Raw genomic sequence first — 72089 nt, forward strand, 5'->3', positions numbered from 1 at the left:
GTATGTTAGGACCATATTCTACTTGTGTGTCAAATTTTACTTAGCATAGACAGCGTGAAGCAGAAAAATAAAGTGTGTTATTCTATAGTTTCAAACCCTATTTTAGGCACTATCAATAGATCGTATTCTGAACGAATATTATTTGTCTGTGGAGAGCAATATACACGTGTAAGAAAAAAATCATTGTTCTAGGCTATCGGGAAATCATAAAACAGAATATATATATATATGTATATATATATATATATATATATATATATATATATATATATATACGTGTGTTTAGTAAAAGTTTTCCAATACTTTTTAATTTTGTTTAACACATATAAATGAGCAAAAAAGTTCATATAAAGTTATGTTTTAAAAACTTTTATTTTCTGTCTATTTGCCTGTATGTGTTTTTTTTTCAAAAATAATATGTATTTAGTACCAGTGAAGTTAAGGTTATGAAAGTTTTGAATTAACTGTGGTTAGTCCATTTTGAAAATAAAATATTAAGGAAATCCTTTTACCCTTTTCAAAATGGCGGACGTCAACCGGTTTTAACTTATTTTTATATAACCATTTTAACGTCCACCCTTTAAATAAATATCGTCTGAAATCAAGTACCACGTGTAGTCTTTATTGGTTTTGTCATTGAATTAAGCCTCTATAGTAATCAGCACTCAGTTCTAACTCAGTGAGTCGTTTCAGTTCTTCGGTTCAGATGGTTTCAACAATTTACGCCTCGGAACTGAGATTGGAGCACGTACACTGTTAACACCTAAGTCTCGACAGGAGAGTACTTTAGTTCCAGTTCAGATGGTTGGCGACTGTGTTAATAATGAGGTTCCAATCTATCGATGTTCCAGTACCAGAGAGATCATTCTTTGTCTACTAAAGTTGTGTGGTTGACCCTGTAAAGTTGTAGGGGGCCTCCCTCTTAATATTTCAACCCTATTTTTAAATGACAATTCAAAGATACATTTCTTTAATCTTTTTATACTTGACAAATTATTTTTAAGCATTAATACTAATATTCTCAAATATTAGTTAAAACTCTATAATAATCTTAAATTGCACTTATAAATAAAATTAGTTTTCCCTTACATCATAAAGACAAAAAAAACCATGCCACTCCCCATTGCTCATAAACTTATCCTCAGTTGTTTATACTTGTGCTAATAGCAAAATTGTCCAAAAGTGGTACTTTATAGACATGCTGATAGGCATCCTTATAGGCATCCGTGTAAATGTTTGCTGAACTATAAGGCACAAGAAATGTTTACTGGCTGTATTGGAAATCCACTACTATAAATTTGTATGACAGGTAAAAAATATAAATATTTATATTCTCAATTATTCATGTATAAGAGTATACATAATGATATTTTGTATATCAAACAAACCCATACTTATACATTTAAACATACTATTTAATAATCTTTTGTTTCTATCAAATATGTGTTTAAATAAAAAAAGTAATATATATATATATATAGAAAACTAAAGACTTGTCAAACTAATTTTTCCATTAATTGGAATTTTTTGAAACAAAAGCACAGAATCGTAATAATTAGGTGATTTGCAGTGTGGTGGTAGTATGGTCCCTCGGCAAATACAGTAGATATGGGAAAGAGTTACAGCGCGACGGTGCAAATATTCTTATCGATAAGATTTTTATTGAAATAAAATCAGGCTATTGTTGTTTATAGTAAAACTATGAATAAAATTTTTTAGATATTTACTAGAACTATAAATATTCATACTAATATTTTTTGTTCATGTATTTATAATACTAGTTTATTACCCATTTTATTTTGTATTTAGGAAATACATTTTGTAATCTATACATTGAGAGGAGATTAATTCGTGTATTATTATATTTTAACTCTAACAGAAGACAATCGGCTGTTGTCATATCGAATTTTAATTGTAAACAATCGATATCATCTCTAATGAAGCAAGCAACACCACCTGCTCGGTATGTGTCATTACAATTACCAAACGTTTTGTATCCTGGTATCTTATAAAAGGACAATTCATTGCTATTTTACCAGATTTCACTTAGAACTAAAATATTTGGCTTACTCCTAATTAAATTAAGTTCCATTAACAAATAATCAAAGTTTTTTTTCATACTTCTAATATTTAAGTGTAAAAAGGAAAATTGTGCGTTTTTTTTGGGGGGATGAATAAAATTGATCCAGGATTTTATAAACAAAATGTTGAGCTTTTTCTAAATTCATATAGAAATGAATTATTAAAATATTGATTGTTTACATAATATTAAAACGAAAATTTAAACAAGCAATTGCTGTACTAGCTTACACTTTTCAACTTACTTTACAGTTTATCTAGATCCTGTAGGTTGCTTATTTTGTAGCACTTATCCCCGTCATTTTTTCTTACGAAGAATCTTCCTTCGCGGAACCAGACGTATTTAAAGCCTGCATCTCTGCACTTTTCCTTCAACTGAGCTAGGAAGATCTTGTTGTCCGGCGACATATGTTCACCGATGAAGACTCGGTTCTTGGAGAATGATGGGTGCACCTCGCTTGCCATTAGAGTTCTTTTCTGTCTAAAGCATCCAAGCATCCCTCTGTATTTTAGTAAGGAATTGTACAACTATTGATGGACGACGCTCTTTTTTAAAAGTCGGTATGCGATGGACCGCCGACACTTGAGATTCATGTAACTCTATTCCAACTGCTGATCCAACATCCTTCAACAAGCTTAACACATTTTCCCCTTTAGTCTCCGGTATTCCGCTAATTTCTAAATTCGTCCGTCTTGAGTATTGTTCCATAGCTTTGACTTTATCTTCTAGTATGTATACCTTTTCATTAAGCTTTCAGTTCTCGGATTTAATAATTTCATTCTCCTTTTTTAATTCGGAGTATTCTTTCCTAATACTTGCAATTAACGTATTTGATTCATCGACTTTGTCAGACAAGAATTGTACAGCTTTCCTGAATTCCTCTATCTGCGACGTATAGTTCTTTATTTCAGTAAACACTTCCCTCTTGAACGAGTCAATTGTCGATATAAGAAACTCCTTAGTAATTGAAGTAGATGACGATTTACTGCTGCCGGTGGAGGAGGTCTCCTTCTTTTGTACACAAGTCTCACATTTCCATTCCTTGCCTCCGGTTCTCGTTTTCACTCCATCGTTTTTAACACACAGAGTGTGAAAATATTGCTCACATCCACCACTACACCTAACAGACGATTTATTTTCTCCGCATACTAAGCCACAAACACCACAATTTAACGACATATTATAAATTATTTGAATTACAGTATTGAACCGCACGATTACACAAGAAATCACACATATTATCCAAGTTGATCTGGAAAAACAAATTCAAGGTAATTTACTTTAAAATTTATAATTTTATTTCAAATTAGATGTCTCGCATGAAAGGGCTAACTTACGATACGAAAATATACATTTTACTTACGGACAAGCCGCGCGAGGTGTTCCTTCGGTAGCGAGGTTCGACAGCTACAAAGTTCCCGAGAGAAATAATTAATACACGTGCCAATTATGTTATCAATCTACCAAGAATTTAGTTCCAAGAACATCGGATGTAATTTATACTAACCAGTAAAAAGTAACTTGATTGCGAAAATATATACCATATGAAGTAAAACGAAAAAGCGGTACAAGGTTAGCATTACCAAGGAAGAGATTATCTATTGCCTTTGCCTATATTTTTATAGTACATAATTATTTACTTACCTGCTTGTCAATTTGTGACTGATGTCAACGCATGCATCCAGGACCAACTTTGCTGTTTTGAAAGCTTCTTCCATTAACTCATAGGCAGTATACGAACATTGCCGAACAAAAATTGACTATTTTTGAAGACTTTTACACGGTCAGTACCAATATTAAAGCTTTTTATGACTTTTGCTTTGGTAACTTACTGTTATTTTACGCTTTAAGTTTCAATTTTCTGGCAGAGGTTTAGTGAGCGCCATAGCTTACATTAATTGTATTAATAAATTCTATCTCATTTATAATTTACTTCACTTTACTTATAATTTAGCTATTTTAGTGTAAATGTATTTTATTAGATTTGTAGATTTCATTTATTATTGCTTATTGTATAGTATGATTTGCTCATAGTTTGAAAAGAAGTCTGTACACTTATAAAGTTGAATTCATTAAAGGGCTTATATAAATAACATCATATGCAATATGCTGCAGAGAAGTTTTAAGTTGACAAATTGTTTTATTGACTATGTAGCAATATTTATATTGTCAATAATAAATTCTTTTACAATGGAATTGCTTACTATCATAAAGCACTATTTGAAAAAGGCATGTCCCAATAAAACACAAACAAAATTTACAAATATTGCGTTTACTTTGCGGGGTTTTTAAGCTTTTTCGGTTTAATAGCTTACTTAGAATACGATATCCAATACTTAGGTAGTATCCTCAGTTTATCATTCTTTATTAAACAAATTTCAATATTAAAGGGGATAGTTACCTACTTTCAGCGCATCTGAGGTTCCGATTGTAACAATAGGGGATAAATTTTGAAACTGCGTTATAAAAAGGAAATCGTTGTAAATTTATAAATTACTGTGTTTTATAATGGTAATAATCTGTTAAATTACGATTATCTGGTAATAGTAAGAATAATGAATACTATGTATAATAAACTTTTTTATGAAAAAAACCCAATGAATATTGAGTATTGCTTGAATATTTTTTATTTATTCACTTAGTATAATACCTTCATTATGCCACAAAAATAAACATGTTTTCTTAAGAATTTAAATCTATCCTCGTCCTGAGGTGTCGAAAAACCTAAATACATAAACGTGCTAATAAGCTTAAAATTAAAAAAAGTGCCACACACCACACCATACACTAAAACGACATTATAAATTATGTTGTGTCCTAAAAATCATTGAAATCGATTGGGTTCTTTCTTGGTTTTAATTATTAATTAAGATTATGTTATGGAACATATTACGTTGTTAAATTTAATTTAGTTAAATTAAACACTTTAAATTTACGTAGTCACAATATAGCCAGGACTTACGTTACTGTCATCTCTACTATTGTCATTAACTGTATGTTAAATTATTGTTGCTGTATAGCACCGTGTCTGCTTCATTCGTCCTTGCACTTCTACTTAATATGCCTAGCCATCTTCAATAATAATTGCTGAAACATTAAAACATGTATAACTTTATGGAAATGAATAGATAACCTAGATATGCCTATTACCCTTTTCCGTTTAAAATGAGAAAAAAAGTTTTAGGCTGTTAATAACACGCATTTCAATTTTAATAATATAAAAAACACGCCACACAATATTTTAATATTGCGTGGAAATAAAAAGTACACGACTTAGGGGCTGAGCTGCCTTTTGCCGTTGGGACAGAGAGAATTTACAAAACAATGATTTATCAAAGAGAATACGAGATGAGGTCTTTTTGCTTATGTTAAAACCGTTTCCCACTGTTGTCACGGCTTTTATCTACATTGCACTTGTGTCTCTTGTGCATCAACAAAAATACTCATGTACAATACTTTGTAGTATTGGAACATTTGAAATAATAATTAATATTTTTACCGAATTTGTGGTAAAAATTATTATCATCCTAACATTTTTAAATACAAACAACTGAGTATAAATTTGTAACTCAAGTGACGCATTCATTTTATACGTTTTATTAATATTTCTATGAAAATTGCAATAAGAAACTTAAAAACTTCTCGTGGTAAGTTTTTTTTATGAAACTTAAAAAACTATTAAACAGTATCAACAAATTTCATTCCGGTTAACTAACCAACTGTGACTATGAATTCATATGTTTATTTAAATTCAGATGTTATAATAAAGTTTTACTTTATAAGTATATAAGTGTTTAGGAATAATAGCGTCATTTATGTATCTTATAGTGAGATTTAATTATTAAATATTGTTAAATAAAAACGTACTACCTTAAATGACCTGAAACAAATCAAGGGACTAAGTATATAATATTTTAATTTGAGAAATTAAAAGTTATAAAAATGTGATACATAAAAAATTTTGAAGTTCATAACAAAATTTTATAAACAGAAGTATTTTACCATTTATTACAAAATTACACATTATTAGACATTTTCCCTTTATTGGAGTTTCGCAACACAGCAATAATGAATTCGATACTTGAAAACAAGGATAAATAAATTAGGATAATATTCTTTTAACATTTTCTAAATAATCGAATTATCTTTAAAATGCAATAAATTGTTTTTAGTCTAATCAATAATTGTAGTTTTAAACTTTGGTGGTGACTTCACAAATTGTATTCTATCAGCTATGAGTAACTTTTATTTTTTTTATAACTTTTTACTTTTAGTTCATTCAAAATATCACAGTCATTTTATGTCGAATTATATTTACTTTTAAAATTGTATTATTTTTAGTACCTGATGGTGTATATCATCTCTAGTAATTAGGAATACAAATAAGATATTGAGGGACTACTATTTAACATATAGTGACTTAATTACTTATATATGTAGAAGAATATGCTAATTCCTAGTGGCGGAATCATTTACTCAAGGCAACGAACCTCGAACTATTCTGTATTGATTCTGGAAGTTATGTCAAATAAAGTAATAATGGGATTTTAGTTTAAAATTAAAACTAGGTAAAGTTTCCTATATTATTTCTGAGAATTATAGAAAACGCAACATTTCTCAATCGTATATTCCACAGCTTTTGTAAGATAAATTATGGCCGTTGAAAATAAAATGTATTTCAGCCATTTACTTCTTCTCGTTTCTGAAAATCGTGTTTCGAAGTTCTTCTACATGAAGTTATCTGAAACATTCTTATGGACTGTTTTTAGATATTTGTATTTATAAAATCCTCTGTTTAAAAGTCAGTTAGAAAACTAACTGGTTGAATTTTAATGGTTATAAGGTGTCTAGTAAATACTGTAGTTTTTATTCTAGTTCTTATCATTATAGATTTAAGTAAATTACAGATATTGCAGTGTTATATTCATTTATTGTACTTTCTACATGCCTAATTACAATGTTTAACCATTGATAGAGGCGTAGAAATAGGCAATGAGAGCAATAAAAATTAGAGGTAGTCCGAACCGGAAACCAGTAAACAAATCAATGAATCACAACACTTCAGCGAACAAAACACACAAATCAATGATTTGGGCATGCATCGTCACATTATGTTGAGTTTGGTTAATTTGTGGTTTTCAGTGACCAAATAAAAGCTTTCTTCTAATAACCAGTTTGAAAAACTCCTGTTGTTGTAAAATTTACTTTGGCTATTGTAGTTCTTAGGGTTTGTTGATTTGTTCTTGTATATTTACTTAATATTTAGAGAATTTACGTTTAAAGAAATTCCATAAAATTCTTATGGAAATTCACACTCCTGCTTAATGAAAAGATTTAAATTATCGAATAATTATTGTCATATTATTATACTAATAAAATCTAAAATAATGTGCGTAATTTGTATACAATATATAGTAAACTATTATACACGTTACATTACTTTATCTTATACTTCACACGTTAGTCAGACTAAATGTTAGTGCAATTTTAATAACATAAGATGATTATTATTTTTATAAAAAAGACGGATGAGATAATAATCCTTATTAAAAGTAAAATATTTTAAAGATACTTATTTAAAATAATGTAAACATAATTGTTCATTGGTGTAACAGTGAGTAATGATAGAAATGTATGTCGCATAACAACACAATTTGTCCATTCCAATCCATTAATCTTTAATGAATCATGAATGAGTTTAAGACTATGAAACTTAAACAAGTAATTATGACACGATAATTATAAGTATATTGGGCTAATAATGGAACTGCTAAAGCATTAGTTTGAAGGACTTAGAATTACGTCATACATTCTAAGAAGATACGACAAGTTAGTATAAATATAGTAACTAATAAGTTTTATAGTATTAGTTTTTATTTTTTACTTAAATAATGTTTATGGTCTGACCGCATAAAATACAAATTACAATCCATTGGTAAAACGTATCGAGTTGAAGGAAAGCTCTCAATATAAATGCTTGTTGTTTTACACGAAAAAAGACGTTAAAATATGTTACCAGCATTGCAGTCTTTGACAGTTCTATGTTTTGGTATCTCTGCTAAACCCCAAGTTGGTGGGCTCTGTAACATGTAGACCTCTAGTTTTTCACTGCCTCTAGAAGCTTATGCCATGTGGGTGTTCCCGCCATATGCCAAACAATGATTTCTGGCAACTCTCAACAAATAGCATGTTAGGTTACTCTCTCCGTCTATTAGGTTCTAGTTTTTTTTGTTTTTTCAGGTCTCAGTGTTTCCTCTCTATTTAGAAGGTTTTTGATAGCGTCAGGCCTCTAGCATGTCCCAGCCTCTGGTAGGCCCTTGCCTTGTGGTGACTTACATTGGTGTAAAATAAAGCAATATTAGTCCTGTCAGGACCTTCTGGATTTAAAGTATTTTCAAGATCGGTATCTTTAGGGGTAAGGGCAGCTACCTACCCAGAACCCAGTGTTATTAATGAACCGGTCGTTAACATCCATAAGTTGACCATGTGAATGTAACATGGTTCTCGTATTTGACAAAACTCTGCAACTATGAATGCGACATGTATGAGTGGGGTATCGTAATAAATATTGTTTTAATCAAAATTGAGCATTCGTTTTAAAGAAAAATTTATCCAAGCTTTTGGATGAAAATCACTCTAAAAGTACTTTGCCCTAGAATACAAAACCTTCGCTTAGGCACTGTTTCAAACAAAGATGAACTGAGCTAAAGTAATGGGACATTGATGATGATGAGCTGCTGAAACTTTGACTTTCTAATACTTTCTTATATGAATTTGAAAAAGTAAGAAATTTGTATTCCATATTTCATTTTTTCAAAATACACTTATTTTATTTTATTTCCTGCCTAAGTTTTGAAGGTTGAAATAAGGCATCTACATTTTCCATGCAATCATCAAGCACCATATAACTGAAAAATTTATGTACCAAAGATATTATAGTAGAGCACCCAGTTAAGTATAATTTATTGGGAGTCTGTATTGAATTTCATAAGTAAGAGTTATCTGATAGTTTTAAATTACTTTATAGTCATCAAGGATTCGACAATGAATTTCACAGTCTGATTATTTACCTGAACCCACACTAAAAACTTTACAAGCGTTAGTAACTTATTCCTTAACTTTCTCACCCAGACGTGATGTTTCCACTTAATGTCTAGTGACATGGACGCCTTGGGCTCATAATATTATCTGTTAGAGTCTCGATTTTCTAATTATTGTCATGCTTTCTACACATCACTCAAGTTACATCTATCGTACAAACTCATGTATATCCAACATACAAAGGTTTCATAATGGATATTTTGAAAGATTATCTTAGTTGCTTATTATGTTTAAGGGAGATACTTATCCGTATTTACTTTAAGTTTGTTTATTACAATTTTTTAAAGTTTATTTTCTCTATTTCAGTAGTCACCACAGAAGTGTTTTATAGTTATTACGGGACATAAAATAAAGTACTTTGTTGTTTAAATTGAAATTCTATAAATGTTCTCCATTTTCATAAATGTCAAAAGGATTTTTTAATTAATTTTCCACCACGTATGAAAAAAACTACTTTTTCTGTACAGATTTATTAATGTAATGGCAAGATTTGTTGGTAGGTTAATAATGTTCAAAGTATTGAATTAAATCAATGGCTCTATGAATTAAAATGGGTATTAGAAACCATCAATATGTTTCACAGGAATGTATAGAAGATACATTTTGGTGATAAAGTAATATTGCATCACGTACTTTAATTAAATAGAAATAAGTTTTAAACGCCATTTGTATGCATTTTAATTCAGTATGCATATGACTAATCCTATTTAACAAACTGAAATGATTTAAACGGGCTAGCTTACAATCACAAAGCCCAATTAACACCGTATTGTTTAGTAAGGATTAATTAATGGATCAATTAATTAATCGATCTATTGACCCTGTCAAGCAGATATAGCTCAGATATAGTGGTTACCACAGTATACAATTTATTTATTTATTTATTTATTCAATTACATTGTTTTACACAGTTTGGCCTCGCCAAGTTACATAAAAAACTTGTCGGCGAGGTCCAGCGATATTTCCTTACTTCTACTGCTCCACTTCTACTGGCAATAATGTCTTTAATAAGTTGTATCGCTTAAATCAATTTAATAAATTAAACTACTAATGACGATTTATTTGCGGTTTAGGGCAGGCATCATGTTTCTATTTATATTTGGCAATTGTATGAATATGGTTTGAACTTAATATAACAATAACAATAACAATAAAATAATATAACGATTACATAACGAAAAACAATATAAATTACAATAACATGGTTAGATATCTGAAAACGATTTTTCTAATAATAATAACAATATATTCTTCTAGGAGTTCAGTGGTGTGTAATACGTGCATACCTGTCTGAATTTGTTCCTCTTTGTCTGTATCCAGTTGTGTGCAGTAGTGTCGTGTGGTCGAAACAGTTTCTGCTAATCGTGGTTAGGTTATGTTTTGTTTTTGGGTTATGTTTATGTTATGTTTGCTCACTGAGTAAAGTGGGTTTAGTGGCTTTTTCGTAGTCGGTGAATAAAGTAGTGTGAATAAACAACAGTCTAGTACATTGAGAGTGAATCTGAGTAATGAAAATAGTTTTGAGTGTTGTGCAGTGTAGTGGAATGTCAGTGCAGGCTAGTGGGGATTGGGCCAGGCTAGGCCTATTTCTAAGACATCTACAAATGGCAAGTTTTGTCTTTATACTTGATATAGAGGTCTAGCTGTATTTAACCAAATGTAGGCTGCCGATTTAAACTTCTTTAGATTTGGTAAATTTTCTATTTCACTAGGCAGTTGATTAAATAGATTGGGTACTATATATTCTGGTAGCCTGCGCCCATAGTCTGTCCTTGGGGTGTGTATTTTGTACTTAGCCAAATGCCTAGTATTATAGCTTCTGTCCAGGGTTTCCTTAAATTGTTTGTTTTCATAATATATCTGTAAAATTTTAAATATATACAATCCTTTAGGTGTTAGTTGTCCCTTTAAACTATAGTGCTGGTCCAATTGATTGTCATTTATGTCCAATTCATATCCGTAGAGTGCCCTTAAACATCTTTTTTGTAAATTTAGTATTTGGTTTAAATGGCTATTCGCTGTTGTTCCCCAGGTAGTTATTCCATATGTGATTATTGATTGAAATAGTGCCTTATAAACTGCTATCTTTGCTGGTTCAGTAAGTTTTATTTTGCAGTTTATGCATTATGGCAATACAGGGGCCGAGTTTTCTCTGTAGTAAAGTTACATGAGGTTTCCATGTTAGCCTATTGTCAACAGTTATGCCCAGGTATCTCACAGTTTCAACCAATTTAATACTCTCACATTGACATTGTTTATGACCATGCAAACATTCACAATCATGGTATTTAATATTTACTACTCTATCAATTTTCATATTCTTTTGGCAAATATGCATTAAGCATGTCTTTTGGTTGTTTATTATCAAGCCATTGTCATGAGTCCATTTGTTTAACGTGTTAAAATTATTCTGTAGTATTTCTTCTGCAATTCTTATATCTTTATGCTGTGACAGGAGTAGTATGTCATCTGCAAAAGCAAAAATGTGACAATCCTCAATCTTTCTTAAAATCTCATCTAAATAAATTATAAAAAGAGCTGGACCGATTTGGCTTCCTTGCGGTACTCCGTACTTTATATTTCTCTCATCGCTTAGTGTGTTCAATACTTTTACCACAAATTTCCTGTCTTTTAAATAGCTCTTAAACCATTCTAAATAGGGACCCCTCACACCCATTTTGAATAGGGCTGCAACAATCTTATTATGCTCTACAGTATCAAAAGCTTTTGAAAAATCAATAAACAAAGCCAATCCATGCAGTTTAGTGTCCATAATTTTATTTCCTATATCTGCAAACCCTTTTAATGCCATTTCAGTGTTGTAATTCTTTCTAAATCCAAATTGTTTATGACTTAATATTTTATTCTCATCTAAGTATTTATTTAAGTTTTCTAATACATATTTTTCTAATATTTTCTCTACAGATGATAATATGGCTATCGGACGATAATTTTGAAAATCCTTTTTACTGTTATTTTTGTATACTGGTCTAACAATAGATGTTTTCAAGCAATCCGGAAATATTCCTTCTTTTAATGATTTATTTATTAATATAGTCAATGGTTTGGTGATACCATCCATTGCTTTTTGAATGTCTTTCATTCTTACTCCATCGATTCCTGGGGACTTGTCAGCATTAATGCCTTTTATTATTTTTACACTACTTTTCGGAGTAGCTATAGGTATGTAGAAATTCTGTAATACACTGTTATCCATATTGTCATTTATATCACATTCCTCTCTATTACCACAGCAGTGTTTTATTCTATCAATGCCTTCTAAAAAATAATTGGCAAAGCTATCCACAATTTCTTTGTTATTCATGGTTTTTCCCATAGCCACCTCAATTGTCTTATCAATATTATTTTTAGTTGTTCTTCCCAAAAGATAATTTATGTTTTCCCAAACCTTCCTGGAATTGTTTTTGTTGACTTCGAATAAATGCTGGTAATACCTATTTTTTCTATACTTTATTTTATTGTTCAATCTATTTCTTAAATTCTTGTACAAATTTCGGAATCTGATGTTAGAGGGGTCCCCTTTCCATAGTCTAAATATTCTGTCCCTTTCCTTTATTAAGTTTATTAGTTCCTGGTTCATCCATTCTTTCAGTGGAGTCCTTACGTGGTGTCCACCTTGCTTATCAATCCTCCCACCTGTCCTATTTATGGTAATAGTACTTCTATCATAGATGCTAATGAATTTATTTATTACTTTCTCGAATCCTGCATTTACACTAGTTGTATCTTCTATATCCCAAGTTTCTTTCTCTATGAGTTTCCTTAGCAGTGGTTCTTTTAGTATTTTAGTTTTTTCAACCTCAGTGTCTCTTTTTCTTCCTCCCAATAGCTCTATTCTGGCAACTATAGGGTAATGGTCAGAAATTTTGGTTTTAATTATACCAGTGAAAATGTTTTTAATAGACATATCCAGTTTATAATAAATGTGGTCTATGCATGATCTTACTACACTACCCAGGCGTATTTCCTCTCTCGTGTAGTCCCATATACCCCTTTCTAGGCCCCTTTCTGCTAATGCTGCCTCATAACTCAATACATTTATATCACTTTTGTTCTTCAGATTTATATTGGTATCCCCTATTAGTATCAAATTTTCGAGTGTGTGCAGTTTCGTGAGGGCATAAGTTAGCTCTTCGGTGGCCTGTGGGAGTGAAAAACCACTAGAGGAGGTGGGAGGTCTGTACACTGCATGAATAATAAATTTGTAAGGTTCTTTCGATCCCACTATACTCAATTCTCCAGTAATGTGTTCGTAAGTGCTTATGTTATCAACTGTGATTTGTGAAAACTGAAGCGTTAGGTCATTGACAAACATAACAATCCCCCCTCCCCCCTTGTTTTCTCTAAGTTTTGACACTTTAGTGTAGGATGGCAAACTAAATAAAGCTAACTCATGAGAGTCACATGACACTTCAGATAAAATAATCAGATCAAACTTAGGCCTACTATTTTTGGATAAAATTTGTAATTTTAGTGTGTCCCAGTGTTTATTCAGAGATCTGATGTTTAGATAAAGAAGGTCTATATCCATTCTACTTTCACCTAGGCTATTTGTCCATTCATCAAAACTGCCATAATTACAGTAATATAAACGACTATCGGTTAAATTTAATTCCTGCATGAATAATGAGTTAAGACTAAACTATTTAAAATGTAACAACAAAATCTAAACATTACTGGCAACAGGTAGAGAGGCAACAAGTAATAACAAGCTAAATAGACTATTAAAAAATTAACAAACCTCTTTGCCTCCAATAAAGGGAACAATAAACTAAAGAGGTGTAAAGAGCAATAACAACAATCAATAACAACACACAACAGAGATCTAGATACAATAAACAACAATAAATTAAACAAACTATGAAAAAATCAACAATTTCTAAAGGCCTACTATAGTATAAATATGGTAAGAAATGCTGTGGTGGTAATATATAGGCTAAATTCATGCTACAGCTTCCAACAAACAATATAAACAACCAAATATCCAGAATACTGGTGAAAAAGGGCTCCATTTCGAAGTTAAACAATTTAAGTTAGTTTTTTGTTTGAGTTTACTTTAGGCTAACCTAGTTTATCTTTTTTAGGTCGTCTCTAGACTTGATGACCAGAACATTTTGACTGGTTTCTCCCTTTTTCACCAATACTCTCCCGCCACTAAACCAAACAAAAGCGTAGCCATGTGTTCTGGCTCTTAGCTTAGCGTCTTTGAGTAACAGCCTATGATAACCCGAAAGACTCTCGTTGAAATAAACTCCGCTGATTTTTGCTTTTCTCCCACTGTGCAGCCACTTGTCTCTTATAGTCTTTGAATAGAATTGGACGATGATGGTGGGTGGGTTGCCGTCTTTACGAGGTTGTAGACGATGTGCCTGATGAACTTGGGAAGGCTGGTAGTCCACATGGATGTCTTTGGCCACCTTTTGTAGCACCTCTGCAAGATTTTCTTGTGCTGAGTTTCCTTCCACTTTCAGCCCATGTATTTCTAGGTTTAGCCTTCTACCGTATTGGTCCAGGTCGGCAATATCAGCTGAAAGTTCTGCCACCTTGGTGTTCAGCTTGTCAACTGCTTCTCTGGAAGCTTGACCATTTGACTTAAGGGTGTTAACTTCGGCTTTAAGCTCTTTATTTTCAGCTCGAAGTTCGACGACCTCATCCAGCAATGAGTCATACTTTTCAGCGAGAAACTTCATAGATGACTCAATACTGTCGAGTTTTCCCTTCATGTCCATGAGGGCCGTTACTTTGGCGAGGATAGACCTCTGAACACCTAGGCTACTAACCTCTAAATCGTCATCCGGGTTTGCTTGGGGAAGTGCGTCTTCATCTTAATTTTGGGATGTAGAACCTTTTTTATTCTTTCTACAAATAGTACATACCCAAGTAGACTGCTTAGCGCCCATGGATGTCCAAGTTTGCTTCTTCACACTGCATCTTTCAAAATGGAAGCCTCTGCTACAGGATGAGCACGATGCATAGTCTCCGGTTTTAGAAAGTTTATCGTTACAATTGCCACAGTTTTCTGATGCCATACTGAGAATGATATTTAAAAAACTCACAAAAATATAAATTGAGTGTAACAGCTATGTAATAACTTACAATTTAATGTTAAATGTGAGAGCGTAACGGAAGGCTGTCTGCCCAAAACAAACCGCCTTTATACAATAGGTCGTGGATTTCAATCAAAGAGTGACACAATTTTCTATTATGCTCATAAAAGAAAACTCACTATTGTCTAATCATTTAAATTTTGTGTGAAAACTGTTTTGGATAATTGGGACTGTTTTATTATAAAAACTATAAACCATAGTTTTTCCAATAAGAAGAGGTCTTCCTTTAATGAAGTGACACAATAAAATAGTATCTGAATTGTTTTTAAATACAGTAAATATATACGTATATATATATATATATATATATATATATATATATATATATATATATATATACTGTATTTATAAAATATACATGTATATATATGTTTGAGTATATTTGTAGCGGTTTGTTTATTTGTTCTCTGTATTTATTTCTCTTATTTGCAAGGAATTTGTATGTTTTCCCAATTAAGTTTTTCATATAAAACTATACCAAGGTATTTAAATTCCTTCACTTTATTAATTGTTTCACAATCACTCTTTATAAATGCTTGTAATTTTTCACCTTTAAAAATGACAAAAGTTAGGAATACCAAAGTTTAACATTATACGATATGTACTAATTTTGTTAAGATAAACTTGGTATAAAATTGTCGTTTTAATAGACTTATAATCCTCTCCTTCAACTTTAAGTAACAAGGATAATAAAATCATATGGCATTCTAACGTGAAACAACCCTTCCAACCATAGTGTAAGAAGGCCTGTGTTATGTGTTGGCAATCTAGTTAACATTCATGAAAACGATTGATTTGGTGAAAAAAATCCTAGTAATTTTAAAAGTTAAAATCATGTTAATAAAATTCATTTAAAAAACTTGCTAGTGCAACTTAATTAACAAGACTGTTTTATTTATTTACTAGCAGTGACCCGCGGTTTAGCTCGCAATTTCCTAGACACACGTGTGAGCACTTTTGGTTCGAGTGAATTATATTTTCGACGCCAATGTTAAGTTTGCCTTAATACTACGCAGTCAAATATGTAAAAATACGAATATTTATGGCCATTTTAATTTACTCCGGTCTTAGTATTTTGAATAGTTAATTTTGCCTTATATACGCGTATATACATACACAGGTTTGAAAAGCGTACTTCTGTTAAAAGAATTACTATGGGTTTTATAATAATCTTTAAATTTATAGTCAAAGATTGTAAACATTGTTTATTATATCTATTACTTAATATCTGCTAAAAATTTATAGTTAAAAGTATATTTTTACGATGACTTTTAATTTCTTTATCTGGATATTTTTTTAATCTGTGCTCAATAGCAAGTTAAGTTAGCAACTCTCAACAAATAGCATGTTAGGTTACTCTCTCCGTCTATTAGGTTCTAGTTTTTTTTGTTTTTTCAGGTCTCAGTGTTTCCTCTCTATTTAGAAGGTTTTTGATAGCGTCAGGCCTCTAGCATGTCCCAGCCTCTGGTAGGCCCTTGCCTTGTGGTGACTTACATTGGTGTAAAATAAAGCAATATTAGTCCTGTCAGGACCTTCTGGATTTAAAGTATTTTCAAGATCGGTACGTTCAGGGGTAAGGGTCGCTACCTATCCAGAACACTGTGTTATTAATGAACCGGTCGTTGACATCGTTGACCATGTGAAAATAACATGGTTCTCGTATTTGACAAAACTCTGCAACTATGAATGTGACATGTATGAGAGAGGTATAATACTAAATATTGTTTTAATCAAAATTGAGCATTCGTTTTCAAGACAAATTCATCCAAGCATTTGGATTAAATCACTCTTAAAGTGCTTTGCCCTAGAATAGAAAAATCTTCGCTTAGGCATTATTTGAAACAAAACTGAATGAGGTGAATTAATCAGAAATAAATTATGATGAGCCGCTGAAGATTGGGCTTTCTAATACTTTCTTATATGAATCTAAAAAGTTAAGAAATTTGTAGCCTATATTTCATGTTTTCAAAGTACACTTATTTTACTTCCTGCCTAAGGTTTGAAGGTTAAAATAAGACATCTACATTTTCCATGCAATCATCAAGCACCATATAACTGAAAATGTATGACCAACGATATTATAGTAGAGCACCCAGTTAAGTAAAATTTATTGGGAGTCTGTATTGAATTTCATAAGTAAGAGTTATCTCATAGTTTTAAACTACTTCATAGTCATCAAGGATTCGACAATGAATTTAGTGTGATTATTCACCTGAACCCACACTAAAAACTTTACAAGCGTTAGTAACTTATTCCTTAACTTTCTCACCCAGACGTGATATTTCCACTTAATGTCTAGTGACATGGACGCCTTGGGCTCATAATATTATCTGTTAGAGTCTCGATTTTCTAATTATTGTCATGCCTTCTACACATCACTCAAGTTACATCTATCGTTCAAACTCATGTATATCCAACATACAAAGGTTTCATAATGGATATTTGGAAAGATTATCTTAGTTGCTTATTATGTTTAAGGGAGATACGAGGGCTGTTTTTTAAGTAAGGGCCGTTCTCCCGTACACGGTAGTAGTTCGCGTTCTTGCCGTAACGAGCGTGCGCCCCGCCTCCCGGCATTCCTAGCGAACAACTTCATGTCAGTTGCAGCTCTGTAGCTAACCTGTATGCATTACTGTGGATCTTTAAAATGTTTAAGATTATCGAATCACCCGCCGCGTGTGAGATTCGGTCAGTGATACGATTTTTGACTGCAAGAAACATGTCGGCTGCTGAAATTCACCGTCAGCTTTGTGAGGTGTATGGTGCCAAGGCAATGAGTGAAGGTAAAGTGCGGAAATGGGTCCGAGAATTTAAAGATGGCCGCGAAAATGTCCACGATGAAGATCGCTGAGGCCGGCCATCTGTGATCACGGGAGATTTGGTTACTGCAGTTGACGCAAAAATTCATGAGGACCGACCGTTCACAATAACCACTCTCTCTATGGAATTTCCTCAAGTGTCCAGGTCAGTACTGTACAAAATTGTGTCAGAAAACCTAAACTTTAAAAAAATGTGCTCAAGATGGGTACCCAAACTCCTCACTGAGGATCACAAAAAAATAGATTAAGCAGTTCTTTGACTTTCTTGACCCGCTACGACGAGGAAGGAGACGACATGTTGAGTCGAATTGTCACAGGAGATGAAACATGGGTATCCCATATCACTCCTGAATCAAAGCAACAGTCCATGGAATGGCGGCACACAACATCTCCAGTCAAAGCCAAACAAACGCTGTAGCGGCGCAAAGTTATGGCAACTGTGTTCTGGGACAGGCGCGGGGTTTTGCTAGTGGACTTTATGCCGCAAGGAATGACGATTAACTCAGAAGCCTACTGCGCAACCCTGGCCAGTCTCCGACGCGCCATTCAGAAGAAAAGACGCGGCATGCTGACAAAGGGAATTCTGCTCCTCCATGACAATGCAAGGCCTCACACCGCTGCTCGGACACAGGAAATGATCGACTCTTTTGGCTGGGAAGTTTTGAATCATCCGCCGTACAGCCCCGACCTTGCTCCGAGCGATTTTCACCTTTTTCGGTACTTGAAAAATCATCTTGGCGGGAAGCGCTACAATGACGACGAAGAAGTCAAGACGGCCGTGAACTCCTGGTTGTCAGAGCAGGCGGCAAATTTATTTGAAGAGGGATTTCAAAACTTAGTTTTAAGATATGATAAGTGCCTTAACAAACAAGGCAACTATGTAGAAAAATAGAAAAAAGTATGTAGATTCTGAAAATAAATGTATTTTGAAAAAAATTATTGTTGTTTATTAAAAAAAAAACCGCCCTTACTTAAAAAACAGCCCTCGTACTTATCCGTATTTACTTTAAGTTTGTTTATTACAATTTTTTAAAGTTTATTTTCTCTATTTCAGTAGTCACCACAGAAGTGTTTTATAGTTATTACGAGACAAAAAATAAAGTACATTGTTGTTTAAATTGAAATTCTATAAATGTTCTCCATTTTAATAAATGTCAAAAGGATTTTTTTAATAATTTTCCACCACGCATGAAGAAACTACTTTTTCTGTACAGATTAATTATTAATGTAATGGCAAGATTTGTTGGTAGGTTAATGTTCAAAGCATTGAATTAAATCAATGGCTCTATGAATTAATATGGGTATTAGAAACCATCAATATGTTTCACAGGAATGTATAGAAGATAAGTTTTGGAGATAAAGTAATACTGCATTACGTACTTTAATTAAATAAAAATAAGTGTTTAACGCTATTTGTATGCATTTTAATTCAGTTTGCATATGACTAATCCTATTTAACAAACTGAAAAGATTTAAACGGGCTAGCTTACAATCGCAAAGCCCAATTAACACCTAGACCCGTATTGTTTGGTAAGGATTAATTAATGGATCAATTAATTAATCGATCTATTGACCCTGTCAAGCAGATATAGCTCAGATATAGTGGTTACCACAGTATACAATAGGTCGTGGATTTCAACCAAAGAGTGACACAATTTTCTATTATGCTGATAAAAGAAAACTCACTATTGTGTAATCATTTAAATTTTGTGTGAAAACTTTTTTGGATAATTGGGAGTGTTCTATTATAAAAACTATAAACCATAGTTTTCCCAATAATAAGAGGTCCTCCTTCAATGAAGTGACACAATAAAATAGTATCTGAATTGTTTTTAAATACAGTAAATATATATATATATATATTTACTGTATTTATAATATATATATATTTATTTATTTATTTATTGTATATATATATATAAATATATAAGGTATATAAGTAAGGAATTTGTATGTTTTCCCAATTAAGTTTTTCATATAAAACTATACCAAGGTATTTGAATCCCTTCACTTTATTAATTGTTTCACAATCACTCTTTATAAATGCTTGTAATTTTTCACTTTTAAAAATGACAAAAGTTAGGAATACCAAATTTTAACATTATACGATATGTACTAATTTAGTTAAGATAACCTTGGTACTTAACCTTGGTAAAAAATTGTCGTTTTAATAGACTTATAATCCTCTCCTTCAATTTTAAGTAACAAGGATAATAAAATCATATGGCATTCTAACGTAAAACAACCCTTCCAACCATAGTGTAAAAAGGCCTGTGTTATGTGTTGCCAACCTAGTTAACATTCATGAAAACGATTGATTTGGTGAAAAAAATCCTAGTTATTTTAAAATTTAAAATCATGTTAATAAAATTGATTTAACAAACTTGCTAGTGCAACTTAATTAACAAGACTGTTTTATTTATTTACTAGCAGTGACCCGCGGTTTAGCTCGCAATTTCCTAGGCACACGTGTGAGCACTTTTGGTTCGAGTGAATTATATTTTTAACGCCAATGTTAAGTTTGCCTTGGTTTTACGATCAGTACAATATGTAAAAATACGAATATTTATGGCCATTTTAATTTACTCCGGTCTTAGTATTTTTTAATAGTAAATTTTGCCTTATATACGCGTATATACATACACAGGTTTGAAAAGCGTACTTCTGTTAAAAGAACTAATATGGGTTTTATAATAATCTTTAAATTTATAGTCAAAGATTGTAAACATTGTTTTTTATATCTATTACTTAATATCTGCTAAAAATGTATAGTTAAAATTATATTTTTACGCTGACTTTTAATTTCCTTATCTGGATATTTTTTTAATCTGTGCTCAATAGCAAGTTATTATGAAGCGTACTCTATTCTTTCACACTATGAATGTAAACAAATTGAAAATAGTAGTTCAATTAAGAGTCCATTACATTTAACAGGCTCTTCCAATTAATATTTCGTAACTTTAGAGACCAGTGGGGCGTAGCCCGGAGAGAGATTCGTAAGAAGAATAGGCCCATCATATTCATCCCAGGGACCCTAAGAATGTCCGTGTAAAATTTAAGTACAATCGGTTGAATATTTTATGAGGGAAAGAAAAACAAATAAACAAAGGCACTTCCTCATTTATGGTTAGGATTTGAATTATTGCCGATTAATGTTTTATTAGAGATGACATAAGAATAACTATAAGGATTCGAGACATTAGTTTTGGTTATATGATAAAAATATAACAATGTGCTTCGAGAATCGGAGGCAATCCTTTTCTAAAAATATAAAAAACGTAATGTATTATGTCAAGGAAACAAAAATGAATATGTGGTGATTAATTTGCATATGGTGATTAATATTTTACAGAAGAACTAGCCTCTTTTCATATAAAAAGGAGACAGATTCAAATTCTTGATGGTGAAAGGTATTGTTCCTTCTAAACGATAGAAAATTTCCGAAATTTTTTTATTCCCTCAATATTTTTTTAGTTCTTATTCAGACAGTTTTAAATAATTAATTACATTAAATTAGTAAGCTTTCGTCTATTAAAACTTATCAAGTAATGTATATTGTATCTATTGAAGTAAGGATGAGTATTCTACAATTAATTTGATGTTCTATATTATATTTCTGCAATGCATGTGTTGTATTTTTTATATTGTGGTTTTAATCGTAATCGAATTATTGGTTGATCCAAATTTAGAAAATAATGTATACGGGTTTCCTGTAGTTGTTTTATATTGTGTAATTGCTCATTATTAGTTCAATCAGATTTCAAAATGCACAGAAAGCCATTTAGACGAAGTAGGAACTTTAATCGATGTACAAAAGACACGAAAATATAGAATGTTTGTGAATCACCTCCACCGAGCGAATACTTTCGTTTTCACACAGCTTCGGAAATTTTCCTACGCCTCCTAATTGCTCACCCGGGTCTGGGACAGTCTAGCTCTAGATTCTGTAAGGGGTAAGTCAGTATATGAATGTATTGTTAAAATGGAGGACAACGTTGTTGAGTATTTAGGCGTTAAAGGCGGGAAGTTGTTTTCAAATGGTGATTGATACTTTTATGCTGTATCTATGAAGAAAAGTGCTGGAACAAAAAACATTCGTCTTAAAACTCGACCTTGTCGTGGTGGTGCTTAATTGGTTCTAAATTGATACAGAAAAACTTTCAAAACAACAACCCAACATTCTGAATGATGTGATCTGGGTGTGCTTTTTTAGACGGTCTGCGTGTACTAAATATTATTATGGAACTATTAAAAAAATATTTATTGACTTTTTTGGGCGTAGCCGAAATTTAATTCTCCTCATTTATTCATTTTCTATAATTAAGAATTTTTAAATGGTGGTAGCAACTTAACCTATGCTTACAGTTAAGATTCTCTTTAGACTACTAGATACGGTTAGATCTTAATCTTAAAGTTAATCCTCTTAACGAAACTTTCCATTACTTCTTATCCACCTCAGACATTATTAATCAGCATAACCGTGTATTAAAATATATGTCAATATTCATTGTAGTTATTAAGAGTATTTATTAGAACTCGAAGTATCAACTTTAATTAATCCACAAAGTTAACTATTTATAAATTAAGAGATATAGATAGTGTTAACAACGTATTCAAATTACAAGACGAGGAGGTAACGGCAATAAAAGGAAAGTTTTGCCTTAAACAACATCGAAATTTTATACATTAATTTAAATATTACGAATAAAAAAATTTTTCAAGATGATATAATGATGGCATGAATTTCAAATTTATATTCATATATTTTATAACTAATTCGTAAAAATTAAATTTTAAGTTGGAAATATACGTTTAAATAATTCATTTATTTAAGGAAAATTGCTTATTACTTTCAAAATTACGTATCATTTTTAATTACTATTAATAATTAGATCTGTACTCCTAATATTTATAATTACTACTTATCTATACACTTTCCATTTAACAAATTTATTTGTATAACATTGTTATTATTCTTAGTTAGTACAGTTTAGCATTTAACTGCTTATAAAGTACATCTGCCTCCGTTAAAAGGGGTTTGCATTCATATAGTTTTAAAATAATACAAAACAAATTATTATTTTAGTAAATTTATTCTGGCAAGAGAATAGTGTACGCTACACCCACACGAGCGCTACACCGAGTGCCTTACGTCTAATGCGCGGCAAACATCGCCACATCGTCTGGCTGCACTCAGTTGACTTATAGACCCTAGTTGACTAATAGAACCTCTAAATAGCTAAAAGTAGGTCGTTGTCTCAACGACCCATTTTTCGAAATATTCAACTAAACAGGCAAAAAGTGGCGTTGTTGCCTCGAACCCAGTTGAGTAATTGACCCTTCTGATTAATTTTACTGGGCCATTGTCACAACGAACCTATGTAGAAAATCTTAAATATCAAAATAGGGTCGTTGTCTCAACGACCTGTAGACTAAATGACCCTGTCTTATTTGCTATTTTCTCAGAAAGGGTCGTTGAGTCAACGATTAGTAGTGTAAAAGATCTATCACCTTACAGCTAATCTCACAAGAACGACTGATATGATACTTTAAGCAATAAAACACATTTATACCTTTAAAATCAAAATTTACATATTTTGTTTTGCTAACATATATTTACATTGCATGTAATTCACACCAATTTCTTAATGTATGCAGATCGTCAGTTACAATTTCAGAAAGTGCTTCAATAGTTTTATGACAGTAAAAATCTGCAATGTCATCAGCAAAAGCATTTGGTTTTCCATTGAGGTTTAACTCCAAAAATCGTTAAAAAAACTAAAAAAGAGTCGCTGAGATGACAGAACCCTGAGGGACACCTAGCTTGACCGGTAACGCTGAGCTGAGACAGATTATCCAATTAACACGCTGTTGAGACCGTAAAGACTTTAAACTTTGAAAATACATCTCACTTAGTCCAAGATAGAACTATTGAGGTTGTGGCAAAGGGTAATCTGTCCGTCTATCTAGACAAAAAGGTAATTAATTTTACTTATTCCTTCTCTTTACGTAAAGCTATGACACTGTTGGTAGGAGATGATCAATTTTAACCCATCATTATTGTAGCTTTGTAATAGATTGCTTAATATTCAACGATTTTCACAGTCCTTATCCATTATCTGTGTTGTATAAAGAAGGTTTAACGAATACTTTTAATACGACAATGTATTAAAACTGATTTCATACAGTTTTGTATACAAAAATGCGTATAATCTTGTTATTTGTAAATTATATGTTAGAAGCCCTTGGTGGAACCACTTGAAACCACACGTGGACGTATTAATGCAGTTGACATTACGTTGTTTCCGCAACTGGCCTTCAACTGCGACCAGATAGAGGTACGCAACTTCAAATAACAGGCTTCGCTGTGGTTATATGAAATATTGCAAGTCTACATCTCAGAAATAATTACATAAATCATATAAAAAGAATTTTTTGAGAGCAAATGAGGTTAAGGCAAAACTCTAAAATTCCGTAATAAAACTTTTAAATTTAAACTCAAGTGGCTATATATTACGATAAATTGACATAACACAGTATTTTGAAACACAACTCTAAATTATTTAAACTATAATATCTAAACACAGATTTTAAATCATTCAGCAATATTACCAATCTTGCACTGTGTTCACGGAATTATGTATTTGTAAATTGTTTTCATATTTTGAAAATTTTCTACTGAAATATAAAGAAAGTACGTTTATGAATAGATTAAATAATAAACATCCTAAATCACTGTATATTTAGAATACATTCGTATAAAATTTACATGTCAATATATTGAATGTATGTATTATGAAATTGTCTTAATTTTTATACAGTTTAAAAAGTACACAAGCTTATGTGAAACTGTCTCACTAATACAGGATACAAATTATAACCTACTTCTAAAAGTGATAGAAACTTTAAATTTGCCAAGCATGTAGCTTTTAGACGAATAACAGACAAGGAAATTCTGAACAACGGATTAAAAAAAATTTTAAACCCTAAAATATTTGAAACTTGTTAACACTGGTTAAAAACATAGCTCTAAAACATGTATGTTTTGTTTCTAGCCATTAAGCGCCCAAATCTTTCATTGGTTGTTGTTAGAATCTTTACACTTCGAAAATTCTGAAAAAAAGATTGGATAGTTATGTTTTTTAAATGTATGCAATGTGGGAAGGATAATTGGTTCATCAAATCAGCAGTGTTTACAGAGAATAAAATGATACCTTTAATCTTTATATTTAGACGTGATTGGTTTTGTGATCAATTGTTACGCAAAAGTGGATTTGCACTCACAGTTTCGAAGGTGTAGAAGCTACGATTGTATCGGAATCAGCAATCCTTAATACGCTTATATCAGTCGCTGTCTCATTATTATCAATCACCGCACCAAAGCTTTAGCCGTTATGCTCGCTCTGAGGAACCAAATACGGCATTTGTGTCAAGAGTATTATCTTATTATTAATTAGTTCTGCTCTAATTATTAAGTAGGTTTCTGTATTATCTGCTAAATCAAGTGTTCTTTGTGATAGACGAATATATTTGTTCAGGTGTGATATGTGAAGTGTCAGTACAATTTTAAAATCACATTTTTATACTACTGGTATCATATTAGCTGTTGTGTGTTTTAGTATGAATTGATTTTACACTCACATACACACACACACATTTATATATGTAATTTCAATAAACATTGAATCACAAAAAGTACTAGCTCCGCGGGATTTGTACCCAGATCTCCCACTTGCCGGGTGAATGTGCTACCATTACGCTACAGAGTCCTTACTTTTTACGATTCAATTATTTTTTATTTGGCTGCATCTATCTCATATGCGTTTAAATAACCAAACTAACATATGATCGGAGGACCAAATACCTGTCAAACGACATTTATTTACGTTATAAAATTTTTATATATGGCAATAGCCGTACATACATAGCCTTAAAAAGCGTCATTCATTGTTTATACCATGTACGTCTTACAGTCCACTTACAATTTATATTTTATTTATAAGAAGTTTTATTTTTTTCATTTGTCTTTATAAGTATATCGTACATTCTTCTTCTCTCTATGGCTAGAAAAAATAAATATAAAAACTATATACTTTAAAATCATAAATATATTCACAAAGTAATAACTGAGCATTTAGTATATGTATTTATAGAAGGTTTTTTCTTCTTAAAAAATGTGTAAGAGCATTAGATCTTATATAATATGATATTTATCCATCTGGGACACGACGTGACTTCCTATCAAGAACATTTGTACTTTTATCTATACTGATAGTCTCCATCTGTCCTTAGAAGATGAAAGAAATGTAATGAAATCATAAAAAATCAAGTTATATTCGTATATCGTATATGTTATAGTATATCTATCAATACAATTTGCATAGTAAAATATCTCCTTAACAAACTATAATGTGTAGCATAGAATACTTATCTATAACTATCCTAAAACCATTAACTGACACACATAAAATACTCGTATAAGCATTTTCCGTGGTATTGTATTATAACCAAGAAAAAGTGGAGAGTTGTCTTTCAAAGTTATTCAGGCGCAAGGTCATAATGAGAGTAACAAAGTTTTATCTCAACTTTCTTATTAACATCATTACATCATACTTCTACAACGCTTGATTTTCAGAACTCGCCAAATATAGAAGAGCTATTTCGTTCACTTAAGTAAGAGTCTTTGAATAATTCGGTTTCTCGTCGTTTTACCCATTTTATTACGTGATATTAGAATAATACATTCGACATTTTAACAATTTTTATTAAAAGTATGTATTTCTTTATTCAATATCAAAACAAACTGAAGCAAAATGTACCGAATAACAATAAAAAGTTATTTCACAGTTCTTAATATGTACTAGAGACCCGTTGCGGTTTTGATTGTAGTACTAACAGGTATCGTAATATTAATGTAGATATAACAAAATACCTGTGATAGGCATTAACATAATCCACCATTTTTTAATCCGAACTCTCTTCTGTGCACTGCTCTCTTAAAGGAGCCTGGAAATTCGTGCGCTCGAATATGAATATTATTTTAAATAATTATTACATCCATTGTGTTAAGCAAAAGTATAAGGGTTTTATTTTATGTTTCAAGCCTCATTAGGAAAGAATTTATGCTGTAATAACAAACGTGATCATTACTAGGAATATACTAAGTTGTGTATTTTTATCAAGTTGAATTTTGGTTGGTTCGATGTAATTCTCTTTTATCATATCTACCATCTTAGCTCTTATTTTAGTTATATTATAAAATTAATTTGAATAAGTACGTCTTCATGGAATCAATATCTGAAATCTTTTAAATGCAAACAGCCATAAACAGGTACTAAATCTAAATATCACCGTATGAGCTGCAGTGACTACGTTGTATTATAAATTTAAGAATCAAAAGTAGGCTTTAGAATAATACCTCTTTCACTAATAATTAAGACTTTTTTTAAATTTTTATATTTCATGCTTTTATGTTTAAAAGTAATAATCATATCTTGGGTGTTTGGTAAATATAAAGCGAATCACAAGCGGGTAACGATATTTTAGAAATAAACGCAACTCATTGAAACCGTACATCGCCGCTCGCACATCCACAGCAAACCATCAGGGAAGCGCGCGCCCATGGTGGCGAACGGGATGCCGGATCAAAACTAAACTAGGTAAAAAAAGAACACCGTGGTCAGTATACTCAGGTTCATTTACTAAGACATAACATAGGCCTATCCAGTCAAAAAAAATATGTATATATATATATACTATAAATAAAAAAAAATAAAAAAATTAAAAGTGCCTGCAGTAGTATATACCTCAAACAATCCTTGTCAGGTGCACCTGCATACAAAAATTAGAAACGCCATAATTTGAAACAAGAAATGCCAATTCCACCCGGTATCCTTCGGCTAAGGGCGGGCTCCTAATGAAATCCAAGAAATAACTAAATAATATCTAAAACTAACTTAAAATTAAATAACAAAATATAAACTATATAAATGGCAACAATAACAATAACAAATACATAAAGAATATGAGCAGGGTATCACAGATGTTGACTAGAAGAAATGTCCATCATGGTGGCCGTCCTTCAGCAGAGCGCAAAAGCGAAGGTTCTCTGCGACCACGCATGATGGAGAGATGACAGGAGGAAATCAACTCATCTCTTGGACCTCATCAGTGAGGGGCCGTAAACTTAGCCGCACATGTCAGAAGGAAAACAGCTCAGCAAAACTAACAAAAAACTTAATTAAACAAAATTTTAAACTGGAGCTACTCCTAACTTGTACACCACGGCTCGGAGTCTTGACGCCACTCTACCAGAAAGGCCAAACGCCTTCAAATGGTCAGTGGCCTCTGCAGCCAATAAACCACACACACATACACTATATAAAACACACATGAGCCGGGGAGATATAGGTATTGAACCGGCTCATCATCCTCAGGATATGGGTGATATGGGAAGGAGTAATAATTATACACCGACACCTGTGAATAACACTCACATCCACTCACATGTTATTCTAGGGATTTAGATGAACATAAATGGAGTCCTAATTACATACCGTCACTTGTGAATTAGCCTCAGATCCTATTCTTGTGTTTGAGGTGAATAAAGATAGTCATCCTGTGAATAACACTCACATGTTATTCTAGGGAGTTAGATGAACATAAATGGAGTCCTAATTACATACCGTCACTTGTGAATTAGCCTCAGATCCTATTCTTGTGTTTGAGGTGAATAAAGATAGTCATCCTGTGAATAACACTCACATGTTATTCTAGGGATTTAGATGAACATAAATGGAGTCCTAATTACATACCGTCACTTGTGAATTAGCCTCAGATCCTATTCTTGTGTTTGAGGTGAATAAAGATAGTCATCCTGTGAATAACACTCACATGTTATTCTAGGGATTTAGATGAACATAAATGGAGTCCTAATTACATACCCTCACTTGTGAATTAGCCTCAGATCCTATTCTTGGGTTTGAGGTGAATAAAGATAGTCATCCTGTGAATAACACTCACATGTTATTCTAGGGATTTAGATGAACATAAATGGAGTCCTAATTACATACCGTCACTTGTGAATTAGCCTCAGATCCTATTCTTGGGTTTGAGGTGAATAAAGATAGTCATAATTATGTACTGACACTTTTGAATTACACTCACGTCTTATTTTTGGAATTTGGCGCATACAGATAGGGGCATAATTATGCAAGACACTCCATAAACGGATTCTCATTCTATTCTTGGGTTGAAGGTGAATAAATATGGAGTCATAATTATGTACCCACACTTTAATACTAAACCCACACCCTATGCTTGAGATTTAGAAAAAAAAGAAAGGGAATTATAGTTAGATATGAATACATTTAAATTACTCTTAACACAAGAGTTCGTTTATACTCATTTTAACTTATTTAATTGTAATACTTGTGTAATCCCGTTGGAGGAATAAATAAATAAACCAGAGTCGTGTTCCATTTTTGCAATTTGGGATAGTAGAGAAGAGGTATTTATTAGGCCTATAAAAAGAATTAAAAAAAATTATATATACAGGGTGAATATAAAGTCAGGACCCCCCCCCTCTACTTATTTGGAAAGTATGAGGTGGTATTTATTTTTGATTTATACCAATAATATTTCCAGAATTAATTTATTTGGGAAGCTTTATTTGTTTGCCGACGACAGTTTGATTTTCATTTCAGGAAAAAACTGGCGAGATGTTAAATTAAATGCAACGAATGACTTAAAGACGTTAAAAAAATGGTTTGACCAAAATATTCTTTCATTGAATATTTCCAAAACAAAATTTATGCCTATTTCTTTGCATTCTAGTACAGAATATAATTTTACAGATCTAATAATTCATCAGTGCGGTAGTTACTACTCCAATTCGACATGTGGGTGCAAAGAAATAGAGCTCGTAAAACGCTATAAATACCTAGGAGTTGTTTTTAACTCTCGCTTAAAATGGTCTGAGCACGTTGATTATGTCCCAAAATTAGAAAGTATATTTATACATTTAGGAAACTAAGTGAAATTTTAGACAGAAACGAGATAAAATTAGCGTATTATGCTTACGTTCAGTAACATTGCGTGGGGTAGTGCGTGTAAAACGCTTCTCGAACCTCTTTTCATTACGCAAAAGAGTATACTAAAGGCAGGATTGAGGAAAAATGTGCGTTATCCAACTGAGTCTCTCTTTCAGGAATCCTCCCTACTTTCAATACGACAGTTATATATAAAAAATTTACTAATTCACATCTACAAAAATGCTAATACAACATTAATGGAAATTGTGCACTCTTGCCAAACAAGTTATTCAGAACATGTTGGTATGTAATTAGATTAGATAAATCCTTTTCAAAAACCAATTCTTACTATATTTCACATATTCTATTTAGAAACATATGTAACAAATTTCAGCATTTAAATTTATTTGAATCAGGTAGTATTACAAAATTTAAATATAATGTCACAGAACTGTTGCTACAAATTGGAGTCCAAGCATCCGAGACTTTCATTCACTCAGACTGGGGACCAACCTGACCTTGACCCCTCCTCATCCCCCGGCGCTCGTCATATCGTATGTGGTCTTAATTCTACCGATGGTTTTGTCTAATACGACAATATTATCTCTTATCTCCTTCATCACACAACTACATTTCTACATTTTATGCCTTAAAACATACCGACACATAACAGTAACACTTTTTCTCGACATCTAGATAACATACACTTTTTAGTACGACTCTAGCCTACGCACAGGCTGCTTGCCCATGTAGGCTAATTTCCATTTTAGAATATATATTAATATATAATAAATAGTTTACTTAAATTATATAAATAATATTATCCAAATACTATACTTAAAATTAAATTGTTTTATTTTATCGCCACTTAGTAAGTATAGTAAAAGGGTAATTTACTATTTATCAATTGTAAATCTAATCTAATTTCGTTGCAAGAATAAATAATCCTGTTTCTTAAATCTTCAAGGTTTGCTACTAGTGTTTTGTAAATTATGGATTTTATATGACCCCATAGAAAAAGTCCATGGGTGCGGTCCGGAGATCGTGCAGGCCATTCTATTATACCACGCCTACCAATCCACTGACCACGTAGCTGAGTTCCCAGGAAATGTCGTACAGCATTATTATAATGTGGTGGGGCACCATCTTGCTGGAAATGAATGATTTATTCTTCAAATCCATGTTGATTCTCCCTAATAACAGTATGTATTGCAGGAAAAATGTATTCTTGTAACATATTCAAATACAGTTGACCATTGAGATTCCCATTAATAAAAAATGGTCCTATAATGTAATTCCCAAAAATCCTGGCCCACACATCAACTTTTTCTAGGTAATAGGTGCGAGATTCACGGAAAACATGGGGATTTTCTGTGCCCCAGTACCTGCAGTTGTGTTTGTTCACATCTCCATTGACGAAAAAACTGCATTCATCACTAAACACAACGTTTCGAACAAACAATGGATGAGCAGAAATTAGTGCTTCCATTTCATCACAAAATTGTAGACGACGGTCTGGATCGTCTTCGTTTAACTCATGGATAAGCTTAATTTTATAAGCTTGAAATTTTTTTTTCAGTAACTTTACCACATACATTTGGGAAACATCACAAAGATTTGCTACTAATCTGGTGGACTGCTGCGGATCTTCAACAAATGGTGCAAAAATTTCAAACTGTTTGTCACCGCCTAAAGGAGGCCGACCTAAACGTGGGGCATCTTTGATGGAACCAAATTCTTATTTACTACAGCTCTAAAGTATTTCCTCCTCACAGGTCTATCAGGATGTGCCAAATTAAACCGCCTTTCTGCCTCATGATAATTTTAATTCGAAGCCCCGAAAGTAAATATCATTCCTAGTTTATCTTCGTGACTACGTGCCATTTTTATTCGTAATCAGTATTAATTAGATAACATTATTTACAACTTACAATGCGAAAGTGCATCTAAATAAATTATCGTAATAACACTGAAACACATAAAAACTTTTAAAAATATTTCACGGAACAGTAACCTCATAATACCACTGGATACTAATGATTCACTAAGATATCATAACTACTGTCAAAATATGACCTGTTCTCACAAGATCGAAACAAAGAATGGGCTAGTTTATACTAACTGTACTGCGAACCGGGAAAGCCCAGCCACTCATTGACAATAAACTCCTATCCAGTTTACTTTCTAACATTGGATTCTTCGTCCATTGCATGCCTCACTCATTGAGGACATAAACAACAAATAAACCTATTTTCATGTAGACGAAAACTGTACCCAAACAAAATAAATTTAGGTGTAAAGACGTAATTTAAATTTTTATTGTCTATGTTGTAGGAAAAGAGATAGCGATCTCTGGTTTTCACGCCTATTTAAGTTTTTTCATGCTCTTTAAAATGAGGCGTCACTTGATAGGGGTTTACATTTGAAATCTTTTGGTTGCCCCCCAAATTTCACATTTCTGGGGGACATAAAAAATTTTCAATATAATGAAATGAAACTTGCTTTCTATATTGCACCACTAACCGAAGGATATCCCCTTATATTACCTATAGAAAGAAGTGGGGGGGGTCCTGACTTTATAGTCTCCCGGTATATATATATATATATATATATATATATATATATATATATATATATATATATATATATATATATATTTACTCTTTATACATATAATAATTACCTCTTCTCTACTATCCCAAATTGCAAAAATGGAACACGACTCTGGTTTATTTATTTATTACTCCAACGGGATTACACAATTAGTACATTTAAATAATTTAACAAGAGTATAAACGAACTCATGTGTTAGGATTAATTTAAATGCATTCATATCCAACTATAATTAACTTTATTTTTTTCTAAATCTCAAGCATAGGGTGTGAGTTTAATATTAAAATGAGGGGTCCCTTGACAGGACTTTAAATTTGAAATTTTTTGGTTACTCCTAAAATTTCACATTTTTGGGGGACACAAACAATTTTCAATATCATAAAATGAAACTTCCTTTCCATATTGCACTACTACCCAAAGAATATCCCCTTATATTACCTATAAAAAACGTAGAGCGGGGGTCCTGACTTTATATTCACCCTGTATTAATTCATTACCAGTAGTACATATGACTAAATAAAATATAATGAGACAACTATCTCGCATTATAAAAGTATAGAGTGGAGTCTGGAAAAGGCACAATGACACTGACATGTTGGCGACTTATAAACCGTGTAGTAACTGAAAAAATACGTATCATTATTTATATTTAGTTTTTTTTATCGCAGGTGAAGTCAAGGTAACAGAGACAGGAATATCCGGCCTAACACAAAGCTAAAGCCTGATTGATGGTCGCGCCACACAGTTCGCGGCTCTGGTTCTATTCATAAAGATTTACTTTCCAATTTATTTTACCCGAGTGTATTTCCATATAAAGTATTGTACATCGCATCCCTGTCTACTGTATATGTGTTGCATGTATACATATAAACATTAAACAAATAAAATGTTAACTACGTTCTTACATATTGAAATGATGATTACTAATTTTGGTGAAGAACGTTGCAAACACTTAACATGGTTAAAACTCATCAAAACATCTAAATATCGAATAATAAATTATATTTACAATTCTTTTACTGCAATCTCGTTTAGTTTACGTTTTCTGAAATAAAATATAACGAGTCTCTTTAATGTAGGTACAATTTTTACCTTCAATTAATCACGTAAACTAAATCACGTAGACAAATATTTAAAAAAGTGTTATAATCGTTAATATTAACTTTATTTTAATTGTATAATTCTTTCAGGAAATCTAACTGAAATATTTATAACTGATAATGCCACGCATTTTTGGCTGATCGTTAACGCCTGGGATACCCTAGGGGTTGAAATGATTTAACTTCTGTCTAACTGTCCGTCTATACAATATCAAACTAATCTAAGGCTGAAATAGTGCATGAAGCATCATTTTTATTTTGCGAAAAAATACATATATTGCTGAGGAATTTCATTTCATGGGATTTGGCTGAGCGCTAGGAAATATATTTACATTGTTCATATGGGTTGCTATGATAGCAAAAAAAAACCAGAATAATGAATAAATTTGAAAAAAAAAATAATTACAATCATATGACACTCTAAAATGTTACATTAGCATTCAGAAAATTCCGTTATACGACAGGTGCTGTGGGGTACACCTACCTTATTATGAATGGGATGTAATAATAAACCAAGGGATACTATTTAAATTATCAAAGTGTTCTCGCATTGAAACGTGAGACAACAGCTGTTATATAATCGGATAGGCATACTTGATTAAAAAATTGTTTAGTGCTTTCCTTCACAGGAATTTAGTTAGGTATCCTATGCATTAACCTTGCCATAACCTTATTATAACAGTGCTCATATCAGAAAAAATAAACAAATTCCTCGTAGTATACATTTATAATACTATAATATAATCCGGAAATAACTTTAACACCACACAAGACAATAAATTATGCTACAATAATTATAATGAAGGTTTGTGTATAATATATTTTATGCAATGTGTCTAACAAAGAAGACTAATGTTTTGGTGTAACTATAGAAAACGTGTTGCTGTTATCTCTCATCCTGTCACAAATATTGATTACTGAGTAAAAAGTATTATTTTCTTATTTTAGAAAGCATCAAATGTAATTGTAGGGTCCACTTATGGTATCACTCTTCTCATCAGCACTAGCATTCTATTTTAGTTAGTACTTTAGTATCCAAGCGATTTTAAGATAGGTTTTGTTTATCTGTATTAGGTATCACTATTCTCGTCAGCACTAGCATTCTATTTTAGTTAGTCCTTTAGTATCCAAGCGATTTTAAGATAGGTTTTGTTTATCTGTATTAGGTATCACTATTCTCGTCAGCATTAGCATTCTATTTTAGTTAGTCCTTTAGTATCCAAGTGATTTTATGATATTTTTTTTTATCTTCATATCTGTATTATTACTATGTCAGTAAAATAAAATGCAAGTTCTGACAAGAATAGTGATACCTAATACATAAAGATAAACAAAACCTATCTTAAAATTATTAGGTATCACTATTCTCCGCAGCACTTGCTTAAAGGAAATGAAGTATAATAAGACACGCTTATAATACTTGAGAAATATCTCCGTTTTCATGTTGTAAAGCTCTACGAAGTACAAAGAGTTTCTTTGTATAGAATGTTCAAATGTATTCTACTAAATATCTGTGTATATTAAAAATGTATGTATATACCAACACAGTACACTGTTTAAATACAATGCAGTAGAAAAGACTAAGTAAATTCTAATTGACTCTTCCAATCAATTAGTTATATTGTTTATAAATAAAGTTATTATATAAGTTAGTTTATTATTAGGAAAAATGTAATGGGTACTAAACCATAATTAAGAAAGATGTTATTGATGATATCAAAAACCCATTATCGTTAATTGGGAACATCAGAGTTATTAATAGTGCAATTAATAACACTTCATAAATTCAGTAATTACGAACCAAAGTTTTTTACAAGTTTCATCTTTGCTAAGAAACGTTGCATAATTACATCGGTTATTTGGGATATTTGCATGGTTTTCTTGGCAAAAGAAAACTGATATTAGAGGATAACTCTATTCCCACATCGATACAGCACTATGTGGATACGAGAGCCGTATAAAATGCGTGGAAATTGGACAATGCGTTTTCTTCTTGATTTTCACCATACTGATATGTTGCTTGACAAAATAAATCAAAATTTTATGGGTGTTTATTACGCTCTGCCTCAACATGTCGATGTGCTGTCCTCGACATTGACCGCTTTCAAACATCAACTGTTTACCGTTCTTAATTGGATTAGTATTTATTTATTTTTTTGTCTAATGTTAACTAAGTAAAATGTGATATGTGTATCTCCTAAAATATGTTATATTTATATTAATATGTTCAGCTTTAAATATTTATCTAAGGTTATTTCAGATGGGAATAAATTGTATAATGTATGTATTATTAGTTACAGTTATTAGTATTTAGACTTGACATGATTGAGTATTGATTATTTGTATTTTGTATATTAGCTAACTAGCTTAAATTTAATAATTTATGGTATAATGTTACAATGTAATGGGATATCTTGTCTGTAATGTAGCATGCAAATAAATAAATAAATTACTGGTAAATACGGATGTCTCGTGGCACGAAAGGGTAGGTATGCTGTTAGCGTATACGAAATGTTCAGACTCATGGCGTTTGGGAACAGCTACTCGAGTGTGAACGAAGTGGTTGTCCAACTGCAAAATTGTTTCTAACTTAACTAGATTCCAAGTATCACCGTGTTGACTGCCTGGTTATGGATTAATTATGTCTTGTTTTTCCCTTGCTACCTGAAAATAAAACTAAGACAAATATGAGACAGCAAATGGATATTCAGATGCGCTCCGGTTTGAATTTTTCGAATATTCCAGTGCCTTTAACATAAATTAGCCACCAGAAGTCCAATTCATAATCATAATATAAGATGAAAGTGACTTTAACATATTATAGGCAGAATATCGCACAAGTCTTAGACACTAATCAGGTTATTTGTTAACTAAATGCTGTACAGTAACTACTATATGATGCAGACCCTACAAAAATTTAAAGAAGTCGTTTCTTAGAGTGGTATACACCCCGGCAGTTCTTTAAGGACCGCTTACTACAACATGTCAGTGGCCAAATAATCGCAATGTTGACAAGCCGTATAGGTTTTATAACTGCTGTAATTCTAAAAGAAGTAGTGTACAGATGAAATATTATCAATTGATCATGTCGCAAATATCTGCTGCAGTTTATAAAAGCAATTAAATCAATATTTATACGCGGAAGAACCAGCCAGTAGTGGTGTGGGAACTTTTTCTAATGTGGTAATCCTACCACCCATTCCAGGAATGTTCTTGTACTGCATTTATTTCTCATTTTCAACCCTTTCTTACTTTTATTTGCCGGCGGTATAAAAAGCGTTTAAAAGCGATATAAAAAAGTATAGAGCGAGCAAGCATTAGTATTGATTGGATTTATTTTTAATTTTTAAAGAGATTATGTATCGCTTTTTAAATCATACTGTACATCGTCATTTACCTACCTGCTTCTCGCTTTGTGACTGATGTCAACGCATGCGAGTAGGACAAACGTTGCTGCTCTGCAATCTTCTGCCATTAACTTTAAGACAATGTACGTACAGTAATGAATACGAATTACAAGTTTTATGTTTGAAGGCGTTCATAGAATCGGTACCAACGCATTTTTGTGACCTCTGCTCTTGTAGCTAGCTGAACTTTAACACCTTCTGTTTAAATTTTATGGCTCTAGTTGGGTGAGTGCTATAGGTTGCTATAATTGCGTCTTTTAAAATTTCATACTGTGTAAAATAATTATACAAAAAACAAAACAAAAACAAAACACACAGTTATTAACAAATATTGTACTTTTTTTTTTTTGTAGACATTCTCTGATTAAGAGCCAACTATGAATATGGTGTCGATATTAAATATCGATATTATTAAATTTTAAGACTGATCCTATGTTCAGCATTCTTTATTTACAATATTGTAAAAGTTAAAATGGCTAGTTAACTTCCGTATGCGTATTGAATATTCCGATTTTAACAATGAAGGATTAAGTTTATAACTGCGTTGTGAAATTAATCTTTTTTAATCTATGCATATTTTTCTTTAGAGATTTTTGTTTGATATTTTGATATTTGACAGTAGTAAAAATAACACTCGCTAAATTTAGTTTACTTTCTTATGAAACAATCTTATCTTAGTAAACGGATTTTTTTGGTAGTTCCTGAATATTTTTGTGTTTTGTTTCTTTTCACCAGCATTAGGGAGTAGTGTAATGGGGGAGGAGAACATTCAGTGCGCTTAAAAATTTTATAATGTGTTTTATATGCAACCTATACGGTTCAGCTCCCACTATTTGTTTAACAAATTACTCCAACAAAACAGCGTCTCGCCCTCCGACCGATCAGCTGATTGTCCTGTCTTCTGTCGCCTGTGATGTTGTATCATCTTTGATGTTTGTATGTGATAGGTCTATTAACCGTTGTGTTTCTCGTATTATGTATTTATTCGATGTGTTTTGTCCTGTGTTCATGTTAACTATGACGACCCCATATGTAATAATTCTCGCTTTTAATATTTACTGACACCAACACTAGAAGATGGCTTATAAAAAGTCAGAGCTATTAATAGCAGTGTATGACTACAGTTTGAACTTTTTGACAAAGGTATGTAGTTATTATTAGTGGATTCACAGTTTGGGGTTATATAGTATGGAAAATAATGGATTATAGACTTAAAAGCTTTCACTAGCCTCCATTTTTATATGAGAAATATTAGGTCCGATGATTGTGCATGTTACTCTATGGAATTTGGCTAAGCATTATCATATATTTGTACATCGGTATTATATGTAACTATAAATGCAACAGCAGCGTATATAAATTACTAAAGAAACTGAGAAATTTAGGTTTTTAACATTTGATACTTTTATTCGTAGATATAAAAGAAAAATATAATAGATTGGAATTCAATGTTAGAAATCGTTCACAATATTTTGTTTTCAGCAAATTCTTGCATTTATAACTACCCCTAGCATTATAACTACTTGTGTTTGACAGACACTGTGTTGTAACTCAATTACAATATTGTTAAGATCTTAAAACGTAGCCACTGCTGTAATTTATAACACGTAGCAGTAGAAATATAATGGCTTTGCAATTTTTTCTTGCGTTTTCAGTTTTGAAATGAATTTAATTATCTCAGAAAGATTCGTCAGGTAATTTAAAAGTTTTAAATTCAAACGTGTTAAGTTTTAAATCCCTGCGATTTTGTTTTACTTCAAGTTCCCAAATAAACTACTGTATTGTAGTCCAAATTTAGTGATATTTGCTGCAAAAAAGCCGGTTTTATGTGGAAACATTAAAACTTGTGTAATTAGGGACACAATTACTGGTGTCCTGGTATGAACAAACGGAATTTGATCCATATAAGTTCAAACTTAATAAAAACCTGTAGTGTAAATTAAAGACTCATTCATTTTCTAAAATGTGTCGAACTAATAATAACTTTGTAATTCTGGACAAAAAATATAAAATTTAAATTTCCGAAAGTTAATTTTAATTCCACTACACAAAGAAAAGTATTTTGCTTATGTACCTACTCTAATACATTCTTAATATACTGATATCAACGCGATATATAGGTGACAATATTACATATGGAACTTTAGCCATATCAAGAAGTTTCGAATGTTTAAGATGAAAGTTAAAAGTTGTTACTCATCGCTGTTATGAACTTCCTCAATCAATGTTGGATGACATCTTTTAATAACTTATGTTACAATTATAGTGTTATTATGGGATAATATCTACCTCTCGCTTTAGTTACTAAGGCTCAGACTTTAAAACCTTATGTATCAAATTATTTGTAATTAATTTATATAAAGGAAACTAAATTCCAAACATTTTTGTTAAAGAATTTATTAAAGCTTGTTGACTTATCGGTAAATGATTCCTCCTGAATGCTGATGAATTTTTCACTATTATCTCACCTACAATCAACGCAATCTTTGAAGACCGCGTTTTTTACAGTAAATCCTAAATATTTCAGTATTGGTAAATTAGATCATGGAAACATCTAGCAATTTGGACTTTTTATATTATTAATGCATGGAAATGTTAACCATAGACATAATTTCGTTGAATTATATATTTAAACCCTTATATACACATTATTTACTGACTAATTTTGATTATTTAGGTGTTCAAACAATGCAATTAAACTTATAAATTTTTATTTTTCTTAAAAAAATCTTTATAATTATATAAGGTTTTACGTCATGTAAGGATTTAAATTATCCGGTATACTGAAACCGTCAACTGATAATCCGACACTACCTTGTCTCTTTATTTGATTTTCCAAGAAAAACCATTGCGTTAAATGTATAATTTTTATCTTAGCTGGTTTCTGTACAAAATTAATTTCTAAAAATCACATACTAACTGAGAAACTCTAAAGTAAGCATTTCTGACCAACTTTTGCATAATATTTATTGGCTAGTTTTACCTAAAGAACAAATTTCCAAATGGTTGCCGGAGATTTCATAAACAACCCATACGTAATGTACCATCATTTATTACATCGGGGTAATCATTTTAAACACTTGAACTTCCCAATCAGTCTTTCTCAGAATACGATGGATTTTTATTTTTTTATAACGGCTACAGTAGTGATATTTTACAACCAGGCAGTGAGGGCATGGACTATAGACTGGTTGGAAATGAGTGGTTTGGTATGATGATTCAAAAACAGCACTAAGTTACATAGTGCAGTGACAATAAACCACCTCTTACCCAAGGACATAATGTTGAAAGATGTGATTGCTTCGACTTATAGGAAGGATACGGGAGGAAGAAGGATAGTAAACATTTTCACAATTACAAGTGCCTCTACGAAGATAATACGAAGTGACACAGTAACTTCTTGCAATATTGTAGTATAATAAAATTTAATTACGAAACTTTCAATCCTGTTGCTACAAATATTATATAATATTGGTTAAGGTTTATTTTTATAGTTTTGCTGAAACTTTGATCCTTGTAGTTAAACTGCAATATCACTAACCAATATACAATATGCTTGTTTTTAAATAATAAATATTTATGATATAAACAATAATGAAATATAGATCTTAACCGTATATAGGAAGAACAGTTTTTGGATTTATGTATTCCTACAATTTCTACAGAGAATATAACAAACTAATTATATAAAGATGTTTCTTCAACGATGATTAAATCATCAAAACAGAGTTTCCCTTTTTAAAGATTATAAATATTTATCCGTAGGCAGTTATAAAGCTTTCGTCAGTTTTAATATATTCAGATTTGGGCCGAGGCAGACAGCTGTGTTGCGAGGTGGAAACTCCGCTATCATGATTCTGTGGTGCGGAGCGATGACAGACAAGCTGGCCTTTCCATATTGTATATTTTCTCTGTTTCAATCTTTTAAACTTTCAACATTTTATATTTTTTTAACTTTCTAATTTAAATAATTGTCTTTGCATGTATTAAACTTAATTTGCTTACTACACTTCTGCTTTAATACAATAATTCTGAAATAATGTAGATACCATCCAGGATTCCTGAGAATATCCGTAAAGTCTCCCTGCCGACACGATTCTTTGGAAGGAATAATCGTAATTATACCTTTTCCCAATGTTTCCTTCTGTTACGTAAGCAACGGAAATTAACAAAAACTGGTTTGTTTTGCTTAGTACTTAAAAGCTTAAACTCTAGTCTTCAGTTTTGTATAAAAAAATATATAAATTAACAAAAAGTATTTTATAGTGCAACTATAGTGCAACTTCTAAATTAAAACTCCTAACTTCGAGATTATCTTTTATATTCGTGTATTATTTAAAAACGTGCATATGTAAACTTTAATTACTAAAAACTATGTTTTTGTAAACAAAACATTAGCCTATATAAATAGTTTCTCTTGGATTTATTACAAAAGTGTACCAAATAAATTATAATATATTACACACATATATATATATATATATATATATATATATATATATATTATATATATATATATATATATTATTATATATTTATATATATATATATATAGCTGTGTATAATGTATTATACTGTATAGACATGAAAATAGCTTTAATCCATGTTAAGAATCCGTGGTGAATTAAATTACCTACACGATTTTGTAAATAAAGTAGTTACTTTGCCTAAAGAACAATTAATTAATTGAACTAGTAATTTATCCGTTTATATGCCTTTACATAAATTTCAATGGCAATGGAGCATTGTATCATTTCTAGAAAGTTTTTAGTATGCTGAGCTTTACATACAATTTGCCTTCCAATTTCGTGGATAAAATAAAATAAGTACAATCACTCAATATAAAATTTTAATAATGTTATTTCCTGCTCAACTTCATATAATGGAATAATTCAAAGCGTACAGCAATACATTTACATTGAATAGGCATGAAGTAAATATGCGAATACATTTTCTAGAGTCTAACCCAAATGTATTTCCACGGGAAATACAAAATTTATTTCTTACTGGTAAATAAGGTGAAAGGAAGAAATTGGAACTGTCCTAAACACGATCAAGAGAAATAAAACTTGCTGTAATCTCACCAATGGCAGAAACGTACTGGCGACCTTTCTTGAAACTGGTATATACAGATCGGGGAAAATAAATTTGTGCAGATCATCGTACAAGTAGTATACTGAAACCTGTTTTTAAGAAATTAATGAATGGCGGCGTATTGTCACACTTGGTAGGCTTAGATCATATTCATTTAAATTGTTTAAATATAAAGGTCAAAGCTCTCATTCATTAATTCACTCATCGCCAATTATTTAAAGCATTTTCATAAAGATCAAATATACAGAGGTTTAAAATAGGATTGCAACACGTAGTACAATTATAAATTGTTTTACCAACAAAGTAATATCCCTATGAGATAAATTTCGACACACATGTACCACATGACTTATATAGAAAAATCTTTTTATGGAGTTTAAAAACCCACATGGTCTCAAATAAGCTGCAACAGTTGTCATAAAATGGTGAAATTTTAAAACATGTATTATATCCTCTACAGACTACCAGCATTGAAAATAACTTACCTTTTTAGACATATATAAGTTTTTATATTCTTAATCAAGGCACTAATGGTAACACCAACAATTGTAGTGCTGTAGTTATTTATCTGCGCCATGGAATTATAAGTTCTTTCACTGGACCTTTTAGACCTGTGTATGTATGTATGTATTGATTTCCTTGATCGAGCCAACAATGGAGACGCTACTAGGTAGCTAGGGACTACTAACACCGGAATTTAATTGCAAGGGTTAGAAGTAGAAAAATGCCCCTACATGGCGTGTAATGAGGCAATTGATTCAAACTAGAAATGGCCTTTTACACGCTTAACCAGAAATAAAAGGCAATGGCAATTCTGATTTACATTTGATCCTCTTAACAGTTAACATTATAATATTTAAACATGTCTACTTACGATTTAAATTACCATAGGACCATTATATAATACCGTTAATGTTATTAGTATACGAATGGCGTAATTCTCAAATCCTCTCTGAAATATTTCAAGAGCAACTATTACTAATTTTAAACCGTTATGTACAGATTTTTTTTATTCTGTGTATATTCATAAATTTTTTTTTACATTCCGACTTGAGGGCCCCCAACCAGAGCTTTAAACTTAAATTAATATTGCTCCTAAATGAATCAGGAAACTGTAATTACATCCATTATGTATCACGTAATTTCAGAAGTATTTATTATGCTATTTAATATTATAAATGAATCGCGATTTGTTAAAAGGGCAATAGTCCATTTTTTTGAGAAATTCACTTTTTCACTGTTTTGCATTCTTCAGATATAGATTCATCTAACTGTGTTAGAAAGGCACAAATCCACCACATAGCATAAGCTACAGAGCTTGTTTGGTATTGAAAGTTTTGTTAAAAGGGCACTAGTCCGGGACTTGTGCCCCTTTAACAAAACGTTTGTTGGCAGCACTGTCTCCAGCTGTGTTGTTTAGTTTGTGTCTCAGCTGTTTCCCATTCCCAGATTGTTGTTCCAGACTAACCTTCTACATTTTAAGGTTATAACTTGCTTTTGTTGTCAAATGCTTTGTTTTTAACATGTCAAACGACGGTTTTCCTGTTTTAAATGACGACGTTGCAATTAAAAATAATATTTCAAAGAAGAGGAAATATGATCCTGAGTCCTACAAGAGGAACATCATAAAATGTTCCATAATATGTTAAAAGCAGCATACCAGGAAAGTTTTTGGTTAAGAAAGTGAACTGTGATGAAATATTGGATTTCAAAAACTGGTGGGGCAAGCATTACACACTCCGCACAGTTTCTGATGAGACGAAAAACTTGAAAAGAGAGAGTAGGGTTTGCTTTGGTATCAGTAAACTATACCACTTTGTGTATAGGTCAGACTTAAAAGGGTACATCATGGCCTACTCCACAATTAATGGCCTAGACAAGCAAACATTTTTCATGTCTGCTCAATCAGGTACGCCTTCAGCTCCAACCAGACTTGCATACCCGGGAGGGAAAATTCCCTTGAAGGAAGCCAAGGCCAATGACATCAAGAAAGCTCTTCAGTATGTACTAGTAGAACATCTGGAATTTTATAATGAAATTGTAAATGGGCCCATTGGAACAGCTGAAGAAGAAGATTTGAGTACCAGAGGTTGAGACCTTATAACACATTAAAAAGTGGCCAACTAATACTATAACTCAAAAATATTTTCTCAATTCAAATTAAATGTTTATTTTGTTAATTTGACTAATTTATAATCCAAATGCTATACCAAACTTCTAATTTAAGCAATAAAAGCATAAGTTTGACCAGAAATTGTTTACTTTTTATCCCTTTTTAGTGCATTTTGTTAAAAGGGCACAAGTCCATAGTTTTAAATAATTTAAAAAGTAATATAAATGAACAAAAAACACCATATATATTGTTTCAGTAATTAAAAATAGTAATTAACTAAATATAACTAAAAAATATAAAAGATAAAGTCAATATTTTCCAAACAAGATGGTTTTTTTTTATTCCTGAAAGTTTTACCAAATGGACTAGGGCCCTTTTAACAAATCACGATTCAAATGTAGAAGTTTGTAATGAATGATGTTAATATGATGTATTGATGTTTAGATTTTTGGATTTTGTATATCTATTGTATAAAGTTTAATAGACAGATTTAGACGGACATATGTCTAAACTATTGTTTCTGTACTACTCAGTTATTGCTTGATATTTTGTCGTACAACATATTATATTGTTAAATTTAGTTTAGTGTCGGGCAAGTTCATTTCCGCACTTTTTGGTTTTATGTTTATTTATGTAATAGAGGTTTTTCAAGAGAGTGGAAATATCTCTAACTTAGAAAGGCAATATTCTATGTTTGTAACATATAAAGATAGGAAATATCCGATGTCTTATAATTTGGTTCTAACCATCAATCGTCAGTAAAAACTGTAATTACAGTATTACTATTAATTGCTACTATTTAGCATGAATTTAATTTTTACCGTATTGATAGGAATTATGTTAATTGCAATTGTTATAGTAACGTGTTTGCTACATATTAAGCCTAGTCATCTTCAATAATAACTTATGTAACATTAAAATATTTCTAACTGCGTAAAAATTAATAGAGAAATCATATATGCTAGACAAAATAAGCATACTAACCTTTTTCCATTTAAAATGAGAAAAAAGTTTCAAACTGTTGGTGCATAATTTAAACATATCTCAATTTTAATAATATAAAAACTCGCCACACAAGATTTTAATATTGCATGAAAATAAAAAGTACACAACTTATGAGCTGAGTTGCTTTTTGCTGGTGGGACAGAGAGAATTTACAAAACAATGATTTATCAAAGAGAATACGAGAAGAGGTCTTTTTACTTATGTTGAAACCGCTTCCCACTGTTGTCACGGCTTTTATCTATGCGCTTGTGTCTTGCATGCATGAACAAAAATACTCATGTAAAATATTTTTAGTACAGAAATATTAAAAATGATTGTACATGTTTTCTTGAATAAAACATTCATTCTGCGAATATAAATGCACTAAATATTTATTAATTTTATAAATATAATAATCTAAATATAATAAACTAGGCTGGTGTTAAATAAATTACCTTATAACTTGTGTACAAGATTCATTAACTGTGACCACTTTATTCTGTCTCTGTCCACTATTGACTAAATTAATTATACAGGGTTATTTGAGTAGTGTTACCTGCACGTGATACTATAAAATATCATGAAACAAGTTCATATAAATATAGGTCCGGAAATGCTTTGTTACTGAGCAACGGCCAACAAAAGATTCCACCCACAATTTATTACGGTGGACCATACACCTGGCTGCTAAGATCACCAGATTTAACTTCATACACTCGAAGAGTTGATGGATCGTATTGCAGATGCCGCCGACAATCAAGAATAGCCATGCAGAGTTGCGAAGGGCTACACGATCAATCCGAAATCGAGCTGCCAAATGTATTTAAGTACAAGACAGATTTTTTTAAACTTTCTTAAATTTTACTTCATACATTATTAAGCGTACGAATGATTTTCCGTCATTCAATTTCGTTTCCACAAAATTCCATTCAATTTTTTCCATACAATGGAGTGTTGGTATAAAATGTTTATCTTAAACACTATTATTTCATTTTAAATGCCTTATTGTAAATCAATTTCTTCGGTATTACGGTATTAAGTTTTCCAATGCTATTTTGCACGAATATTCGACAATATATCACTGAACATATATTTAATATCGAAAGAATCATTATCTTTATCGCCGCAATTATCGTTGCTATAAACAATTGACACCACATTCACTTTTCACTGCACTTCATACTTGACGAAAACATGTAAATGTATTATTGTATAGCAGCTGTCCACGCGGACACATCGCTCATTCAAGAATGAGAGAGACAGATGTCCAACAGATCTTCTGCGCTCTTGCTTGCACTTCAAGCATTAAATGGAACGCCTCAGAGCGAGGTAACGCCACATGACGTCTTGTTTTTTGGTGCGTGCAGCCGGCTCCATCGAATTATAAGACGTTGTCTCGTCAATATGTATTTATTACCTATTTTACAAATTAATTGTACGTTAAACATTAAAAATAGTTTTTAGAATGATCTTTTTTGTTTTTTTTTACACAATACGTCTTAAATAATTATAGAGATACAGTTATGTAACAAATTTTATTCCATTTCCTATGTCAAAACCAATTATAAAAAACTGTATTCGTCTTTAAATCGCTCTTCTCAAACAACCAGCAAATGATCATTTAACCTTGGGTATTAAATTGTGTTTATAGTAATTTCATTATTTATATATAGTACAATAAGCCCAGAAAGTGCCGGTAATTTTATTCGAACCACCCAGTATAATTAGACATGAGTCTAAACACTGACACAGTCAATGATTATTAATCCAGCTGTCATGAGTACTTTCAATAGTTCTGTCTCTTCACAAGTTCACTTTTGGAAGTTCAACACAACTCGCTTCGTCGTTACAGCTTCTTACCCATAAGGACATTTTGATTTAGAACATTCAAGTGAAGGCGTCCAGACCCACTAGACGAGTGGAGAAGGGTCACAGCATTCATGCATCGCTCTGACAAGGAGGATACAGCATTCCCTCTGCCCAGCTTAACAACAGTTTTAAATACTAAGGTAGCTCCACCCACTCCAACAGTAGACTAAACCTATATATTATCCCTTTCACCCCAATATCTCAATATTTGCGTTTAGAATGTACCGTTCAACGATAACCAGGTAAAAGTGCTCCCCTCCAGTGTGCCCAATGTAGAATTAATATTTGTTGAACACATGAATTTGACACATATGAGTGCGGTATTATACTAAAGAATATTTAAATCCAAATTGAGAACTTATTCTGAAAAAAATTCATAACACCTTTGAATAAAAATCTCTCTAAAAGTACTATAATCTAAAATACAAGAACTGTTTTATGGGCACTATTTTAAGTGAAATTGAAGATCTAAGGAAAATGTTTTCACTTAATTTTACAGTAAAATAAACTCCTAGAGTTCCTAATATTATCTGTGGTGTTACATCTTTCTCATTTCTGTCATACCTACAACGCATTACTGATGTTACATCAATTGAAATATTGAACATAAAAAGGTCATATAACGGACATTTTGGTTTGAGGACTCAAGTTGTTTATTGTGTCTACCGAGAAAGAGTTTTTATCTGTATGTATGCTTTAATTTATTAGAGGAAAGATTTTTTGTTTTCTCGCTTCCAGTCTTCAATATATAATGTTTGATAAGTTTTAAAAGAGTAAAAATATAGTATTTTTCTTTTAGTTTTAAATTTAAAAATTTTCTGGATATTTATAATTACCAAAACTTTACTTACATTATCTACCATCACGTTATAAAAAGTTTGAATTAAATTATTATGCTCCTTTCAATGGTATATTGAAGGAAAACTGTCTATACTGTCCAACTGAATTACGTCATAATACCATGGCAAGCTATTGAACATAGATATTGAAAACTATATATGTAATAACATTGTGAGGTGTTTCGGTGAAATCGCTTTTTATATCGTCTGCCCTGATAGTTGCAGTCGTGCTGGGTTCTATTCCAGGGTTGTGATATCGACTTATAGCTATTTCTATCTTACCCGCGCCCTCACCGTACGCTGGTAGAGATCGATATGATACACAAGGTTAAACGTGAGTGAACAGAAAATCTCAGACTCGTTCAGAGCGAATTCAGTTATTCGCACTCTTCAATAGAACGATATCATCACAGTTTTCTGTTCTATGTTTCGCGATTTTACGTGGATAAATGTTGATTAGAGCTGTCAATGTCCCGTTCTAGAATGCGACGTTTAGAAATAAATCCTATTGTAACGACGACTATTTGACAATTATTTGTGCGTGAGAAAAACAGATTTTTAATATCGGTGGTCCGCGAGATCTTTATTCCACAGCCGTTGGCTCAAACCGGTCTCAGTATCGTCTGCTCGTTTCTTCTTCCTTCAGTGTGTTGTTGTGCTGTGTTAAGCTGAGGTTATGTTTTGACTTTATAGTATCAAAATAAAATATTAAATATATTAAACCAACAGATTCCTTCTCTATACTAACAAGACTAACGTTAACGTATAAGTTTATAAGTTAAGCTGGAAGCAAAATGTCTAAGGGAAGTCTTGTGTTATATCTCTCTCCTGTGAAGCAGCTAAATCCCTTCAAGCAAATATATTTAGGTTATTTAATACAAGTATCCTTGTTCAGCAATAACACAGGTATTTCGTGTGTACTATTTTCCTCTTTAAGCCCTTAGTATCAAATATGCTAATATTAACAAGCATTAAAAGTTTGTTATAGCCTACAACCTAACATTCGCTTTGAAACATACTCTTCGAAGTAGGAAGTAAAGCTTATGCGATTTACAGGGCACCAAACAAATATTATTTAGAAACCGGGCTGAGAATTCAGAGGTTTATTAAGCCAATGAATAATATATCTGTAAACAAGGCTGTTAGCTAGATAGCCTAAATTAAGTTCCCAGCCTATTCTGGCGTTGATCAATAACTTTGAGCTTAGGCTATTAGGCCTACACGACTTAAAGTAAGCAAAATATATTATCATGAGCTATAGAAAGGTTTATATATGCTATATCTAGTAGATTGACCAAGTACATACACCTAACTTATCTTATGCACCAAACTATTAACTTTTAAGAATAGGATAACAAACCTATACAGCTTATAGGATGCAAAATATGCGTTTGCAAACTAGGACAGGTAGTGAAAGGTAATAGAACCTATATTTAATAGATACTCTACTGTCACTAGACGAGATAGCCTATAAGCTGGTCTTAACCTATCCTACGCACCGAATTATCAATTTTAGGAATAGGATCACAAACCTACGCGGCTTATAGGATGCAAAATACGCGTTTGCAAACTAGGATAGGTAGTGAAGGGTAGTGTAACCTATATTGAATAGATACGCTACTGGCGCTAACCGCAATAACCTATAAGCTGCTGTTAACCTATCCTACGCACTGAATTATTAATTTTAGGAATAGGATAACAAGCCTACGCGGCTTATAGGATGCAAAATACACGTTTGCAAACTAGGACAGGTAGTGAAAGGTAATAGAACCTATATTTGATAGATACACTACTGTCACCAAACGAGATAACCTATAAGCTGCTGTTAACCTATCCTACGCACCGAATTATTAATTTTAGGAATAGGATAACAAGCCTACGCGGCTTATAGGATGCAAAATACACGTTTGCAAACTAGGACAGGTAGTGAAAGGTAATAGAACCTATATTTGATAGATACACTACTGTCACCAAACGAGATAACCTATAAGCTGCTGTTAACCTATCCTACGCACCGAATTATTAATTTTAGGAATAGGATAACAAGCCTACGCGGCTTATAGGATGCAAAATACACGTTTGCAAACTAGGACAGGTAGTGAAAGGTAATAGAACCTATATTTGATAGAAACACTACTGTCACCAAACGGGATAACCTATAAGCTGCTGTTAACCTATCCTACGCACCGAATTATTAATTTTAGGAATAGGATAACAAGCCTACGCGGCTTATAGGATGCAAAATACACGTTTGCAAACTAGGACAGGTAGTGAAAGGTAATAGAACCTATATTTGATAGAAACACACTACTGTCACCAAACGAGATAACCTATAAGCTGCTGTTAACCTATCCTACGCACCGAATTATTAATTTTAGGAATAGGATAACAAGCCTACGCGGCTTATAGGATGCAAAATACACGTTTGCAAACTAGGACAGGTAGTGAAAGGTAATAGAACCTATATTTGATAGATACACTACTGTCACCAAACGAGATAACCTATAAGCTGCTGTTAACCTATCCTACGCACCGAATTATTAATTTTAGGAATAGGATAACAAGCCTACGCGGCTTATAGGATGCAAAATACACGTTTGCAAACTAGGACAGGTAGTGAAAGGTAATAGAACCTATATTTGATAGATACACTACTGTCACCAAACGAGATAACCTATAAGCTGCTGTTAACCTATCCTACGCACCGAATTATTAATTTTAGGAATAGGATAACAAACCTACGCGGCTTATAGGATGCAAAATACACGTTTGCAAACTAGGACAGGTAGTGAAAGGTAATAGAACCTATATTTAATAGATACTCTACTGTCACTAAACGAGATAACCTATAAGCTGGTCTTAACCTATCCTACGCACCGAATTATCAATTTTAGGAATAGGATCACAAACCTACGCGGCTTATAGGATGCAAAATACGCGTTTGCAAACTAGGATAGGTAGTGAAGGGTAGTGTAACCTATAATGAATAGATACACTACTGGCGCTAACCGCAATAACCTATAAGCTGCTGTTAACCTATCCTACGCACTGAATTATTAATTTTAGGAATAGGATAACAAGCCTACGCGGCTTATAGGATGCAAAATACACGTTTGCAAACTAGGACAGGTAGTGAAAGGTAATAGAACCTATATTTGATAGATACACTACTGTCACCAAACGAGATAACCTATAAGCTGCTGTTAACCTATCCTACGCACCGAATTATTAATTTTAGGAATAGGATAACAAGCCTACGCGGCTTATAGGATGCAAAATACACGTTTGCAAACTAGGACAGGTAGTGAAAGGTAATAGAACCTATATTTGATAGATACACTACTGTCACCAAACGGGATAACCTATAAGCTGCTGTTAACCTATCCTACGCACCGAATTATTAATTTTAGGAATAGGATAACAAGCCTACGCGGCTTATAGGATGCAAAATACACGTTTGCAAACTAGGACAGGTAGTGAAAGGTAATAGAACCTATATTTGATAGAAACACTACTGTCACCAAACGGGATAACCTATAAGCTGCTGTTAACCTATCCTACGCACCGAATTATTAATTTTAGGAATAGGATAACAAGCCTACGCGGCTTATAGGATGCAAAATACACGTTTGCAAACTAGGACAGGTAGTGAAAGGTAATAGAACCTATATTTGATAGAAACACTACTGTCACCAAACGAGATAACCTATAAGCTGCTGTTAACCTATCCTACGCACCGAATTATTAATTTTAGGAATAGGATAACAAGCCTACGCGGCTTATAGGATGCAAAATACACGTTTGCAAACTAGGACAGGTAGTGAAAGGTAATAGAACCTATATTTGATAGATACACTACTGTCACCAAACGAGATAACCTATAAGCTGCTGTTAACCTATCCTACGCACCGAATTATTAATTTTAGGAATAGGATAACAAACCTACGCGGCTTATAGGATGCAAAATACACGTTTGCAAACTAGGACAGGTAGTGAAAGGTAATAGAACCTATATTTAATAGATACTCTACTGTCACTAAACGAGATAACCTATAAGCTGGTCTTAACCTATCCTACGCACCGAATTATCAATTTTAGGAATAGGATTACAAACCTACGCGGCTTATAGGATGCAAAATACCCGTTTGCAAACTAGGATAGGTAGTGAAAGGTAATGGAATCTATAATTGATAGATACACTACTGTCACCAAACGAAATAACCTATAAGCTGCTGTTAACCTATCCTACGCACCGAATTATTAATTTTAGGAATAGGATAACAAGCCTACGCGGCTTATAGGATGCAAAATACACGTTTGCAAACTAGGACAGGTAGTGAAAGGTAATAGAACCTATATTTAATAGATACTCTACTGTCACTAAACGAGATAACCTATAAGCTGGTCTTAACCTATCCTACGCACCGAATTATCAATTTTAGGAATAGGATTACAAACCTACGCGGCTTATAGGATGCAAAATACCCGTTTGCAAACTAGGATAGGTAGTGAAAGGTAATGGAATCTATAATTAATAGATACACTACTGTCACTAAACGAAATAACCTATACTACGCACCGAATTATTAATTTTTCAAAGATTCCGTAGAATTCAAGGTTAACGAATCAGCACTAGTTTTTATATTCAATATTCGTACTGTTTTTAAATTCCCTTAATGATTACAATTCGGGGTGACTCACCAAAAGACGATATATGCCGACTGCGTATTCTCTCGTACAGGGCTCTCGTATTCCTCGACTCGACTTCAGACTTCATAAACCGACGTCCGCAAGCGAAAACTCTTCTCCTCGAATTGGCTTCACTCCACGACGTTAGCAAGCAAAACCCTCTGTCCCTTGTCGGATCGGCTGTATAAGTAGGCCGCCAGCCGGTCATGCGCAGAGACGCGTTTTCGTCAGTCGTCGCCAGACGCTGCAGCGGTCACATCGGAGCTCCGGCTAACTGCACTGCCCCGAGTAGAGAGGTTCCCTAACCTCAAATCGACTCCTTCTAATGGAATGACGACGACGACTATCGACGAAAAAAAATAAATCGACACACCTACTTGTCAAAATAAACGTTTTCTCATTTAAGAAAAAAAACAGGGTATAAAATTGAACCCTTACACCCCCCACTTACTTCTTGGAGAAAATAAAAACTAAAAAAAAAGACTCTGAAGTCGGATTAACAAATCAAAATAAACTTACTTTTCACAAAAACTCAACATAAAAGAAATAAGGCAAACTAAAAGTGTACACTTCGTTCTCGAATTACTAAATTCCCCTACGCCCCGTAGGAGAGAACAAAATAAAAATTCTTCTTAAACTGCCCTCTCTTTCCATTATTTTTTCTTTGGGAAGACTGGAAGGCCCAATTTCCGGACATTTATCCTCTTCCACTCGTTCGTCCCCGGTATCTGGACCTTCATGGTACGGCGTTTTCCACGGGTTCTCTTTGGTTTGGTGCCGTGAGGACGCTCTGGAGGGTCGCCCATCCTTTCCTGCGTTTCCGTCTCCTCTGGCTGGGATTTCACCGACGGGGCTACTCGAAGGAATTCCTCTTCCTCGGGGTCCGGGATCACTTCAATCGAGCTGCCCATGCTCCACCCGGGCGACAAAGAGAGGACGTCACCCTCGTCCATAGGTGACAGTCTGGCCAGCTCTAGTAGTGTGGGTTTGGGAGACCTACACTTGTCAACTTCCATGTGTCCCGAGGACGTTCCCGCGGCACCTTCCGGTGGGTTTATCGCGTCCACCTCCTCCTGCAGGACACCGATCTCTTCTGGTGTTTCGTCCTCGGCCGGAAGAATAAGTGACCACTTCGTTGGGTCAGTTAGCTGGTCTAACTCTTTGGCCAGATCTTCGAAGGACCAGTCCGGTTCCTCCCCCGGAAACAATTCCGGCTGGCTGCTCTTGTTCTCGGTCACCGAATCCTCCCGAAGTTCTTTCGCCATCTGCCGCCTGAACTCTCGGCCATCTACTCGCAATTCCTTAGCCTCCCGTCCCCCGCAGATGGCTCCGGCGATAGCGCAGAGGAAAACCCCGCAGTCCACAAGGTTGTCCTGTGAAGGACAACTCCGCTCACCGTAGAGGCACCAACTCCGGGCCTCGGTCTTGGCCCTCATCTCCTCCTTCTTCAGGTATTCGCGCAGAAGATCCATCGCCGGCTTGTGGTTTCTTCCTTTTAGGGAGTCGTATGCGCTGATGGTTTCCTTCCGTGGCTCTACTACGAGAAGCCACCAGTGGCCGACGTCCGCCAACTCCTCATGTACGGGGACGAGGATTTTCTCATAATCCCACAAGTCCTGGTCGCGATGTTGACCCCGCGCTCGCTCGTGGCCGGATCTCTTCAGCACCGTGAAGAAGTAGGAGTCCAGTGCGAGGACATTTGGCAGGTTATGATCCATCGCATTCCGTCTCTCCAGAAGCCGCAGATACGCCGAAATTACCTCGCCGTTTAGCAGCTGTCCAGGAAAAAGCCGCTCTGAATCGCATGGCAGCAAACGGACCTGTTTCCTTACGACTCGTGCCATGTCAAACTGTGGAACAGAAACCCAGACACACAAGCCAAGCTCTAGACTACCGTGCAAAGCCACAAGGTAACCACTCAAGCACACAAAAACTACAAATGCAAATAGCAGGGGATAGTGCAGTTAGCGTGCAACCTGCAACCCAAAGCAAGAGTTCAACACATGCAGGAATCACAAAACTAAACTAGACATCCTTATCTATAACGTGCGAAGTTACAGCCTACTACTTACCCAGTAGGAGCTGCAATATCCGGCTTATTCAGCCAGATAGACGTGTTCCCTTAGTCGACATACTTTTTTAAGTCTTTGACGTGAGCTCGTAGCACATTCTTTTTTTGACCACAGAGGCTATAGATGTTTGATCCGAACCTTTCTACAATTTTATAAGGCCCGTCGTATTTTGCCGCTAGCTTCGAGGCGAAAGAGTCAATCGCCGACGAGAGATGGTGTTGTTTCAGCCACACCAACTCCCCAACCCGGAAATTTTCCTCTCTCCGCCTTAGGTTGTAATATTTTGCTTGAGATCGACTCGCTCTTTCTAAATTCGAATGGCATTGCTTGTACAGTTTCGCGAAAGCTTCTAATCTTTTCCGGTTCGTATCTGTCACATGAGACTCGGAGTCATTTTGCCCATTCTGTACCTTTAGGGGGCCATGGATTGCATTCGGTAACCGCAATTCCCGTCCAAAATTTAATAAAGCTGGAGTAAATCCCGTAGAATCATGTACGGCGGTGTTCATGGCGTACCTGAATTCGTTCAAGTGTATGTCCCAAAGCCGTTGATCTTCTTTGACGTACTGTGCGATCATCGTCTTTAGGACTCGATTCGCCCGCTCCACCGGATTCTCTTGAGGCGTGTAGGGTGCTGTCAGTTGATGTTCGATTCCCCAACTCTCCAGTAAATTACGCCATAGCTTGGCCGTAAACTGCGATCCATTATCAGTGATGGTGACCTCTGGTGCGCCGTATCGAAAAAGCACCAAATTTTGAAATGCGTTCACCACATTCGTCGCGGTCACTGATTTTAACGAACACAGTTCTACCCATTTCGTGAAGATATCCTGTACGACTAGGATAAACCTCGCACCTCTTCGTGAACGTGGCAAGGGTCCTATTATATCGGCTGTGACCTTATACCATGGACCAGTTGGTCTCCGAAAGTACATCTTTCCTGCTGGTTTCCGTTGTTCAACCTTGTGCGCCTGACAAGACTGACATCTTCTAACATAATTCTTCACATCCGTGAGCAATCCCGGCCAATAATACCTCTCTTGGACTCGCTTCGCCGTTTTTCTTATTCCGAGATGGCCGGCCGTTTCGCGATCGTGATTTTCATTCAACACAGCTTCTCGCTTGTCTTTTGGCACACACAGTTTCCAATTTAGAGAGTCGTCGAACCTATTCGCCCTTCCTCGGGGCTTATACTTCATAAGGTTTCCTCCGGCAATCCTTAAATTTCGGCACGTGTCGGGCTTGGAGGTAACTCTAGCGAACATCTTGTGGTACCAATCTCGCTTTAAATCCGATTCCTTTTCCAAAACTCCTGCGCTAGAGCATAACTGAGCGCTGTTTGCACCTTCTACGGGGTAGCGAGACAGAGCATCTGCCACTCTGTTTAGTGTACCCTTCCGGTAATGAATCTCAAAATCGTTCTGCTGAAGTTCTAGCACCCACCGAGCTATTCGTCCCGTCGGCTGCTGAATATTCATCAGCCATTTGAGAGCCTGATGATCGGTAACGGCGATAAATTTGTACCCCTCCAGATATGGCCTAAATTTCTTTACCGCCCATACTAACGCCAAACATTCCTTTTCAGTAACGGTGAACTTTTTCTCACCGTCGGTCAACAATCGGCTAGCAAATGCTATAACGCGTTCTCTCTTATCGATTTTCTGAGTCAATGCTGCACCCAGTCCATCATTCGAAGCATCTACTTCTAGCCAAAACGTTTGTTGGAAATCGGGACACGCTAGTATTGGTGTATCGGAAAGCTTATCTTTAAGCTCGAGAAACGCACTCTGTTGTTCGTCCGTCCAATCCCACTTATCACTTTTCTTTAAAAGTTTGGTTAGAGGTCTAGTTGATTTGGCAAAATTCTCCACAAATCTTCTATACCAAGAAGCGAGTCCTAGGAAGCTTCTCAAAGAGCGAACTGAAGTAGGAGTGGGGAACTCTCGGATGGCTCGTACCTTTTCGGGGTCTGTACGAATTCCGTCTTTATTTACAACGTGGCCTAAATATTTTAATTCTCGTTTGCAGAATTGACATTTCTCTGCATTTGGTTTCAGACCAGCGCCTCGTAGCCTATTGAAGACATCCTTGAGAAGCGTTAAGTGTTCTTCAAACGTCTTACTGACAATAATTAGGTCATCTAAATAAGCAAATGCTTTTGGCTCTAGCTCGGGACCTATAATTTGGTCTAGTAATCGTTGGAACGTTGCTCCAGCAGAATGCAATCCAAACGGCATTACCCGAAAATGGTACAGGCCCTTGCCAGGTACGGTGAAAGCAGTGAGAGGTTTGCTTTCTTGCGAAAGGGGTACCTGCCAATATCCTTGTTTCAAATCGATGGTAGAGATGAAGGAGGCTTCTCTCAATTTCTCCAAAATCGAATTTATTTGGGGCAACGGGTACGCGTCTTTCTCGCTGACGCCATTTAATTTTCTAAAATCTATGCAGAAACGATATTTCCCACTGGGTTTCTTCACGAGCACTATCGGAGAACTCCACGGGCTCGACGATGGTTCTATGACTCCATCTTGTAACATCTTATCAACTTCCTCGTTAATGATCTGTTGCATCGCCGGATTTCTAGGATAGTATCGTTGTTTTAATCGGTTCGTTCTTGCTGAGTTTGATTCGATGCTCCACCAAAGTTGTTTTTTCCCGAGCAGGACTCGAATTTAGGAAGCTCTTCCTGTAAAAATTCGTTCAATATGTGTCTCTCTTCGTCATCTAGTGAACTAACCTCCTCTGGTACTCTGTCGCTATTCATACAGCTGACGTCGGTCACACGACTGTCATATAGATCTCCGCCGCAGTTAACTGATACCAAATTTAATGGTCGGATCAGGTCCATGCCCAGGATGATCGGGGCAGTCAGCGACGGCAAATACGCAGTTGCTACGTCCAGCTCGTGATCGGTGATTCTGCATTTAAAGCGATATATGCTCGAGACGGACACTTGAGTATTGTCGGCTAGTGAGATTTTGAATTGTTTCCTCGCAGGTAGAACGCCTACTTTCCCCAGGAAATCGGCTACCTCTTCATTAATGAGTGACGCCACTGCACCGGTATCAATCAACGCTTTGAAGTTTCTTCCGTAAATCTCCACGTTCGTGTACGGTCTTGGGTCATCAATATCGATTCGATTGTTCATGCCACAAAAATTTTTAATTTTGTCGAGCCATTCATTCCATTCTTTTGGGGTAGTCAGTTTTGACTTCGGTTTGGACTCCGGTGACCCCCAACTCCCGAAGTCCTCGCTTCGTTTCCCGATTGCCTACAATCACATGATGTCGTTTTAACACCTGGCTTCTTACAGTTGAAACATTTCAAATTCCTTGGTTTTCTACAATTTCTATAGAGATGGCCTGGTATTTCGCAGTTCCAACATACTATCCCTCGTATACTATTAGGCTTTGACGGGTTATTTTGGTCGCCACAAGTTTGCATGTGTGTAGTGGCTCTCTGATTGGTGGACGGTTCATTGAAAGATACTTTCCGGTGCCCGCTGTCGGATGGCCTGGTTTGCGCAGTTTCAAGTTTATCCTGAGTTTCCGTTCTGGGATGTGCAGTCCTAGACACGGCATATGCTTGAAAACTTTCTTTCAGTTGCTGAGATCTACCTTTGCTTTGAAATGCTGTTTCCGGAACTAGCGCTTGAGCAGGACTCGGTGGAGGGCGATAATTAAGTTTTTCTCGTAGACAAGTTTCATACTCATCAGCAACCTTCATTAATCCGGCTAAGTTCACGAAATCTCTCCTTCGAACATACATTTTATACGTCGGGTGCGTATTATTGTAGATTCTCTCTAACTTCTCAGTCTCCGAAAATCCTCCTCTTCTTCTGATGAGAGTAGACAGAGCAACAACGTATTGTTTTTAAACAGTTCTCCATCGCCTTGGGTTCGTTTTCGAATTTCATCATCCAGATGAACGATATACCCCGGTGGCAGGTACTGTATCTGAAAGTCTCGAAGAAAATCTACAAAGTTTGCCCAAATATCTCGATTATTTCTGTACCACAAAAGTGCACTCTCTTTTAGCAGTTCAGGTAGAGCTTTTAGCATTCGATCTTGTTGGACTTCATAAGCATCCATCAATTCGTGTAGTCGTTCTAAGAACGATATGGCGTCAGTATCTCTCCTGCCATCAAAACGAAGATTCCATTTGCGCACCATATTGCACAATGTAGCGGTGTCTGAAATGCCGTGTGGGTTACTCTCGAAACCAGACGCCATGTTTCCTGACTGCGTATTAGTGAACTCGTAATACTGTTGTGGTAGCGAGTTTGATGGATGTACGTTCCGGGATGCCATCAATTCATACTCTGAATTCTGGCTCAACTCTCTCGGGGTTGTTTGTTCGAAAGTAGTTCCTCTAGTCGCTACGAGTTGGGACTGTGGTCGTACAGCTCCTGACATTATTCGCTTAACTTCTTCGAACGTAGCGGTAGGCGGGAGACCAAGCATCTCTCTAATAACTTCCATCTCTGTTCCTGTCTTCGATTGCACATTTTCGTTATTTGGGAGAGTTTCGCCGCTCGTTGCTCGACTCACACTTCCATATTCCGTAGGAGCAAATCCGAGGGAAGGGCTCTTCGCAATCCCATTTCGTGCTAATCGCACTAATTCTGCTCGCAACTGTTGGCTATTTCCGTCATTCGGTACTCCATATTTATTAAGTTCAGCTTGTAGCTGCGGTTTGGTGAGCTTATAAACCCAGCTAACCCTTGCATCGAAGTCGGTTGATATATTGCCGTCATCGGCGCTTGGAGTTACCAAAGTCTGAGGATTTATCGGATGTCCTGTTTGAACGGTCTTTGGTATTACTCCAGTAGAAGTAGACGTCGTAGGCGGAGGCTTCGTTGTTTTTGAATCTGTTTTCTTTGTATCGCTTGTAGTACCGCTTTCTCCTCCATTAATATACATCCAAAATACGTTCCATCCAAGAAGGTTTAGAATGGTTCTCAGAAACCTTAAAATGTATAGATCCATTTTCAATAGTTATTCGCAGTAAGTTTGTGTATTTTAAGTTGTCTCTGTCGTATCACTTAGTATTTTGTCTATCGATTTCTATTCTTTTCAGTCCAATTGTTCGGGCGCCATTTTATGTGAGGTGTTTCGGTGAAATCGCTTTTTATATCGTCTGCCCTGATAGTTGCAGTCGTGCTGGGTTCTATTCCAGGGTTGTGATATCGACTTATAGCTATTTCTATCTTACCCGCGCCCTCACCGTACGCTGGTAGAGATCGATATGATACACAAGGTTAAACGTGAGTGAACAGAAAATCTCAGACTCGTTCAGAGCGAATTCAGTTATTCGCACTCTTCAATAGAACGATATCATCACAGTTTTCTGTTCTATGTTTCGCGATTTTACGTGGATAAATGTTGATTAGAGCTGTCAATGTCCCGTTCTAGAATGCGACGTTTAGAAATAAATCCTATTGTAACGACGACTATTTGACAATTATTTGTGCGTGAGAAAAACAGATTTTTAATATCGGTGGTCCGCGAGATCTTTATTCCACAGCCGTTGGCTCAAACCGGTCTCAGTATCGTCTGCTCGTTTCTTCTTCCTTCAGTGTGTTGTTGTGCTGTGTTAAGCTGAGGTTATGTTTTGACTTTATAGTATCAAAATAAAATATTAAATATATTAAACCAACAGATTCCTTCTCTATACTAACAAGACTAACGTTAACGTATAAGTTTATAAGTTAAGCTGGAAGCAAAATGTCTAAGGGAAGTCTTGTGTTATATCTCTCTCCTGTGAAGCAGCTAAATCCCTTCAAGCAAATATATTTAGGTTATTTAATACAAGTATCCTTGTTCAGCAATAACACAGGTATTTCGTGTGTACTATTTTCCTCTTTAAGCCCTTAGTATCAAATATGCTAATATTAACAAGCATTAAAAGTTTGTTATAGCCTACAACCTAACATTCGCTTTGAAACATACTCTTCGAAGTAGGAAGTAAAGCTTATGCGATTTACAGGGCACCAAACAAATATTATTTAGAAACCGGGCTGAGAATTCAGAGGTTTATTAAGCCAATGAATAATATATCTGTAAACAAGGCTGTTAGCTAGATAGCCTAAATTAAGTTCCCAGCCTATTCTGGCGTTGATCAATAACTTTGAGCTTAGGCTATTAGGCCTACACGACTTAAAGTAAGCAAAATATATTATCATGAGCTATAGAAAGGTTTATATATGCTATATCTAGTAGATTGACCAAGTACATACACCTAACTTATCTTATGCACCAAACTATTAACTTTTAAGAATAGGATAACAAACCTATACAGCTTATAGGATGCAAAATATGCGTTTGCAAACTAGGACAGGTAGTGAAAGGTAATAGAACCTATATTTAATAGATACTCTACTGTCACTAGACGAGATAGCCTATAAGCTGGTCTTAACCTATCCTACGCACCGAATTATCAATTTTAGGAATAGGATCACAAACTTACGCGGCTTATAGGATGCAAAATACGCGTTTGCAAACTAGGATAGGTAGTGAAGGGTAGTGTAACCTATAATGAATAGATACGCTACTGGCGCTAACCGCAATAACCTATAAGCTGCTGTTAACCTATCCTACGCACTGAATTATTAATTTTAGGAATAGGATAACAAGCCTACGCGGCTTATAGGATGCAAAATACACGTTTGCAAACTAGGACAGGTAGTGAAAGGTAATAGAACCTATATTTGATAGATACACTACTGTCACCAAACGAGATAACCTATAAGCTGCTGTTAACCTATCCTACGCACCGAATTATTAATTTTAGGAATAGGATAACAAGCCTACGCGGCTTATAGGATGCAAAATACACGTTTGCAAACTAGGACAGGTAGTGAAAGGTAATAGAACCTATATTTGATAGATACACTACTGTCACCAAACGGGATAACCTATAAGCTGCTGTTAACCTATCCTACGCACCGAATTATTAATTTTAGGAATAGGATAACAAGCCTACGCGGCTTATAGGATGCAAAATACACGTTTGCAAACTAGGACAGGTAGTGAAAGGTAATAGAACCTATATTTGATAGAAACACTACTGTCACCAAACGGGATAACCTATAAGCTGCTGTTAACCTATCCTACGCACCGAATTATTAATTTTAGGAATAGGATAACAAGCCTACGCGGCTTATAGGATGCAAAAATACACGTTTGCAAACTAGGACAGGTAGTGAAAGGTAATAGAACCTATATTTGATAGAAACACTACTGTCACCAAACGAGATAACCTATAAGCTGCTGTTAACCTATCCTACGCACCGAATTATTAATTTTAGGAATAGGATAACAAGCCTACGCGGCTTATAGGATGCAAAATACACGTTTGCAAACTAGGACAGGTAGTGAAAGGTAATAGAACCTATAATTGATAGATACACTACTGTCACCAAACGAGATAACCTATAAGCTGCTGTTAACCTATCCTACGCACCGAATTATTAATTTTAGGAATAGGATAACAAGCCTACGCGGCTTATAGGATGCAAAATACACGTTTGCAAACTAGGACAGGTAGTGAAAGGTAATAGAACCTATATTTGATAGAAACACTACTGTCACCAAACGAGATAACCTATAAGCTGCTGTTAACCTATCCTACGCACCGAATTATTAATTTTAGGAATAGGATAACAAGCCTACGCGGCTTATAGGATGCAAAATACACGTTTGCAAACTAGGACAGGTAGTGAAAGGTAATAGAACCTATAATTGATAGATACACTACTGTCACCAAACGAGATAACCTATAAGCTGCTGTTAACCTATCCTACGCACCGAATTATTAATTTTAGGAATAGGATAACAAACCTACGCGGCTTATAGGATGCAAAATACACGTTTGCAAACTAGGACAGGTAGTGAAAGGTAATAGAACCTATATTTAATAGATACTCTACTGTCACTAAACGAGATAACCTATAAGCTGGTCTTAACCTATCCTACGCACCGAATTATCAATTTTAGGAATAGGATTACAAACCTACGCGGCTTATAGGATGCAAAATACCCGTTTGCAAACTAGGATAGGTAGTGAAAGGTAATGGAATCTATAATTGATAGATACACTACTGTCACCAAACGAAATAACCTATAAGCTGCTGTTAACCTATCCTACGCACCGAATTATTAATTTTAGGAATAGGATAACAAGCCTACGCGGCTTATAGGATGCAAAATACACGTTTGCAAACTAGGACAGGTAGTGAAAGGTAATAGAACCTATATTTAATAGATACTCTACTGTCACTAAACGAGATAACCTATAAGCTGGTCTTAACCTATCCTACGCACCGAATTATCAATTTTAGGAATAGGATTACAAACCTACGCGGCTTATAGGATGCAAAATACCCGTTTGCAAACTAGGATAGGTAGTGAAAGGTAATGGAATCTATAATTAATAGATACACTACTGTCACTAAACGAAATAACCTATACTACGCACCGAATTATTAATTTTTCAAAGATTCCGTAGAATTCAAGGTTAACGAATCAGCACTAGTTTTTATATTCAATATTCGTACTGTTTTTAAATTCCCTTAATGATTACAATTCGGGGTGACTCACCAAAAGACGATATATGCCGACTGCGTATTCTCTCGTACAGGGCTCTCGTATTCCTCGACTCGACTTCAGACTTCATAAACCGACGTCCGCAAGCGAAAACTCTTCTCCTCGAATTGGCTTCACTCCACGACGTTAGCAAGCAAAACCCTCTGTCCCTTGTCGGATCGGCTGTATAAGTAGGCCGCCAGCCGGTCATGCGCAGAGACGCGTTTTCGTCAGTCGTCGCCAGACGCTGCAGCGGTCACATCGGAGCTCCGGCTAACTGCACTGCCCCGAGTAGAGAGGTTCCCTAACCTCAAATCGACTCCTTCTAATGGAATGACGACGACGACTATCGACGGAAAAAAATAAATCGACACACCTACTTGTCAAAATAAACGTTTTCTCATTTAAGAAAAAAAACAGGGTATAAAATTGAACCCTTACAACATTCCTAAAAAACTAATTTAGGAATATAATTAATATTGTATTACGTAATTTTTAGTAAGATTTTAAATGAAGTTTTTAATGCTATGTCCATAAATGTTAATAAATTAGGCATATTACTGATCCTATTTAACGAAATGAAATGTTTTTAATGAGCTCACTTAGAATAGCAAAGGACGATTTACAATTAGACATGTAATGTTTGTTCAGTTAGTGGATTAATTAAATAATCGAGCTATTGACTCTGTCAAGCACGTAGACCCAAGTACGGTATCCAATTGGTGGTGGATTGAAATCCAGCAATTATACTCATATGAAAACTTCAAATTTTCAAAATATATCAAATTTGGAAACCGTCATACACACGCGTATGTGTGTGATATATTAATAATATGGGTAAATAAAATTCCTAACCAACGCAAAGGAGGCAGGGCGGAATAAACAGATGATTAGTTAACAAGCCCAACTTACCGCGCCCAGCTTATTAGCAGTGATTGGTTGGTATACTTTATTTGAATTGTTATATCAAATGGGTTTTATTACAACAGGTCAGACAATAATTTACCATAGAGGGATACAGGTTCGTTGTTAAGAAATATCATGGCGAAAAAATCAAAGAAATTTTAAGAATTGTCTTCCGAAAATGCCTAAATACAATACAAAAACCAATACAAAAACAATCAGACACTGAATTTATTTACTGGTATAAGTCTAGGTTTCATGAGGTACGCCCATGTGTAATAGTATGTAATGGTACTTCAGGTTATAGGTACCATATTCGCCCAGGGAACCTCAGCAGAAGAAAACGAAACGGCTAGTACAATGGCTAAAGTAAGAGGAAAGTCATAGGACATAGCTGGCACCAAAATGAGAGATGACCAATCTCAGGAAGCGACAGGAGCAACACTTTTTGTTAACTGAACTCTTAGCATAACTATGTATTCGTCAAAAATTGAATAGGTTACATAGGTAATGAGAATGTTTTCTGATAGAATATTTCTTCAATTTATCCCAATCTAATTGATTGACGATTTTATGTCATTTCAAAATTATAAGTGACGGTTGTAACAGACGTTTCTATCGTTAGCTTAGACCTATTGTCTGGTGTTCCTATCACCTATTGATAGAGCTTACTCTTAGAATGATAGAAGATCAAAGAAGGCACCTACGTCCTTCGGTCTGTCTGTCTGCTCAAATTTGTTATAATTCTTTATAAAATGGTCGTAGATACTTGAAACTTAATGCAGAGATTTTACTTAGTCTTAAAAAATAATTGTATCTTTTTTTCCTTAAAAGGTCAAAGGGATTCCGCCCATTAGTTTGACATGTCAGCTATGTCTCGTAATATAAAAGCTCTAGAGACTTAAATTTTTGTATATAATTTAATAAGTAAAAATCGTATTCTTTGTCGGGAAAATATTCCTAATGGTAATCCGTCCGCTCGTCTGCCCGTCTATTTAATAACTCTTGATACAAAGGTCCTAGAAACATGTTACATAATTTCCACTTAATCCTAGAAAGAAATATTGATGTTGATATCAAAAGGTAAAAGGGCAAACCGTTCTCTGTCCTTCTATACGATTGCGGATGACAAATATATACTATAGTCTTCAAGCTTGGTTTAGATTACACTTGGAAGCAGTAACAATTGTATTGATTTTAGGGTCAATAAGTCAGATGGTAGTAGTCTGTCTGACCCGTCGATTTAATAACTGCGTTATTGATTCGACTAAGCATAAAACTATTTAGAAATTAAAATAAAAGCACCAAAATCATTGAGAATGTATAATAATCTATTGCTACACAATAAATAAACAAGATTTAAAGTAATAATTTTTTTCAGGAATTCGAACTCAAGAGAATCGAGGATAGAGCAAAATGATGAAAAAATAATTATAAGTAAATTTGCGTCCTTAAAAAGGTGTTTTTATGTAATATTAAACTATATAGAACAATCTACCTCCAAAATATACTAGGGAGTTGGTTTTTAAATAATAGATTAACGAACTGGATGGCTGAAGAAAACTTCTGAGTATTAGGTATGATTCAGAAAGACATATTCATTAGTTAATAATACTTTTAGTATTATGTGCACGACCCATTGAAGATTGGGTGAAGCAAACGGTAAGTTATTTGGCTTATTCATTGACTTTACGACCAGCTCTGCAGGAAATAAATTTATAATCATGATTACAGCTGTCTAATGCATTGCTTAATATTCTAAAATGTTCATAGTGCATGTACATTATCTTTCACTAACAGAGCGAACGAGAACTTTTGATAAAAGAATACATATCGTGCAGTGCTGTATATTAAACCTAATTATAGCCCTGTTATTTTTAACTTATCCACCAGTCCTTCGTGAAAGTGGGTGTAGAGAAAACGACATGTTTATGTATTTATAATTGCTGAAGGGTAACATTACCAAGGAAGAAAGTATGTGTTGCCTTTTCCTGGAATCATATAATACATCATTATTTACCTACATGTTTGTCGCTTTGTGACTGACGTCAACGTATGTGACCTTAAACACGTCACACGTTTAAAACAATCTACGGTTGTTTAAACAAACTTTGCTGCCTTGAAAGCATCTTCCATTAAGTACTAGGCAAGAAACGCACAGTAATGATTTAAAATCGAAAGTATTTTTAAGGTGTTCACAGAATTTTGCTACCAATAATATATATATATTAATAGCATATATATATATATTTATAGGTCTTTGTAACTTTCACTCGTAACATTTATTTAAGCTTTAAGTTTAAAATTTTAACTATAGATAGGAGCACAATAGGTATATTTTATTTTTAATTTATCGTAGTTATTTTTGTGTAAATTTATATTAATGTTTTTGATTGTGTAATAATATTAGGTCATAGTATGAGTCGTAAGTTATAAATTTATAATGTTTTATTAACTGAGGGCTTTTTATATATAATATCATACCCAATATGGTAAAGATAAATGTTATGTCGACAGATTTTTTTATTGATAATAGAATAATATTGCTACTTTCAATAATTGGAAAATGTAATATTAAATTGCTTACTGTCTTAAGGCACTATATGGAAAGACCTATTGTAAGAAAAACAAATAAAGTTTTTACAAATATTGTATTTACTTTGCGTTTTTGTTTTTTTTTTACATTTTCTGAGTAATAGCCAACTCAGACAATTATGTCGACTTGTAGCAATGATCCACAGTTTAGCACTCCTTATTTAGTAAAAGCCCTTTTGGGCCTAGGTAGCTATTGTCTGTGCATATTCGGTTCCGATATTCACAACATGGGTGATGTTTATAACTTCTTTATAATAAGGACGACGATTTAAATATAAAATAATTCTCTTTAGAGATATTTACGTTCTTTCTCAATGCGAATGCACTGTTAAAATTTCAATTAGTAATAATAACAGTTACCATATTTAATATACTTTCCTAAGGGAAGCATTTATGTATGTACGTTTTGTAGTTCTGAATATTTTTGTATTATTTTACTTTTTACCAGCATTCGGAAATAGCGTATTTGGGTGGAGAGACCAAGCATGTAGTGAAAGTTAAAATTTTATAATGTGTTTTTATGTATAGCTTATGCAAGATGAGAAGACATACATGTCGCCTGGATAATAGGTTTTTACACCGCGAGTTACTAACTGAACATGCTCAATAGTATGGTGAAGTCGCAATCACCATAACACTGGTGCACTGATAGCATGATGGCTACATTCTTTATCTGAAATAAAACTAGTTGGATGGTAATTCTAAGTTGTAGGCTGTAATTTTATAATAATCTTCCCTGCGGTAATAAGGATTTAACACGTATTAACAATTTTATAGCCAGATTAAAAGAATACTATAGGATGCAATTTTTCGAACTAGCCTCAGATCCAAGACAGTACAAATATTAACAGTGTGTTAGTATTTTTAATCAAAAATATACTTGTTCACAAAAGCCAAATGTTCCCTCCATAACGGTAGTTGGAAGTTGGATCAGGCTAGATGACCAGTTTCATCATAGTCCGTACAATCTTTGAGTTAACATTTATTATTTATTATAATGACCAGGATCATAATTTTAAAAAATGCATTCTGCTATATTGTATTTACTCAAAAAAACTAAAATTATCTTTGTAACGGTAGTTGGAAGTTGGATCAGGTTAGATGACCAGTCTCATCATAGTCCGTACAATCTGTGAGTTAACATTTATTATTTATTATAATGACCAGGATCATAATTTTATAAACCGCACTCAGCTGTATTGTTTTTACTCAAAAAACTAAAATTATTTTTGAAACGGTAGTTGGAAGTTGGAGCAGGTTAGATGACAGTCTCATCATAGTCCGTACAATCTGTGAGTTAACATTTATTATTTATTATAATGACCAGGATCATAATTTTATAAACCGCACTCTGCTATATTGTTTTACTCAAAAAACTAAAATTATCTTTGAAACGGTAGTTGGAAGTTGGATCAGGTTAGATGACCAGTCTCATCATATTCCGTACAATCTGTGAGTTAACATTTATTATTTATTATAATGACCAAGATCATAATTTTATAAACCGCACTCTGCTATATTGTTTTACTCAAAAAAACTAAAATTATCTTTGAAACGGTAGTTGGAAGTTGGATCAGGTTAGATGACCAGTCTCATCATATTCCGTACAATCTGTGAGTTAACATTTATTATTTATTATAAAGACCAAGATCATAATTTTATATATGATATATTTTATTTACTCAAAAAACTAAAATTATCTTTGATACGGTAGTTGGAAGTTGGATCATGTTAGATGACCAGTCTCATCATATTCCGTACAATCTGTGAGTTAACATTTATTATTTATTATAATGACCAGGATCATAATTTTATATATGATATATTGTATTTACTCAAAAAACTAAAATTATTTTTTAAACGGTAGTTGGAATTTGGCTCGCGTTAGGACCTCAATAACAATGGTCTATAAAATATATCCGTTACAATTTATACTTATTCATAATGTTTATTCTTCGTTATATTTGTTATTTAACCATGAATATTATTACTAAAACAGATATTATATTTTAAAGGTTATAAACATCTATCTGAAGGTAAGTATAAAGCTTTTAACAGTTTTAATATATTCGGAGAATAGCCGAGGCAGAGACAGCTGTGTTGCGAGGTAGAAACTCCGCTATCATGATTCCGTGGTGCGGTGCGGTGACGGACAAGCTGGTATTTCAGATTTTATATTGTGGCTGTTTTATTCTTTCAAACATTCAGCTGAACGTTTATATTTTAATACCCTATAATTGAACTTCTGGTTTTTTAAAAAACAATTATCATATTTCATTGTACTCTTGGATTCATTACGTAGGTGTTCCACGTATACGTCTGTGTAACTTATATATATGTAAAATTGAAAATGGCCTCGATCCCTCTTCAGTAAGAAACAGTGGTGAATTAGTTCAACTATATTTTTAGGCAAATAAGTAAAATGAAATGGTTACTTTACCAAATAAAAATTAACTTATTTTAACTTATAATTTACTTTTACTCGTATTTACTTATTTATATAATGATTTTTTATGCATATTTGGCAAGAATACAAACTCTAAATCGGCATTTTGAAATATAATTCACTTGAACCAAAAGTCCTCACATTCGAAGAAAGCTTTCGTAAAGCTTGCAAAACCGCGGGAAACTGTTAGTTGTATATAAACAATAGAATATCTTTTTTGTTATCAAACTACATATAAGAGAATAATTGATTTCTTAAAGGAATGCATTTACAGGAAATATAATATAGTAAATAAATAAATATTGAATGTAAGTGGTTATTAACACTAAATTCATTAATATCCGTATTCACATATCGGTACAAAAAGTAGTAATTAAATTATAAGTTACAATTTTTATCAGAAGACTGTATAATAATAAATTTTCTAACTATTATTAGGTTTTGACTTAGTAAAATGTCACGAGAACTGAAAAATTCATATCTTTCTGGTCAATAAGGTGAATTAAAGAATTGAAACTGTCCTATCTACGAATAATAGAAATAAAACGTTTTTAATCCCACCTAAGGCAGAGCTGTACTGGCGACCATTCTACAAACTAATATATATACAGACCGTGGAAAAAGAATTGTGATCAGAATTTTAATTCTAAGTACAATTATTAATTTGAAAACTGTTCCAAGATATTTATTCATTTTCTTAGTAAGTGTTAATAAAAAAAATTGATATATGGCGGCGTACTGTTTTGATTTATTCTTACCTTTCCTAATTTGTTTGTGATTAATTTAGTTCATGTAATGCCCCGTTTTCTATAAGTGAAGGTATTTCAAATTCTCACAATGTAATACTAATAATAACATAATAATAAACTGTATATCATAAATAGGATTTGCAAGAAATACATACAATAAAGATCATTTACAATGTGTGACACATTTTTCATCTAACCAAGAATATGAACAGTTTTTTGTTAAAAGAACACAATTTTATATACCAAAATACAAACAAAGTACGATTCCTGCAAGGCAAGCCTGATTAGAGTATTCTCACATCATAATATAAGTCATGTTTTGCAGCAAAATTAAATTCAGTTAAAAATATATGCCAGTTTTAGTATCAAAGTATACCCTAAAATTGACTGATTTGATTTGAACGCAAAGTAGCAAACACCTTTAAGAAAACATAAAGTTTTTCAGATAAATTATATCTAAATTAACTCCTCACCACTCCAAAATCCCCCATATGTAAGTCTTCCCAAGAGAGACAAACCTACCATAGGGCCCTTCATTAGTTCCTGATTCAGCCTTGAATTAGTTGCTAAATTGGTTTAACTATGTACCTCTTTCATCAAAAATAGTTTATACAAGGGTTAATATCCCTAAAGTTTACTGAAACTGACAAACTGGTAAGTTTTATGATGTCGAAAGTCTATTTACAAATGTACCAGTTCCAGAAACTCTCGGAAAATAAATCACTCTCAATTATAAAATATACAAAAAAAAACTAAACGCCACACAAGTAATTATGGAACTGTAGAACTAGGCAAATGAAATGCACTCAACGACTTAGGACTGAGCTGCCTAAAATTTACCGTCAAGATGAGGGATGCAAATGGGTTTCACTGTCCTCCTATTTTCGCCAATATCTTTATGGAGAATTCGAGCGAAAAGCTTGGCTTCAGCTCAGTTCAAACCGAAGATTTGGTGGAGGTATGTGGATGATACCTTTGTTATTTTTTTCTCATGGAGACATTGAATTAAATAATTTTTTGCATCACATTAATAGTATTTCTCCTTCCATCCGCCTCACAATGGAAGTGGAAGTCCAAAACAAGCTTCCCTTTTTGGATTTTGTGTGTAATTAAGAGATAGGATGTCCTTAAGACAACTGTTTTCGAAGATAACACACACAGGAAAATATTTAAATTATCAATCCAACCATCAAAAATCTGTCAAAGAAGGAGTAGCCTACTCGTTGTTTGATAGAGCAAAGAGCTTGTGCTCAGATAAAGATGGACTAAAAGAAGAATTTAAGAAAATTGAATCGGATCTCAGAAGCAATGGATACCCTCAATACGTAGTAAGAATTAATAAGTGCAAACGAACCAGAAGTATCCATTCCTGAGTCAGAAAAACAGAATTGTGGATAAATTTGCGTTTATGTCCAATCCCTTATGTGCCGGGATATCGGAGAAAACCTTCTAGAAGAGTAGGTAGAAAGTACAACATTAGAACCGCGTTTAAAACACACAACACTCTTAGACAAAGTCTCGTATAAAAACAAAACCAAAAAATGGCACACATATTCCAAAACTGTGTTTACAGTATTTTAAAATGTAGCTGCAATAGGGAATACATAGGCGAGACAAAAAGACCACATAAACATAAGGATAAAAGAAAACTTTTAATTTGAGAAAACACGAGAAAGGGTTTCACAGAAAAGTCAAAAATTGCACACCATTGTTGGTCCGAAGACCATCATATAATTGGGATGAAGCCCACATAATACATCGTACCACATTTCTTCAAAAGGAAATTAATTGAGGTTTTAATACATACATTAAATTGGCACTCGAATAGACCAACATTACAAAATCATGTCAACCATCAGTCATAAGATTAT

The 72089-nt window shown here is 33.7% G+C and overlaps 1 protein-coding gene across 1 annotated transcript; it reads right to left on the bottom strand.

The window, feature by feature from the left end:
* Positions 1–14268: 14268 nt before the first annotated feature.
* Positions 14269–14931, bottom strand: LOC124365568. Its single transcript, XM_046821560.1, has one exon. The coding sequence runs from the start codon at positions 14929–14931 to the stop codon at positions 14269–14271; it is 663 nt and encodes a 220-aa protein (XP_046677516.1).
* Positions 14932–72089: the final 57158 nt, after the last annotated feature.

Source organism: Homalodisca vitripennis, chromosome 6, assembly GCF_021130785.1.
Source record: "Homalodisca vitripennis isolate AUS2020 chromosome 6, UT_GWSS_2.1, whole genome shotgun sequence".
NCBI classification, from domain to species: Eukaryota; Metazoa; Arthropoda; class Insecta; order Hemiptera; family Cicadellidae; genus Homalodisca; species Homalodisca vitripennis.

Bases quoted from the DNA above. Each gene is read 5' to 3' on its own strand.
- LOC124365568 (XM_046821560.1), bottom strand. From the start codon at position 14,931: ATGGACATGAAGGGAAAACTCGACAGTATTGAGTCATCTATGAAGTTT.